The sequence below is a fragment of the Malus domestica genome, chromosome 11, assembly GCF_042453785.1.
Source record: "Malus domestica chromosome 11, GDT2T_hap1".
Classification (NCBI taxonomy): domain Eukaryota; kingdom Viridiplantae; phylum Streptophyta; class Magnoliopsida; order Rosales; family Rosaceae; genus Malus; species Malus domestica.
In genome coordinates this window covers 31,559,174-31,611,516 of record NC_091671.1, presented here as the reverse complement: position 1 = coordinate 31,611,516, position 52,343 = coordinate 31,559,174, and the positions used below count along the sequence as shown (strand labels likewise).

At 40.3% G+C, this 52,343-nt stretch overlaps 4 protein-coding genes across 5 annotated transcripts; 3 read left to right on the top strand and 1 right to left on the bottom strand.

Moving 5' to 3' along the window:
• Positions 1-23,348: 23,348 nt before the first annotated feature.
• On the top strand, positions 23,349-26,177 carry LOC103413247 (transcription factor ILR3-like). The gene is given in 5 exon segments (NM_001328794.1): positions 23,349-23,558; positions 24,714-24,776; positions 25,243-25,320; positions 25,418-25,580; positions 25,685-26,177. Coding segments are annotated over 5 exon segments (690 nt in total). The 5' UTR covers positions 23,349-23,439; the 3' UTR covers positions 25,952-26,177.
• Positions 26,178-28,669: 2,492 nt separating this feature from the next.
• Positions 28,670-31,964, top strand: LOC103448536 (uncharacterized). 2 transcript variants are annotated; one of them, XM_070807649.1, is made up of 2 exons: positions 28,670-29,757; positions 30,174-31,964. In XM_070807649.1, the coding sequence occupies exons 1-2, from the start codon at positions 28,769-28,771 to the stop codon at positions 30,247-30,249; spliced, it is 1,065 nt and encodes a 354-aa protein (XP_070663750.1). In that variant the 5' UTR covers positions 28,670-28,768; the 3' UTR covers positions 30,250-31,964. The 2 variants fall into 2 exon arrangements, with proteins under 2 accessions (XP_070663750.1, XP_028945253.2); XM_029089420.2 differs by lacking the exon at positions 30,174-31,964 and having other exon boundaries at positions 28,670-29,871.
• On the bottom strand, positions 30,075-34,848 carry LOC103413249 (probable galacturonosyltransferase 12). The gene is made up of 6 exons (XM_008351729.4): positions 34,259-34,848; positions 32,208-32,260; positions 31,963-32,118; positions 31,203-31,793; positions 30,795-31,097; positions 30,075-30,682 (listed from the first exon to the last, which is right to left on the bottom strand). Exons 1-6 carry the CDS (start codon positions 34,467-34,469, stop codon positions 30,398-30,400), a joined length of 1,599 nt encoding a protein of 532 aa, XP_008349951.2. The 5' UTR covers positions 34,470-34,848; the 3' UTR covers positions 30,075-30,397.
• A 5,708-nt stretch (positions 34,849-40,556) lies between these two features.
• On the top strand, positions 40,557-44,341 carry LOC114819631 (disease resistance protein At4g27190-like). The gene is made up of 3 exons (XM_029088946.2): positions 40,557-41,613; positions 41,748-43,897; positions 44,088-44,341. Exons 1-2 carry the CDS (start codon positions 40,823-40,825, stop codon positions 43,891-43,893), a joined length of 2,937 nt encoding a protein of 978 aa, XP_028944779.1. The 5' UTR covers positions 40,557-40,822; the 3' UTR covers positions 43,894-43,897; positions 44,088-44,341.
• The last annotated feature ends 8,002 nt before the right edge of the window (positions 44,342-52,343 follow it).

Sequence of the window (52,343 nt, the reverse complement as noted above, 5' to 3'; positions counted from 1 at the left end):
GCAAGTATCACAACACTTTAGGACTTGGTGTAGGTTGTTCCGCGCTTGGCAGAGGTGAAGCTTATCGACTACGTAGCATGTCGGCAGTGGATAAAACTTCGTATATGCGCGCTAGCTTGTTTAACCTTTCACAAGAATGTGCGGTTGTATAAGTCTAGTGCGGCTTCACTGCTCGAAGGGCAAGCCGTAGGCAGTCTTCCGGAATCCGTAGGCTACCTTAGTGCACTCGGTAGCAGCTTTAGGATTCCAGGGCAGCCGTCCATCGGATGTACTGCGTAATGTGCCCTCTCCGTCTCTAGGGCCCGGTTCCCCACGGATTAGGCCAAGAGACCCAAAATCCTTCAGTTAGCTAAGCCTTGAAAAAGACCATTGCGGCTACTTCTAGGAATCCCGGCGCAAGCCATCGTGCATCTAGTTATACTAGGGCAGCCAGGCTCATCCATGTCTGGATATTCGGAGTGTAAAGTTTATCCTCCCGTCTTGGAGAGCTGACCCATATGGGTGTCGGAGAATTGGTTTACCCTCTCGCACTGGAGAGCATGGTTGGTCCCTCGGGGGGCGCAATTCCTGCGATGAGTCCCTAAGAAGGGCGCAGTTTTCTTTTGAAGTGCAGGAGTGATTAGTTGTTGTAAGCATGCAGCCAAGCCAAGTTGTGATTACTTCTAAATTCCTCATTGAAAAACGAGTGAAACGAACGAGAACTTTAGCTGTAAGGTAGGAACTGCATAACAATTGGATAGTCCTCAGCTTGTGAGGTGGTGCCCGTCGAGCTTATTGAGTATTCGGGTTTTGATGTAGCGGGAGGTCACACATGATACTTCTTCATATTGTAGGCCATCCATTTCTTTTCAATCTTTTTGCCGCTTCATGGTGGTGAGGGTGTAATTACTCTTGACCCCTACTCTGCTGATCTTGTACGGACCTTCCCAGATGGGATCCATCTTTTTGGAGCCTTCTCTGCCGGCAGTGATGAAGGTTTTTCTGCGTCGTCGACATGAAAATGCCAGAAGTCTCCATCGGGTGGAGTAGGCGCAGCTAGAGTGTGCTCGGCTACTTCTGAGGCATTGTTGGGCCGCTCTGTTGCGTCACCTAGGCTCGGCGTGAAGACGCAGTAGGGAGCTGTGGAGATGGGGCCATGTCATACGCAACAAGAGATGCTCAACTGCCGGTATTGGGCCACTCTAGAGTTGAATCATTGAGCAAGGGTCGGCTAGGGCAGTGTGATGCGCAGCAAGAAATGGTACTCAACTGCCGGTACATGTTGCTCCTATGTAGAATCTTTTAGGGTGACGAGGACAAAACTTGCTTTCGAGTGTGTCCTTCCAGTGTTGCGTTCGTCAGAAAACTTTACATCCGCCAGGGTCTACGCCTTTATCGTCGCGCGTCTGGATTGGGCAGAATAGTACGTCATTAGGATGATTGCATGCGTTTGAAAGTAAAACTTGTGCTTCTGGGTTGCAACAACTATCGCCAAAGTTAGCTTTTGAATTTTTAATAACATCGAGGAGAGCTTTTGAACTGTAGAATACAGGTAACTGTGGAATACAGGTAGTCGGACCCCCATCTCTTCTCGCATGATGGTAGAGCTTATTGCTACTTTAGATACCGTCAAACATGTGAATAAGTCATCCGCTGCTTCTAGGGAGGTGATGTCGGGTACTTCTTCAAGTCCTTGAATGTGCATTGGCGAGCCTCATCCCAAAGTGCATACTTATCTGCCAAAGCAAAAGAGTCTGCCAGAGTTAGATCTTCTTTCATGATCAATTTTCCGAATAGCGGGTGGTCTGCTGGAAGTCATTTTTGGAAGGCTGCTCTAGCTATCGAGTCGTTGCATCTGACTATTTTTGCCATCTCTACTTTGAACCACCTCACATAGTCGCGAAGTGACTCCTTTGGGTTCTTCTTGACGTTGAACAAATGATCAGATTTCTTTTTGATCGAGCGATAGGATGAATATTCTTTGGTGAAAACCAAAGAAAGTTTGTAGAAATTCCGGATGGATTGTGGCAGCAGGGTGTAGAACCAATCTTGCACCTCGCCTTGTAGAGTGGTGGCAAATATCTTGCACATAAGCTCATCGTTGTTTCGATAAAGGATCATTGCACTTCGGTAGCGCTTTAAGTGTCTCTCCGGGTCTTCATCCCCTTTGAAAGATGTGAAATGTGGCATGCTGAACTCTCGTGGAGGCTCTGCCTGCTTGATCTCGTCCGTGAAGGGTGGCCTGCTTATGTTGGTCATGTTCCGTCGTAGTGCCTCGTCGGTGACCTCGTTGTGTTGGAAATCATGCAATCGCTTGGTCAAAAGCCTCTCTACTTCTTCCTGAATTTGCCTTTGTTGGGGTAGCGGAGCTCTCGGCTGCCCCCAACCATGACTTGCTGGTCTAGGCTGCTCTTCCATGTGTTTGGCTCGTCTACGCCGCAGATGCAGTGCATGTGGTGCGTTCCTAGCAGGCGAGCGAGTTCTTCGCAGGCTGCTGGTTGAACTTGAGCTGGATTAAGTGACTGCCTCTCTCCGTCCGTTGTGCTGCCTACTCTGATGTGAGGTGGATGATGCTCCTTGTGGGCTTAGCCGCGAATGAACACTTTGTCCGGAAGGTTGCTCATGTTGACTATCGGAGTGTGACCCCAACCGTGAATGTATGCTCATCCGTGGGCCTAGTCGAGAGTACACGCTCATCCGCGCGCTAAGACGGGAGTATACGCTATCTCGGGGGCCCAATCAGGAATGTACACTGCCTGAACGTTCAGCTCGTGGCTGGTCGAATGGCTGCTTGCCGGGACGCTGCTGGAAAGGTTCGTCTGCCCTTGTCCTACTTCGGGATACCTCGTCCGGGGCACGTTGGATCCCAATGCGTTGCAAAAGTTGATTCACCAAAGTTGTCTGTTGTGCAAGGGCGCTCGTCAACTCTATGACTTGTCGAGACATGTGTTGTTCGCCATTTGGATTGGAAGAGCTTAGAAGGAATACGCCTCATTGGGCAGTGGAAATGTGGTAGACTCCGGGCGCGAGATTTGAATTGGGAAATGTCAAATCCGTGAAAAAATATGGTGAGAATGCCCCCGGCTCGATGGTAGGTCCGGATGGTTGAGATAGTCTTGGGTCGACTTGGGCTGCTTGGAAAGCCACTGGAGCATGATGGGCCATGAGAGTGGGCTGCTCGTCGGGAGCAGGCTGGGTCACGAGAGCAGGCTGCTCGGCAGGAGCAGGTTGGGCCGTGAGAGTGGGCTGCTCGACGGAAGCAGGCTGAACCACGGGAGTGAGCTGCTCGTCGGGAGCAGGCTGGGTCACGAGAGCATGCTGCTTGGTAGGAGCAGGCTGGGCCACAGAAGTGGGCTGCTCGACGGAAGCAGGCTGGACCACGGGAGTGGGTTGCTCGTCGGGAGCAGGCTGGGTCACGAGAGCAGGCTGGGCCACGGGAGTGGGCTGCTTGGCAGGAGCAGGCTGGGCCACCGGAGTGGGCTGCTCGACTAAAGCAGGCTGGGCCACGGGAGTGGGCTGCTCGTCGGGAGCAGGCTGGGTCACGAGAGCAGGCTGCTCGGCAGGAGCAGGTTGGGCCTTGAGAGTGGGTTGCTTGACGGGAGCAGGTTGGATCACGGGAGCAGGCTGCTCAATGCGCGGTGCATGTGAATGCGAGGCTTGGGCTTGGGTCCACGTAAACTTGGATGGCACGGCTTGGATCGTGGTCTTGGTACCGTGAGCCTTGGATGGCACGGCTCGGGCCGTGGTGAAGGCTCTATGGACCTCGCCACGAGTGGCTACCGAAGTAGCCACCGCGGTGTTCCCATGGTGGCCGTGGTGAAGGCACCATGGACCTCGCCGCGGGTGGCTACCGAGGTAGCCACCACGGTGGTTCCCATGGTAGAAGCTTGTGGTGATGATGCCGCTCCCCTTATTGTCGCATTTTGCCTCACGGATCTCCGGGCCGTGGTGAAGGCTCCATGGACCTCGCCACGAGTGGCTACCGAAGTAGCCACCGCTGTGGTTCCCATGGTGGCCGTGGTGAAGGCACCATGGACCTCGCCGCGGGTGGCTACCGAGGTAGCCACCACGGTGGTTCCCATGGTGGAAGCTCGTGATGATGATGCCGCTCCCCTTATTGTCGCATTTAGCCTCACGGATCTCCGCAATCCCATTTCTTGAACATTAGAATTTTCACTTGTGGAATTTTCTAAATTTCTAGCCATTATATTTTGCTTATACGTTTTATCAAAGAACCTTTGCAAGTAAAAAATTCTAATAATAAGAACGTATGAAAAATATTCAAATGGACTAGAAAATAAAGAAAAAACCTTTTTGTGCGAGAGTCTTCTACGAGTATGGATTTCAACTCTCAATGAAAGCACCAATTTGTGGATGCAAATTTCTTCCTCCTTGATCTTGGACAATTTTGCACCTACAAAACAATTAACACCTTAGGTTAAGGCCAAGAGCCTCACGCGCCCACGATGAATGGGGGGGGGCTTTGGCCGAAGAACCTCCGATGCCAAAGTTAGAATTTAGAGAGAAAGAGTGTTTAGAGAATTTTGGTATTTTTGCCAAAGTGTTGGAATTAGCTTTTTGGTGAGAATGAGAGTATATTTATAGGGATAGGAGGTGGCTAGGGTTTTTAGGTTTAATTTAGGTTTAATTAGCCAATTTATTTGGCTATTAAACATAAGATGAATGTTTTGGTGGTTTTTGAATTTATTGGGTAATAAAAAGGAAGAAATGGTGAAAAAGGTAGAAAAAAGTGATGGATTAGGTTTTGAAATGGGGATAGCCGGCCATGTGGTGTTTTAGGGTTGAATTGGATGTATTTTGTAGTTATTTGGATATAATGGATGGTTTAATTGACAATTAATGGGTTAATTAGGCAATAAACCCATTAATTAGCCAATTAACATAATTTAAAAGGAATGTGTTTGAGAATTACCTTGTAGAAAGGATTTGATGAGATGGACTTTGAATTGTTACCTATTTTGGGCATTTTTGTCTTGGTTGAAAGAGGGTTGCCCGTTGCTTGCGCGTAGGAACCTCGTTGTACTGCAAGGGTATTTTTGTCATTTTTGTCCAAAAATCCACGTGTCGCCCTGTGAATATTTTTGGCTCCACATATAGTTCCACAAATTCTTGGCGTGATTGATGTCCAACTCTCTGCAAAAGAAGAAAAATATTTTCAAATGGATTATGGAATTAAAATATGTGGTTTTTATCATAATTCCTTTGCTAAAACCCGAACTCTTTCTCCTTTACATTTGGCAGTTGTGTGCAAGATTAACATTACAAATAAAATTTGACTATTTTCCTTGACTAATCACTTTTCACCTTTTGCATACCTTTCGAATTCTAGCTAGTTATATTTTTATTTAATTTGTTCAATTCAATCGCCAAAAAAAATAAAAGGGTATCCAAAAGTTGAAAACCAATGTTCATGTATCATTTCTCCTCATTGTACGGGTCCAATAAACTTGTCATCACCTCAGGTAAGCCCACAACATCATCCCTTCTCAAAAGAAAAGGTAAATAAATAACTAAATCATCTTTCTCCTAAACAAAAGATCAAAAGTATGATAACCCCTGCAATCAAATAGTTGAGTGTGAGAACCCAGCAGCTCACATAATCCACAATTTTTTTTTCGTTCAAAGGAATGACATAGATTGGAGTTGTGTGTACAAGAAAACGAAACAAGTTTTATTACATCTTGCGAATTAAAACACTATGCATGGAGACTAACAAAACTCCATGAATGCACTATCATGGATGATTAAAAATCCATGAAAACTCATTGACTAATTAATTTATTTCGTATCATTCTTCCTCTGATTGCAAGTGGCTGCTCCTTTGCTATTTCTAAAACCCAAATTTTGATACAAGTGAATTGGGAGAGGAGGGAATCGAACTCAGAGTTTTGTATTGTTCAGCATTTTTACAGAAGAATACAAATTGTCAAACTCCACAAGTTTATGGGCTTGATTTTTATTTGAAGGAATTATTAAAAATCTCATGTATGAATACTTTTTTCTTCATTTAATCCTTAAATTTTTTCTATTTAATTTTCGGTCCTTAAATTAAAATTTGGATGCTCAACTGTTGATGAAAGCCCAAACTTGTAAAAATTGAGTAGACCAAACACGTAAAAATTAGCAGTCATTGGACTTGTAGTTAATGGAGTAGAAAGTATGATAATATATAGGGGTATATTGGAAGATATGGTCTGCGACATGAGATGTCTGGTACCCATGGTGACGGTTCTCAATCTTCTTGTTTCCATGGGATTTAAGGCTGGTTTGGTATTGCTATGCTTTGAAAAAAAAACTCATTTTGCTGTGCTGTGAGAATAAGCAGCAGAGTGTTTGGTAAATTTTTTTGTAAAAGTGTTTTTGAAAAAAAAAAAAGCAGTATTATAGTGTTTGATAAACTTTTATGTAAAACAGATATGAAAAAAGCTGATTTTTCAAAGCTGGGTTTTGCAGCTTTGTGTTTTTGGCTTTTTTTCACCCAAAACTGTGAAAAAAGCTGAAGCAGAATGTTTACCAAACATAAAAAAAGCTCCCAGCTTTTTTTGATAGCCACTTTTTTTTTTAGAATCACCTCAGTACCAAACTAGGGCTTAGTATTAAGCCTAATCCCTTAATTTGAGGAAGATTGATAACTAGTTGACTTGTTGATATTTGTGTGTTAGTTGTTTGCTGCAGTCCCTCAATTTAAGAGATGACAACTTTAAGGTTTATCGAGTTAGTAGGATCTGTTAAGGGAAGGTTGCTTGTAACCTTCTACCTTATTATATACCCCATCTTGTTCTTTCAATCAATACATGAAAAATACATTCAAACAAACTTAAAATTCTACATGGTATCAGAGCAGTGTCATTCTTGACCTGTCTCTGCCCATTTTTTTTTCCGCTGTTGTTCATCTTCAAGCTATAGTTATGGCTGAAGAAAGCTCAATAAACCATGGAGGAAAAAACTCACAAAGTTCTCATTTTTTTGTTCCAGATACTGAGATAAATACGAATCAGCGTATATGCTATGTTTTGTTGAATGAATTCAACTATCTCCCGTGGTCTAGAGCAATGTTTCTTGCTCTTGGTGGAAGAGGAAAGTTAGGGTTCATCAATTAAGGAGTTAGAGCACCCCAACCTTTTACCCAAGTATACGAAGCATGGTTATGCAAGGACCAACAAGTTATGTCTATGCTTCTTAACTCAATGAAGAAACATATTGCTGAAATCTTCAGCTATTCTGAGCCCTCGCACGATCTGTGGAATTCTGTGAAGGACATGAACGGGAATCAAAATAATTATGCACGTGTGGTTCAGCTGAAGAGGGGCATTGCCAATCTTCAACAAGATGAAAAAAACTTTGTAATCACTTAGGAAGTCTCAAGACTATATGGAATGAGTTAGATGTTTATCTACCTCACACCATTGATGATGCTGTTCTTCTGAAAAGGGTTGAAAAAGACAAGATATATCAGTTGCTTGCGAGTTTGAACTCTAACTATGAGGATCTCAGAAGTCACATCTTGATGAATGTCGAACTTCCTTCCTTCAAAGCGGTGTGTGCCACTGTTCAACATGAGGAAGCTCGAAGAAAGGTGATGAACTTGGAGAAGAATTCCAACATTTTTGAGTCAAGAGTCTATGTTTCCAAACATAAACCCTCAGACATCAGGCCTTACAAGGGTAAAAATCCGCACTTGAAATGCAGTTACTGTGATGTTATATGTCACGTGGAAGAAAGGTGATGGATTCTGCACCCCGAACTGAAACCTAAGTTCAACAAGGATCATAAAATGATTCCTTCAAGGTAGCTCCACACTGGCTCATACAAACCTCAGCATGCAGCAAATCACAGCTATACCTCGTTCCCTGAGAGCATACATGGCTTCTTTTCAAATCATGTCTCACTCATAAATGACTTTGCAATATACATGCAAACCAAGGGACATAGAGAAGTTGCAGAAAGCTCATGGGGTACAACTGAAAATCCCACTGCACTACAAGGATAGTTCGCATGCTTCCTTGCTGAAAATGAGAACATATTAAGAAGCAATGCCCCATGTATTTTTAGTGCTTTCTCAACTACCTTACACACTGGTATTGAACATGATTGTTAGATTATAGACTCAGGAACCACTGACCACATGACAAACAAAGCCTCCAACTTACACAGTTTTCAAATCTTGTCAAAACCTTTTTATGTGTCAGTTGCAAATGGAAAAAATGCCATGGTTTTAGGAGTGGAAAAAAAAATCTTTCAAACAATCTTGAGTCTACAGCACTGTTTGTTCCTACCTTTCCTTTTCAACTTTTGTCCATAGGAAAGATCACTAGAACTCTAAATTGTCTTGTCACCTTCTCACCAAACAGTGTTGTGTTTCAGGATTCTCTCACCAAGAAGACGATTGGTGAAAGTTTTTTTCTAAATGGTCTTTACTATCGACGCAAGAAACCTCATCTTGTCAAAGCCTTGCATGTTGATTCAATCTCTCCCAATGACCAACAAATTTGGCATCAAAGGTTAGCCCATCCATCCGAGGCCGTTTTGCTTAAACTTTTTCCCAAAATGTATCAATCATCTACAATGTGTGATACATGTCAGTTCTTGAAGTTTACTAGACTCATTTTTTGTTCCTCAATGTCTAGGGCTAGCAAACCTTTTGAACTTGTACACTCCAATATTTGGGGTCTAACTATTGAATCTTTTGATGGATATAAATATTTTGTTATCTTTGTGGATGATTTTACTAGAACAACATGGCAATATCTCTTGAAATCTAAAAATGAGGTCACTATGTTCAAAGACTTTCATCAACTTGTCATAACTCAATTTCAGTCAACAATTAAGAATCTAAGAACCGATAATGGTACTGAGTTCTTATCCAATAATATGAATCAATACTTGAGTTCTCATGGTATTATCCACCAAACAAGTTGTGTGGGAACTCCACAACAAAATGGGATCTCAGAAAGGAAGAACATGAATTTACTTAAGAAGACTCATGCATTGATGTTGCTTATGAATGTACCAAAATTTTTTTGGTCACAAGCCATTCTTACTGCAACTTATTTAATCAATCGATTACATAGTCGTGTTTTAGAGTTTAATTCTCCTTACGAAACTCTTAAGGGAAGGCTTATAACTCTTTCACATTTGAAGGTATTTGGCTGCAGTTGCTTTGTTCATATTCAAGCATTGCACCGTGATAAACTGGATGTTAGGGTTGCAAAGTGTGTCTTCATGGGGTATTCATCCACTCAAAAAGGTTACAAATGTTTTAATCCTATCACTAACAAGATGTTTGTGTCTAAGGATGTAAAATTTGAGGAAACTATTCTATATTTCTCTAAGAAGGTGGCTTACTCCAGAGAGGGGGAGCTGATGATTGATTTATTTCCTTTGCCTGCATGCATTGATCACTCAGTGCACTTGGATCCTGACGCCACTGACAACCATGGACCAGAAGAGATTGTGGATGACTCTACTCAATCTAACAATCTGAAGGGAGACACTGAGCTTATTCAAGATGAAAGTCACGAGGAGTTTTCCAATTTACCTCCTACAAGGCGTAATCCTGTGTGTGCTTGACAACCTCCAGCAAGGCTTTGAGACTAGGTCACATTTGCTTTTAAACACCCCATCATTGAGGTACTGAACTATAATCGTGTCTCTTCCAATTATGCTACATTTATGGCTAAAATTTCCAATCACATTAAACCATGTACCTTTCAAGAAGCTCAACTAATTCCTGAGTGGAGAAATGTTATAAAGGATGAACTTCATGCCTTGGAGGACAATCAAACATGGAGCATTGTGAAGTTACCACCAGGGAAGAAAGCTGTTGGGAGTAGATGGATCTACAAAATAAAGTTCAAGGCAGATGGATTAATTGAACCTCACAAGGCCAAATTGGTTGCTCGTGGTTTTACTTAAACATTTGGAGTAGACTACAAGGAGACATTTGCTCCAATAGCCAAAATGAACTCTGTTAGGGTTTTACTTTCAATAGCTGTGAATTGCGGTTGGCCATTGTATCAAATGGACGTAAAAAATGCATTCCTCCATGGGGAATTACAAGAGGAAGTATACATGCAACTTCCACCAGGTTATTCTCAAAGCAAAAATGGTATGGTTTGTCGATTGCATAAAGCAATCTATGGGTTGAAACAATCTCCACGTGCATGGTTTGCCAAGTTGAGTTCAGTGTTTGAAGCAGCTAGCTTTGCTCGAAGTAATGCAGACTCATCCTTGTTCACTCGTAAAGGAGCATCTGGTATATTGGTGGTTCTCATCTATGTCGACGATATCATCATCACAAGTGAAAATGAAGTTGAAATAGAAACTTTCAAGAAATCTCTCAATCACACCTTTGCCATTAAAGACCTAGGGAAATTAAATTATTTCCTTGGCATTGAAATGGCAACGTCTCAAAAGGGTTTGTTTCTAAACCAGCGCAAGTATGTTATGGACCTTCTCACTGAGGCTGAATTACTTGATTGCAAGCCTGCTGTCACTCATCTTGACAACAAACTAAAGCTTGATGCAGATGGAGAGCCTCTCATTGATGTGAGTCACTACCAAAGGTTGGTTGGAAAACTTATATAACTTACCATAACCAGACCAGATATTACCTATGCTGTGAGCCTGGTTAGTCAATTCACGGATGCACCATCTATGAAACATCTTCTTATTGTCAAAGAATCCTACTCTACCTAAAAGGCTCTGTTGGTAGAGGTATTCTTATGAAGAACAACCACTTTACTCAAATATGTGGTTACACTGATGCAGACTGGGTTGGGAATGCAATTGATAGGAAGTCCACCACTGGATATTGTACGTTTGTCAGAGGAAACCTTATCACATGGAAAAGCAAAAAACAAAAAGTTATTGCACGTTCTAGCGCAGAGGCCAAGTATCGTGCAGTGGCATCGACATCATGTGAATTAATTTGGCTCAAAGGGTTACTTTCAGACTTGGGATTCTTTAGCTTTACTCAAATGTCACTAATGTGTGACAATTAAGCAGCCATGCATATTGCTGCTAATCCGGTGTTCCATGAAAGGACCAAACACATTGAGGTGGACTGTCACTACATTAAGGCACAAGTTCAATCCCAAGTTATTCAAACCATCTATACTCGTAGCCATGATCAATTGGCAGATGTGTTTTCCAAAGCTTTCCCTTCAGCTTCTTTTCAACGTCACCTTGACAAGCTTGGCTCGATCAATCTCCTCAATCCAGCTTGAGGGGGAGTATTGGATGATATGGTCTGCGACATGAGATGTTTGGTACCCATGCTGACAGTCCTCAGTCTTCCTCTTTCCATGGGATTTAGTATTAAGCCTAATCCCTTAATTTGAGGAAGATTGACAACTAGTTGACTTGTTGATATTTGTGTGTTAGTTGTTTGCTATAGTCCCTCAATTTAAGGGATGACAACTTTAGGGTTTATTGGGTTAGTAGGATCTATCAAGGGAAGGTTGCTTGTAACCTTCTACCTTATTATATACCCCCTCTTGTTCTTTCAATCAATACATGAAAAATACATTCAAACAAACTTAAAATTCCACAAGGTAAACTATAATATAGTAGTGATGGAAAGGAATGACCAATTTTGTAGAGGATAAATTGAATAGAAAATATGAAACTGGCCTATAGCTATTCCTTTTAGTTTTTTTGTGAGTTAATGTGGATGAATTAATGCAACAACAATGGAGGCCAATTATTCTTACGATTTTCAATTGTCATTTATGTAGCAACAACAATGGAGGCCAAGGTGGTTAACAAAGGTAATGGCTTTTGCACAGAGGTGCAAGAAGATATCACATGCACAGACGTAGGGTTCGGCCAAGCGTCCTTAGATAGATGTAATACCAAATACTCAAATAATCCCACCGCGGGCGTAACGTGCCTAAATGTCCCCGGCGAGTCGAGTCCGTTATCTTGCTCATGCACTTTTTCTTGCTAAATGTACTTGTTCTATATCTTCTTGTATGTCTCTTTCATGGATTAAATAAGAAGGAAATAAAAAATTATTTATTGTAATATAAGAAAAATTCATCTACTATCTCTCGCTTACTGGTTTAACTACTTTTATATTATATCCTGGGTGGGCTGAAGAATGCTTGATAGTATCACATTCTCCTCAAATATCATTTCTAGGTTCTAGGTCTTATTATAAAGTGAACAACAAAGTTTAATTGTGCACTTTGTTACTCCGAGGCTTTGAAAGGATTTAATCACTACTAGCTACAAGGAGCCTAAATATCATTAAATATAACAATATTGAACAATAGGAATTCGAGCATAAGACTTTGACTGCAAGAGTAAATTAATATTATCTCTTGCATTTACAAGGGTATAACTCTTGCGTATATGCACTTGGAGCGCAGGAGTAAACATCAACTCTTGTTAAGGAAATTTGCTTAATTAGTTGGATTCTAGTTAATGGGTTTTAACTTTTAAAACTAGAAAGATAAGCATCACGGGTTAAAGGTGAGAGAAAATGAGTTTCAAGTGGGGAAACCCAAAATTTCTAAATGATTTACCATTTCATCTCAATTTACAAAAAAAAAAAAAAAAGCAACATAAACTCCTTCTACAATTAACATTGTTTGTCACTACCCCAAATATGGTGTGGTGAAAGACTAATACGAAGTCCAAGTTCATAATTTTTCCAAACAGAAAACTGTTGAACTAGCGGATTACATAATATATTAATATGCCAATGAGCAAAATGCAAGGACTACAAGGTGGTGTTAATTGTGGGGGAAGAGAGAGAGAGAGAGAGAGAGAGAGGGGATACTTTGTATTTGTAGTGTGGCGACTTCTTAAAAAATTTCAAGAAACCTTAATAATTAGCATCCATGTCCTGACCATGAGCCATGCCCCAGGAATCTACAGATCTGTAATTATTCATTGTTTGCGAGTTTTTATCCGTTTTTTCTCCAGACATTTCATTGATAGTCTTGCCTAGATAATAACCTCGAGGCATGAGACGATAGCCTCATGTACCTAAAGTTATTATAATATATATATATATGAAATATAAACCTTGTAAGACAAATATTCATTGTCATTCAAACAATTAAGCACAAAACAAACATATAATTCAACTAATAGTCAAGACCATCCCAAATCAAATTAAAATCCAAGGTACGAATCTCAAGCAACCACCATAATGATCTTAAAGATCATTCAAAAGTGCACAAGTCACAAACCACTCACAAACATACGAAGAGAAATCATTCATTCCAAATCTTCTCCATCTAAAACAAAGACAATATCATTTTCTTCATTGGCAAGTCCAGTTGACACTTGAAATTTTGAAGTAAAGAAAAGTGAGAGAGGCGTCTATGGCTGTATGAGATTTGCTGGCTATCGCTGGTCTGCTCGCATGCTCTCTTTGTGTTCTTTTATGCGAACGCGAAGTATGAGATAGACACGCCAATTTGAGCTTTCAAACACATGTACATGCCAGTCAAATATATTACAGACAAGTAACATTACCTAAATGAAGTCAAATTCTAATATATACCCAAACCTCAATCAAATGTTTCAAAATTGTGTATCATTCAATGTTATAAACTCCTAAAAGTTCTCGAAAAGAAGAAGAAGAAGAATAAGAAGAAGAATATATGCCCAAACCTCAATCAAATGTTTCAAAATTGTGTATCATTCAAAGTTATAAACTCTGAAAAGTTCTCGAAAAGAGAAGAAGAAGAAGAAGAAGAAGAAGAAGAAGAATTATAAACTCCTAAAAGTTCTCGAAAAGAGAAGAAGAAGAGGTTAAAATAATGTCCGTACAACAACAACAACAAAGCCTTTTCCCACTAAATGGAGTCGGCTATATGAATCCTAGAACGTCATTGCGCGTGGTTTTGTGTCATATCCTCCGTTAGATCCAAGTACTCTAAGTCTTTTCTTAGGGTCTCTTCCAAAGTTTTCCTAGGTCTACCTCTACCCCTTCGGCCCTGAACCTCTATCCCATAGTCACATCTTCGAACCGGAGCGTTAGTAGGCATTCTTTGTACATGTCCAAACCCATTTTGTGTACGTGTTGATGTTTCACCGCCCAAAATTCTGTGCCATATAGCATCGCCGGCCTTATTACCGTTCTATAAAATTTTCCCTTGAGCTTTAGTGGCCTACGACAGTCACACAACACGCCGGAAGCACTCTTCCACTTCATCCATCCAGCTTGTATTCTATGGTTGAGATCTCCATCTAATTCTCCGTTCTTTTGCAAGATAGATCCTAGGTAGCGAAAACGGTCGCTCTTTGGTATTTCCTGATCTCCGATCCTCACCCCTAACTCATTTTGGCCTCCATTTGCAATGAACTTGCACTCCATATATTCTGTCTTTGATCGGCTTAGGCGAAAACCTTTAGATTCCAACACTTCTCTCCAAAAGTTAAGCTTCGCATTTACCCCTCCTAAGTTTCATCTATCAACACTATATCGTGTGCGAAAAGCATACACCAAGGAATATAATCTTGAATATGTCCTGTTAACTCATCCATTACCAACGCAAAAAGGTAAGGACTTAAGGATTGTTGATGCACAAAATCAGTGAGGACTTTGGTACAACAGAAAGTATTAAGTTTGTGATATTCGCTAGATTGCTCTGGTCATTAGTGTGGATAAGTATGTAAATGGATAGAGACAGGAAAGCAAACACAAGATGTACGTGGTTCACCCAGATTGGCTACGTCCACGGAGTAGAGGAGTTCTCATTAATTGTTAAGGGTTTACGCAAGTACATAGGTTCAAGCTCTCCTTTAGTGAGTACAAGTGAATGATTTAGTACAAATGACATAGGTGTAAGCTCTCGTCTTCACTTGCCTTAACTGTCTCATAGGTAGATGTGGCATCTTCTCTGGAAGTACGCTTCCTCCATCCAGGGGTGGTATCTTTAACTGGTGGAGATGCACAAGGTAATGTATCAATTTCACTTGAAGCTTACTTGTAGTTTCAGGCTTGGTCAAGCGCGATACAAACCATGTAGTAGGAGTCCCCCAAGTCGCCGAGCTAGGGGATCTGCTGAAAGAGGTGACAAACAAGGTAAGCAATCAGAGCTCTAAGCAATCAGTCCCAGATCAGAAGTTTGATTTCGAGTTCTGGCTGATTGTTCTCATTCTCCCTATCTTGCAGGCAGCATGAAGGATAAAGAGAAGAAAAGGAGAATAGATGATATGAGATACTTTTGCTTTTGAAGAAGTAACTTTCCACATGCTTATTCTTGAACTGGGCTGGAGGATTTTCTGGTTTCCTCTAGAGTATAAGGCCGACTGAAGAATTTGAGGGTCAAAACATCTCCATTAAATCTAGAGTACGTTCGACCCTGCTGATATGGGATACTTTTGCTGTTGACAAAGTAGTGGATGTATCGGCACGTGTTCTGTTACGCTTGTCTCCACATGCTTCCTTGTATCCTTCTCACTTTCCCTATCTGTTCCTCAGGCAGATGTGGTATCTTTTCTGGAAGCATAAGATGTTGAAGATGGGTACTCGAGAGCAATGCTAGGTAAGTAATCAGGTAAGGGGTTACAGGCAGTCAGTTCCTGACTGGAAGCTTGATTCCAAGTGCTGACTGATTGCTCTCTTTCTCCTTGTCTTGCAGGTAAGAACAAGGCCAAAGGAAAAGACAGGGAAAAAGCATGATATAGGATACTCTTGCTTTTAACCCTGATGATATGAGATATTTTTGCTCTGGTGTAGCTTGTTTGCAGAGGTATTATCGGGGGGAAAGAAAGCTGAGTATTTCGAAAGGCTTCGTTGGGAATGCCCTCTCAGATATGAGGAAGGGTTGAGCATTTTTACAGGTTTGCCTGTCCGTTGAGGATGGAGGTCGACATATATAGGAGTTTCCCTAACAACAAGTAGTAATGATATTCCTTTACCCTGCTTGGTCATAGCATGGTAGTGGGAGCTGCCAGCTTCACGTGTGTCAGAGCACTTTGAAAAAGTGGTCTGTGGTATCTGGAAAGCTGATGTTGCATGTGAAGATTACAAACAAGCTTTATCCAAGGAGATTTGGCTATTGAAGTTGAGAAAGCGGTGCCTCTTCGGTTTTCGTACAAGCAATCCTGTCGGGGATCTGGCTCTCGAGATTCGGAAAACAGTGCCTCTTCGATTTTTGAGAGAGCAATCCTGCTGGGAGTCTAGCTCTTGAGATTCGGAGAGCGGTGTCTCTTCGATTTTTTAGAAAGTAATCATGTTGGGAGTCTGGCTCTCGAGATTCGGAGGACGGTGCCTCTTCGATTTTGGAGCAAGCAATATTGTTGGGAGTGTTTTCTCGAATGTAAGTAAAGGTTGGGCATGTTTGCTAGTCTACCTTGCCACAGAGCACAGAGGTTGACACACAAGGACTTTCCAATTATCCAGCAGCGGTGATGTTCCTTTACCCTTATAGGTAATAATATGGTAGCTAGACCTTCAAAATTTATGTGTCTAAACTTTGTTAGTGCTGTTTCTTTGCTATTCTTTTACCCTTCTTGGTCATAGCGATGTAGTGGGAACTGCAAGCTTCACATGTCTAAATTTTGTCAGAGATCTTTGGCAAAGTTATCTGTGGTACCCATAAGCTGATAGTGCGTGTGGAAAGTGGATGATTGAACAGTAAGATTCACGTGCTTTCTACTTCACCAGAAATCATCAACAGAATGCCCGTAATTTTAGCAAAGCTGAGTGTGCATGTGACAGGTGCTGACAAGGCTGAAAAAAACAGGTGCCTCTTTGATTTCTGAGATCAGCCTTCGTGGTCTCTGAGCAACCCAGCTTTTGAGAAAGCAAGCGCTTCTTCGATTTCTGAGATTGGCCTTCGTGGTCTTTGAGCAGCCCAGCTTTTAAGAAAGTAAATGCCTCTTCGATTTCTAAGATCGACTCTTGTGGTTTCTGAGTAGCCCAGCTTTTGAGAAAGCAAATGCCTCTTCAAATTCTGGGCAGGCGCCTCTTCGATTTCTGAAGCTCCGTCGAGTGCAGATTTTTATAGAGGCTGGCATTAAGTTCCAAAGCACACTTGAATCTTCACCAGTAGAAGTGCGGTGGTGGCCATGAACCTTCTCACTCCCAAAGATAACAGACTATTTTCTAAACGGTCTGATGAGTTGGCTGTTAAGGATTCTCTGGCTCTAAGTGTTCAGTGTGCAGGTTCTGTGTCTAATATGGCCCAGCGCCTATTTGCTCGAACCCGCCAAGTTGAATCATTGGCGGCTGAAGTGATGAGTCTCAAACAGGAGATTAGAGGGCTCAAGCATGAGAATAAACAGTTGCACCGGTTTGCACATGACTATGCTACAAACATGAAGAGGAAGCTTGACCAGATGAAGGAATCTGATGGTCAGGTTTTACTTGATCATCAGCGGTTTGTGGGTTTGTTCCAAAGGTATTTATTGCCTTCGTCTTCTGGGGTTGTACCACGTAATGAAGCTCCAAATGATCAACCTTCGATGCCTCATCCTTCTAGGGTTCTGTCCAGTACTGAGGCTCCGAATGATCCCCCTTCGGTGCCTTCTCTTTCTGGGGCTCTACCGACTGCTGAGACTTCTCCTAAGCAACCTTTGTGAAGGCTCCCTCTTGTTTGTTTATTTTGACTCATGTATATGTACATATTTGTAACTTATCGGAGATATCAATAAATAAGATTTGCTTCATTTCAACGTATTGTGTTAAATACACCAAAGCCTTCTTCACTGAGTGGGGTCGGCTATATGAATCTTAGAACGTCATTGTGCTCGGTCCTGTGTCATGTTCTCCGTTAGATCCAAATACTCTAAGTCTTTTCTTAGAGTCTCTTCCAAAGTTTTCCTAGGTCTTCCTCTACCCCTCCGGCCCTGAACCTCTGTCCCGTAGTCGCATCTTCTAACCGGAGCGTCAGTAGGCCTTCTTTGCACATGTCCAAACCACCGTAACCGATTTTCTCTCAATTTTCCTACAATTTCGACTACTCCTACTTTACCTCGGATATCTTCATTCCTAATCTTATCCTTTCTCGTGTGCCCACACATCTAACGAAGCATTATCATATCCGCTACACCCATTTTGTGTACGTGTTGATGCTTCACCGCCCAACATTTTGTGCCATACAGCATCGCCGACCTTATTGTCGTCCTATAAAATTTTTCCTTGAGCTTCAGTGGCATACGGCGGTCACACAGCACGCCGGATGAACTCTTCCACTTCATCCATCCAGCTTGTATTCTATGGTTGAGATCTCCATATAATTCTCCGTTCTTTTGCAAGATAGATCCTAAGTACCGAAAACGATCGCTCTTTGGTATTTCCTGATCTCCGATCCTCACCCCTAACTCATTTTGGCCTTCATTTGCATTGAACTTGCACTCCATATATTCTGTCTTTGATCGGCTTAGGCGAAGACCTTTAGATTCCAACACTTCTCTCCAAAGGTTAAGCTTCGCATTTACCCATTCCTGAGTTTCATCTATCAACACTATATCATTTGCGAAAAGCATACACCAAGGAATATCATCTTGAATATGTCATGTTAACTCATCCATTACCAACGCAAAAATGTAAGGACTTAAGGATGAGCCTTGATGTAATCCTACAGTTATGAGGAAGCTTTCGGTTTATCCTTCATGAGTTCTTACGGTAGTCTTTGCTCCTTCATACATATCCTTTATAGCTTGGATATATGCTACTCGTACTCCTTTCTTCTCTAAAATCCTCCAAAGAATGTCTTTTGGGACCCTATCATACGTTTTTTCCAAATCTATAAAGACCATGTGTAAATCCTTTTTCCCATCTCTATATCTTTCCATCAATCTTCGTAAGAGATAGATTGCCTCCATGGTTGAGCGCCCTGGCATGAACCCGAATTGGTTGTCCGAAACCCGTGTCTCTTGCCTCAATCTATGCTCAATGACTCTCTCTCAGAGCTTCATTGTACGGCTCATTAGCTTAATACCCCTATAGTTCATGCAATTTTGTACGTCGCCCTTATTCTTGTAGATAGGCACCAAAGTGCTCTTTCGCCACTCAGTTGGCATCTTCTTCGTTTTCAAAATCCTATTGAAAAGGTCAGTGAGCCATGCTATACCTGTCTCTCCCAAGACTTTCCACACTTCGATCGGTATATCGTCTGGGCCCACTGCTTTTCTATGCTTCATCTTTTTCAAAGCTACAACCACTTATTCCTTCCCGATTCGACGATAAAATGAGTAGTTTCTACACTCTTCTGAGTTACTCAACTCCCCTAAAGAAGTACTCCTTTCATGTCCTTCATTGAAAAGATTATGAAAATAACCTCTCTATCTGTCTTTGACCGCATTCTTTGTAGCAAGAACCTTTCCATCCTCATCGTTGATGCACCTCACTTGGTTTAGGTCTCTTGTCTTCTTTTCCCTTGCTCTAGCTAGTTTATAGATATCAAACTCTCCTTCATTGGTATCTAGTCACTTATACATGTCGTCATAAGCCGCTAACTTAGCTTCTCTCATAGCTTTCTTCGCCTCTTGCTTCGCTCTTCTATACCTTTCACCATTTTCATCGGTCATGTCCTTGTATAAGGCTTTACAACATTCCTTCTTAGCCTTCACCTTTGTTTGTACCTCCTCATTCCACCACCAAGATTCCTTTTGGTATGGGGCAAAACCCTTGGACTCTCCTAATACCTCTTTTGCTACTTTTTGGATACAACTAGCCATGGAATCCCACCTTTGGCTAGCTTCCCCCTCTCTATCCCACCCACACTGGGTGATTACTTTCTCTTTGAAAATGGCTTGTTTTTCTCCTTTTAGATTCCACCATCTAGTCCTTGGGCACTTCCAAGTCTTGTTCTTTTTTCTCTCTTTTGATATGTACATCCATCACCAACAAGCGATGTTGATTAGCCAAGCTCTCTCCCGGTATAACTTTGCAATCCTTACAAGTTATACGATCCCCTTTCCTCATTAGAAGAAAATAATGTCCGTAATACGACATAATATATAGGTGAATAAAATTTAGATAGACAATTGAGCCTGACCATATATCTAAGGGGTTGAATTGAAACCAAGCCTTCTCTCTAGTACTTTTGATGAAATGCCCACCTGCCTTCCCCTTTGTAGTATAAGACTCGTACCGATCCTCCAAGCTACGATAAACTATCACGTTTGCAAATTCAGTAGCCTCCCCCACTGCTGGATTCACAATTGCTTTCGATGTTTTGAATAGGTTAGGCCAGCATAATATAAACACTACTCAATTTCCCAAACTTTCAACTCAACTCCAAAAATTTTGGAGATGAATCAAACTGGAAAACATACCAAAACCTAATCGGATGATAATTTTCGACACAATAAAACGCCAATAAGAGCTCCCCATCAGACTCAGCCAAATAATATGTTCCACTGGATTATAGAGAAAATGATGTCTTGGCACGTAGGTTATACAATGTTAAATGTTTCTAGGCTTGAAGTGAAACATCGAAGGCACCCAAGGTAAATGAAAAAAAAAGTATCGCCACACCATAGACATAATATAAAATTCCATCCACATATGCTACTAGATTCAGTTTGATCAAAATCATAATTTCCACGTATACAACTCCAACTCTTCTCTGTCGAGTTATATGTGGTTATAAAGCGATATCCTTGATGATATCTTATGTTTTCCCCTAGGACAACGATGAAACAATCAGGAGAAGTTGGAGTGGTTGTAAACCTTTTCATCCGTGTACAAATCTAACGGAGGTATTTCCAGAACCTGATTGCAGAAGGGATTAAAGTAAAAGAATGTTGTCCTCCCGCTATTGGACGAATTTTCGACTTTTGAGAAAAGTAACCGTGTTTTGAAGAATGAAGTCGAGCATTGGCAATGAGCCCTCCCCCTTCTTCTCCTATCAGATGCGTGCTTCCAATATATAAGTTCGTTTATATGACAGATCAAATAGCTCTAACGCCTTCACGGTTTTACCATCTACCTTCTTGCACCAAGGTGACACACTATGTAGGCATGGTGATGATTGCCTGTTTGCACTCAGTTGAACCCATTCCGGAACAGCCCGCCAACTCCTGCACACCGCAGAAATGTGACAAAGATCAAGATGTGAGAGATGTTCAACTACCTTGTTTAATATATCAATTGGAAGTTCATACCATATTCGAGCCATAATAGAGTATACTTTTCTTGATACTAGTAATATTCATTACTAAATTCAACTGAACTACAACGGGGGATTCAAATTTGTCTACGATGAGGGATTTGAACTTGTTTACGAGGAGGGATATTGAACAATATACCGAAAAACATAGCTTTTATTGAATGAATTAATCAGAAACAAAACAAAGAGGTCTTTATATAGAGAAAGACCAAAGCAAACCCTAGACTAAAACCCTAAACCAAATCCTAAACAAACTCAAATACTTAATGGGCAAGTAACTAATCCTTGGCCCGCAAGATAACAACCTAAATTCCAAACTAAATTCCAACACCCCCCGTCAAACTCATGGCGAAACACAGTCATGAGTTTGCAAGGTAGATGTGGATACAAGAGTCCAAATTCTAGTGCTAATGCCAATGCGAAAAACACAACCATGCTAATGCCGATGCCAACTTCAAAACACAACCATGTTAATGCTGATGCCAACTTCAAACTACCATGTCAATGCCGATGTCAACTTCAAACTACCATGTCCAATCATCCTTCCTAGATTCAGATTTTGAATCAGTTCCAATATGCAAAACAGCAGCTGCTCCTCCTTTCTGTGGAAGTTCATATTGCTGAGACAACTTAGGACATTGGGATTTCCAATGCCCTTTCCCTTTACAATAAGAACACTCATCCATAGCAACCCTACGAGACCTTGCCGCAGCAAATGCTGAAGTATTTGACGACGATGAAGAGAGCCTATGCGACTGCACACGAACTTCTTCTGCTTGTAACTCATTAAGAACAGAATCAACAGATGGAATAGGAGTTCGATGAAGGATGGAGCTACGGAGTGTCTCAAACTCATCCCGAAGAGGCATTAGAAACTGAACAAGACGTTGTTCTTCTCTATATTTACAATAGAGCTTGACAATGCCGAGTTCTTCAGGCTCAGTTAATGCAAGTTGATCCCAAAGATTAGTCAGTTCATTGTAAAACACTTGAATACTCTTATCACCTTGCTGGATTGTACGAATCTCCATTTCCAATTGATACCTCTTAGCAAAATTGGCCTTGGTATACAACTTTGCCAAGTGATCCCAAACTTCCTTAGACGTTGAGAACTTAGCCAGTTGCATTCCAATAGCCAAATCAACAGAATTATTAATCCACGTAATAATCTTTGAATTATTCATCTCCCATGTAGCAACCAATTCAACATGTTTCTCATCTTTAGGGTTATTTGGAATAGAAATCATTCCAGAAACATAGCCCCACAAACCTTTTCCAATCAAAAAATTCTTCATCACATATGCCCAATACACATAATTATTTCCATTCAATTTCACACCAATAGCTTGTAAGGAATCATCCTTTGCAGATGCCATGACAATACTGAGGAACAAGGAGCACGATACCTGGTGCAGATGCAGATCAAAGGTGCAGATGCGACTGATGCAAACTGATGCAGATGTAAAGACGCAGATTGATGCAGATTGAAGCAGTGCGGCAGATGGTGGGTGCGGTGTGGCGGTGGTCCAGTTGGCTGCGATGATTGCAGCGATCTGAGCAGATGCAAATTCAAGTCGGTGCAGCAGGTTGCAGTCAGATAAATTCCAGTCGGTGTATCAGGTTGCAATCGGAAGCGTCCAGTGGTGCAAGGTGATCCGGTGCTGGTGGTAGACTCACGAGTTCATGAATCACTCAGACAGACGGCACCGAGACAGGTCCAGCTAACCCGCTCTTGATACCATATTGAACAATATACCGAAAAACATAGCTTTTATTGAATGAATTAATCAGAAACAAAACAAAGAGGTCTTTATATAGAGAAAGACCAAAGCAAACCCTAGACTAAAACCCTAAACCAAATCCTAAACAAACTCAAATACTTAATGGGCAAGTAACTAATCCTTGGCCCGCAAGATAACAACCTAAATTCCAAACTAAATTCCAACAAGGGATTTGAACAGAACTTTGCTCAATCTTCATAGGAATTCTTTGCTCTAGCTTCTAAAGGAATTCACTCATCTTTATGTGCATGGAGGACTTTGCAGCCCTAGCTAGGGTTTCAAACTTAGCTTCGTTTTACACAAAATAAATAAAAGCATGGTGAAATAAGCCCAAGCCCACGACATTATTATGGAGGCCCAAACCCAGCAACCCAGCACGAAGCGTGAGTGAGATGTTGGGTCAATGACAATGACGAAACACACCCAGCACGCAACCCACTCTACCTGTGCTGTGCCATCAATCCCCACATCATCATCAGCACACAGATTCTTCTCCGCCCCCGGTTTTCGTTTCGAGGATAGACTAGTCCCCAGCCGGAAAACCAACATTTTTTTTCCGGCGGCCTCCAAACATGGCCTCCCCGGAAAACACCAATTGGCTCTTCGATTACGGGCTCATTGACGATACCCCTGTCCTGGATGGGAACTTCGCTTGGCCAGTTCAGCCCATCGCCGGTTCATCCAGTGCCAGGTACTTTCATTTTTTCTGTTTTTTTTTTTTTTTTCTTTTCTTACTAATTATTGATTAATTCCTGCTTTGTGCAATTAATCTGACCGAGACGAATTAGGGTTTTTATTTTTTGGGTTTTCAATTCTGCTTTTATTTTTTGGGTTTCTGGATAATCTCTGAAATTGCGTGCTTTTTGGTCAATGGGTTGGGACTGAGTGGCTGGAAATTGCTAATTTCAAGATACTTTTGTTTTGTCTTATTCCCAATCTGTTGTTTGGGGTTTTGCTTGTGGTTTTGAGTGTTTGGTTAATTGGGTCTGGTTAGGACTGGGAAGTGTGTGTAGAGAGAGGCTTAGATTCAAGCTGGTTACTGATTGAATGACTTGAGATTGTACTGTGTTCTATGTTGGTGGGAAAAAAAAATATCGAATTTAAGGTGTTTGGCTGAATAGAAAGAAAAAGCAGCTTTTGTAAGAACAAAGAAGTGACTTCTCCAACAATTTAGGGATCTCTAGCTTTGACGGACCAACTGCTTGTGCTATAGGATTTGAGCGAGACATTTGTGGGACGAACAGTACTTGTCCACTAACTTGAAGTTTTCTTGGAAGTTACTGTGAGAGAGATAACATGTCGGTTGAAATCTTTTTCTATGAATTGTAGCTTTAGTGTATTACATTTGCTGAGTACTAGTGTTGGTTGGAGTTGTGGGGGTCTTCGGGTATTTTCTACTGAGAGACGAGGATGACTTCAGTGGTGGGGATTTGCACTTTAGGGGTAACATTCAGTTCTTCTTGCAGTGAGGGTTCCTGTTGAAAAGTGGTACGCATGTATGCGTATATTCTTGCATTTCCGTATAAAGGTTTTACAGTTACAGTTAAGCAATGACCTTTACATGTACTGCTGGACCATTTTTTGAACGACTGTTTACAGAAGGCTTCATGGGCTTGGTTTACATTGTGGATTCATTATTTGAGCATCTATTACGTTGATGAGCTCAGAAAGGTTTGGTTTAATTGTATGTATTTTTTGGTCGGTTGGAGGTGATAGAGTTCAGAAATGTTTTGGATGTTTGTATCATGATCTTTTTTTCTATTGCGTAATGTTCATTCATTTTTAGATTGGGTTGTGTTTATGGTTGCTCATTTATTATTCTGTGGCGACTTTATCTATTCTGTAGTGTTGAACTTGATGGGTCATTGGGGGATGCAGAGGGACTTAAGGAATCTGGCTCGAAAAAGAGGTACACACTTTGACTTTTTCTCATCAAAGAAATCAGAATGTGTAACCACTTCAAAAAAAATTGTTCTCATTGACTCTGTTCTGTGCTTTATACCTTCTCACATTTGACCCTTTTTTTGAATGCCTGTGCTGCTTGGAAGAGATTATAAATCTGTGTTACTGCAGCCTTAGTCGAGGATTCTATATGAAATTTTGTAATCAGCTCTTCAATCACTAATAAGCATGCTTATTTCTTAGTGTTGTCTGGATCATCTATGAACACTTTTTCAATCGCTGATGATTAATTTCTTTCAATTTCGTGTTAAAACACCTCATGTCACATCTTGACAAATTATCATGTCTTGGAAATCACTGCCTAGAAGTTACATTTTAGTATTACAAGTGAGTTGATCAAAGCTAGTAAGTTCATTTCAAATTCATCTTATTCCAGCCGTCTTCCTCTGTCTGTTGCATTTTTCTCCTTGCAGGGTCAGAACTGAATCATGCAGTGGAACAAGCTCCAAGGCATGCAGGGAGAAGTTGCGAAGGGATAGGCTAAATGACAAGTACTCTCTTTTCTTCTCCGCTGTTTATTTGTCTCCCCTTCTGTCCCCTCTCTTTTGGGGCAGGCTTGTCTTATCGCTTGACACGTACTGAAAATAGGTTTGTGGAATTGGGCTCTATTTTGGAGCCTGGAAGACCCCCCAAGACGGACAAGGCTGCTATTTTGGTTGATGCTGTACGAATGGTGAATCAATTACGTGGTGAAGCCCAAAAGTTGAAGGACACAAATTCAGGCCTCCAGGAGAAGATCAAGGAATTGAAGGTAAGCCTTTGTGTTAGCAGTTGATAGGACTTACCGACTTACATAAAAAAAAAAAAAACTGCTGATGTGACAATGTGCAAAACCTTTTTTTTCCCCTTGTGCAGGCAGAGAAGAATGAACTTCGCGATGAGAAGCAGAGGCTGAAATCGGAGAAAGAGAAGTTGGAACAGCAACTTAAATCCATGAATATTCAGCCCGGCTTTTTACCTCCCCCTCCTGCAATTCCTGCTGCATTTGCTGCTCAAGGCCAAGCTCGTGGAAACAAGATGGTGCCTTTCATTGGCTACCCTGGGGTCGCCATGTGGCAGTTCATGCCACCTGCCGCGGTGGATACTTCGCAGGATCATGTACTCCGCCCACCGGTTGCTTAAGTTAGTAACATCTAAAATTGGTTGGGGTGATTTGGGATAACATTGTCCCAAACTAGTGTATTATCATGTCATTGGTCGTGTATTTTTGTTTAACTGTCTACTAACCGACTTTGGTGGGTGACTTGACTGTATTTGCAAACCAAACCTGGCTACTTTTTATGTATTAATATGCTGGTAATATTTACGTGTAAATCGTATGAACTAATAAGTTATTCTGGCAACTTCTCGTTACCAATTTTTAGGTATTATAGTTATGCGGATCTGCAAAATGGGTTTACTTTATATAATTTTCCAGCACCAAGCAGAGTTTAAATTAGGATGCTCATGATGTTATGCATCGACTCGGGGATTGGATGAGGACCTACGTGGAACGGATTCATTGCTATTGTGGCGTTTTGATCCAATAATACAGAAATTGAGGCACCACGTGATAGTACGTGGTAGTGAATCTATTTTATGCAAGTTGCTCTCGAAAGATAGGTTCTCTCCGGACAACTCCATCCCAATTTTTGTAGTCCTATGCCCACTAGCAAAGCTCCTACGTAGATAAGAGTTAGATTGCTCGTCTCCAAATAAAGAGCTACTTTCACCGGTGGTGCGACGATGGTAGCATCACAAGTCGATTACACGTTATCATGTACCTTTAACATAACAATGCATAATTGATCTGAAATACCGTTGATTTGGCATCCAATTACATCGAAGTTCTCCGAGAAAACTAGGATTTGGAAATCATATTACAGCTGCGGTAGAAACTAGAAAGGTGAACTAAAGCCATCTCTAACCGAAGGGTCCAGAGGGCCAAAAATAACCTTAAAACCGTCTCCAACCGAGGGCTAGGCCAGAGGGCTCTGGAATCTGGGAGGGCCCCACGGGATCGGAGAGGGCTGGAGGGCTAGAGGGCTGGCTATTTTTTTTTTTAATGTTTTCCTATTGCTGTCGGTTATAACCGACAACATTAAACAGATTCTTTTTTTTTAATAGATTTACTATTAGTGTCGGTTATAACCGATACTAATAGTTTGAATTTTTTTTTAATATAACGGCTAGCTGAGTCAGCTAGCCGTTGCAGCTAGCCGTTGGGTTTTTTTTTTTATTTTTTTTATTTTTTATTTTAAACATTTCTTTTCTTCTATAAATATGGTGAAGTTCTTTCAATTCTTCACTTCATTTGCAATATTTCCTTCTTCAATATTTTTCAATATTTCCTTCAATATATTTCTCAATATTTCCTTCAATATATTTTCCAATATTTCCTTCATCTATAATATTTGTTTCAATTTTTCAATATTTCCTTCATCTATAATATTTCTTCACTTCATTTGCAATATTTCCTTCAATATTTCCTTCATTTTTTTTTTAAAAAAAAAGGCCTCATCTGCAATGAAAGGTAGGGCTTGGACCCGAAAAGAAGATGAAGCTCTTTGCAAGGCTTATAGATGGATCTCAGAAGATAGTGTGAGGGGGATTTCTCAAACAAGTGAAGGTGTTTGGACTCATGTGTCCAAAAAATACTTAGAGTTCTACGAAGGCACCATTCCACCGAATACCCGAAACCACGAAAGTTGTTCTTCAAGATGGAAGAAACATCTTCATCCAAGTTTGAATAAATGGCATCAAGCACTATTAGCAGCAGCAAGTAGACATGAAAGCGGCACCAATTACTATGACGAAGTTAGTGTTTTTACAGTTTATTTTAAATGTTTAATTATATTACATTTAATTTTTGTAATTATATGTCATTATATTACATTTAATTTCGTGAATTAATTTCCTAAAATTTTTTTAATTATATTTTCTAGGTACGCCAAGCGGAGAAATTGTATATGGAGGGCAGCTCAAAACCCTTTCAGTTTCACGGTTGTTGGGAAATTTGTAAAGGGTGGGTGTTATTTGAAGATCCACCTCAACATGAAGTGGATCCTTTGGAAGCTGCATCCCCATCTGTAGATATGAATGAAGATGGATCTCCTACCATTCAACAAACAAGGGTAGAAAATCCGACTCCGTCCGAAAGTTCTTTAACTAGGGCTATGGGACGAAACAAGGCCCGAATCGCTCAACATGAAGTGGCGGCCTCATTTCGATTACTGGCGGAGCAAAATGCCCTTGAGGCGGAAGAAAGGAAGTGTAGACATGAAGAACGAGCCAAACAAATACAAGAAGAGATGGATGATAAGAATATGGAAAGGAACACTTCGAATTACACTCCAATGAGTAAGGCCTATTTTGATAGGAAAAAAAAAGAAATTATGTCTCGGCGGCAATTGTTTACCTCTGACTATACTCCTACAATGGCGGATGATGAAGATGATATTGATTATGGATATTAAATTTAGGTCGTTGTAATTTTTAAATTTAAGTTAATGTTGTTTTTAAATTTAATTTGTAGTTTTTAAATTTAATTTGTAGTGTTTAAATATAAGTTGTTGTTTTTAAATTTAAGTTGTTGTAGTTTTTAAATTTAAATAATAAATTATGTTTGGCCCTATGGCCCTTTGGCCCTCAGTTGGAGACGGTTTTTTGTGACAGGGCTAAAACGAGCCATTTGGCCCTCTGGCCCTCGGTTGGAGACGGATGCAAATATGGCCATGTACTGTTCATTAAAATATTAATATCTTGGAGAATCTTGGAGGGCCAGAGGGCTCAAACGAGCCCTCTGGCCAACCCTCGGTTAGAGATGCCCTAACAAACCATCGCACAAAAAAGTTTAAAGAAACAAAAGGTGGAAGTGCTTTTACAACCTTATCTTGAAGTGCTTCTGGCAAAGTACCTATTTCTCTTTGAGCTTTCTTCCCCTACTCTGTCAAAAGGCAAATGGCTACCAACCTTCTCAAAATCCACACGCAAACCATCAAAACCCCAAACCCGCCACCACCAACCCACCCATTCCCATTTCCCAAACACCACCAAAACTCTCACATCTCCTTCCCCTCAACCCTCCACCACAAACCCAAAATTACCCCCCTATCCCCACTCTGCTCCTCCTTATCCTCCTCCCCCACCCCACCAACCTCCAAAGAAGCCGCCATCCAACAGGCCAAAACCTGCCTCTCCGCCACCCTCTCCAAGCCCCTCAACAACCTCCGCCTCACCACCAAGCTCAAGAAGCCCAAACAACCCCGATTCCGACTCGAAATCCCCGTCGCCGACGACTCCCCGGAATCCCTCTCCAACCTCGCCATCCAGCTCTTCCAAGACCTTCCCATCAAACGAAGATCCTCCAAGGTCAACGTCTTGATTATATGGTCAAACGCTGCCTTCGCAGAATCCGCAGTGAAAGCCTTCGGGGCTTCCCCATGGAGCCCGGTTGAGCATTCGGACATTTCCTCCATCGCCAATGGTAATACCGATAATTTGAATTCTGCTGACGTGGTGGTGTTTTTGGCGCCAGAGGGAACCCAACTGGCGGTTATAAAAAGGGTTACTGATTTGCTGTTCCCGAGGCCGGTGGTGATTTTCAACCCCAGGTGGGCGTTCGAGGAGGAGGCGGAGTTGGGCGAGCTCGGCTGGTTCGTGGATTCGTTTGAGGTGATTTTTTCGTTCATGGGTTTGGAGGTGAAGGGGCTTTTGAGCAGCAGGAGTGGAGTGGTTTTCAGGTGCGTGAGAGATGGGGTTGTGAGTGGTGAGAAATGGGCTGTTTTTGTTGAGGAAGGAGGGGAATTGAAGATGGTTTCGACGTTTAAATCGCGGCCTTCAATCGGTGAAGTTGAGAGCGTTTTGTATAATGTGATGGCCATTAATTCACCCGTGACGAAATCAGTGAAGTTTTTCAGGGATTTGGTGTCGAATGTGACCGGAAAGAAGTAAGTTTTCTCCAGTGACTGTTTTGTATAATCTCCGATTGATAAGTTTTGAAGGTGTAGAAGGTGTTTGTTGAATTGTCTGAATAAATGCAATTGCAATTGCAATCTATCTCACTTGTGCGTCTGTTACATGTGCTGAGCTCGCGGCACCTTTTTTGTTGCTTACGTAGTCAAGCAATTCATAGTTCGATGTAGTTATAAGGATCTGATCCCTCGATGTTGTCAAGAAATCCGACATATCATTAGTGTCTTATGGACTGTCCAATTTCCCTCTCGTTGTCTCACGTATCCTATCATTTGTCAGGTTACACTTCTCATTGAGTCTTAGAAGTACGTTGTCTTGCATTTTATTACATGTTGTACATCTAACATCTTGTCGTTAGACAAAACTTTATGACCGGAAGTTGTAATTACAGCGTAAGGGGAAAAAGGAAAGAGGAATACAGAGTGATAGGTGAAGGAATGTGCACTGAGGGAAGAGAGTCCTGCTGATCAGAAGCCCGGTGCTGTTTTTTCATCTTGCATCAAGAAGTATTGAACGCCGTGAATCGGGGAAGAACTCTCTCTCATTTTCCTTTGCCTCATATACAATACACTCTTTATCATCAACATTTTCGACATATTCCTCTGAAAACCCAACTTAGGTTGCCATGATATGACAGCTCTTGATGAATTTATCTGAGAAATCGACATATTTTGCCCAAAATGGCCGAAGTTTTGGAAATGCAATTTCTAGCCAGGGCTTTGCTCTCCCGTTGTAATGGATGACACCGGCACTCTTTACATCAGCATGACTTGTGTTTTCCTGATATCCCAGTCCCAACATGTGCCAGAACGGATCAATAACTTGGACATGACCGTGGAATGCTATTAGGCCGGGGGGCAACGTTCCTAGCTGCCAAAGGCTCAGGTCTGATTTCAAGTTCTGCATAAAGATACCAATCATAAGATAGGATGATTTAGAAGATAGTAACGCATTACCTCGATAAATTCTTCTCGCAAAAATTTGAAAGCTATAAAGTTGAAACTTCGCTCACCTGTTCAAGCCAATGGTGGTACGTAAAGCTTATGTTGGTTTTTCTCCAAGCATCTAGGTCGAAGATGTTCATGCCATAAGCCCAGGCACATGCATTGGGATCGAAATTCTTCGATATCAAAGGATGAGAGAAGTTCAGATAACTCCTATACCGCTTTGACATCACAAAGTTATCTTCTCCGTTGCATGTCTCAACTGCTCCATTGACCTTTCCGTTCATTTCGATATCCCATAGCGGTGAAAGATCAGTTTGAACTACTATGTCATCGTCCAAGAACACTATCTTATCAAGACCAGGAAACAACTGCTTCGAAATTTAGTGTAGATTAGCATAAATTGTAGGCAAAATAAGCTTATAGAAGCATTATAAGCTGTCGTAAACACTACTAAACCGTAGTTAACATGGTACCTCGGGTAGATGTATTCTGATATGATTCATCAGCGAGTTGTACTTGGGACTAAGTGCTTGCAGCTTTGCTGCAATAACATTAGGCTTCTCAGTATTATTCGCCACAATGGCCGATGACCCGCCTCTAAACTGCGACCTCACCCTTTGGTCTTTCTCCATTGCTTCCAAAACCGGCACCTTCCCCTTTGTAAACCAATCGAAATGGTGCAACGCCTTGACCTCAATTATGGCAGGTGACAACGGATGCAGAGAAAACCACGCTTGCATTGGGTAATATGTCTTCCTGTCTGTGATAATGTGGAGGACAACTTTGTGAGGGCGCAATGAGTTGCGGACAAGGGACGTGGCTACAACGGAGGTGGCAAGCACATTGTCGGAAGCAAGGACAAAGTGGTAGTAGGAGTTGTCAACGAGGGCAGGGACGAGCTCAGCAGAAGGGAGCTGCAGGCGAGCAGCTGCATTGGAGGCGTGCTCGTTGGCCAACCTCAGGGCTAGGCAGTGAAGCTGTTTAGGTATGCTGCTTGACGCTACATGCCGGTACAAGTACTCTTGGATTTTGGCATTTCGGGTTCTTTGCTCAAGAAGTGTGACCTGAAAATTTTGCACTGTCTTATTAACCCAAGATACTCTTGCACTAAGTACATGAGACATCATTTGGTCGGAATTTGGCGACCATAGAGTTATCGGATTTTTATTGCCGATTACATAAATGTGTTATTGATTACTTTTCAGAAAACTAAAACATTGGGAAAAGAAGTACCATTTCTCGGAGCTTGACAGCGAAGGTCATTGCGTCTGATTTTCCGTTCTTTATTTCAACCATAAATTCGTCTAAGGTTTGAGGAATATCAGATCTTCCTTGTAATTCATGCTTGCCGATGGGTTCTTCTAATATTTGGTATATTACTTCTGGGACCTTTCAGAAATTAATTACATTGTTACAGACAAAAATAAAATCAAGTAATACAATATCTCTTCAACCAGAAGTTGGGATTACGAAATTACCATTGATTCTGTTCTTCCCAAAATCTTTGGTCCTAGTCTTTTCCCCAAGCAACCTATCATTAAAACAAAAATTATGACTTACAAAATAAATATAAATAATAATGTGTTTAATTACCATTTAAAACTACAGTATATTGGTATTGTTCTTTACTTATAAATGAGAGATCTTTTATTGGATTAATGTGTTTAATTAAAAAAAAATTGTATATGAACGTTCAAACACTAACTAGTTAATAATATTAAAAAAAAAGTGAAATGATGAAGAAAATTAACATTTTTAAAAGATCAAGCGTACAGTGATGGCTTCAAATCATTATTATTGTAATAAAATACAGAGAAAAGACACTTCAAAACAAATAAGAATTTGTTAATTTTAAGAAAAATTAAATAAGAGGAGAAAAATTAAAATAAGAGGAGCAAGCCTACGTCGATCAACCAAGTTAGCTTTAAACATTTATTTAAAAATAAATAAATATAATAAGAGATTATATTAATTTTTGTATATAAAGAAAATGAGATTCATGTCTGTCAATCCACATTTATACTTGACTATCAAGATCATACGAAATTTTCAGTTGTTCAACAAACTTAATTAGAAAATTACTAAGGATATACCTAATTATAAACAAAATAAAATAAAATAAAAGGGAGTGCGTGTTGTTGTCTTCTGCTATTCATTTGATGGCTCGAAATTTAGGACTAGGATTCTCTCCCCTCCTCTCCCTCCTCTTTTCATCCTCTCCTTTCACATTCTCTATTTTGACGTGGCTTAATCGTGATCGTTCAAATAGAAGAGGAGGGAAGGGGAGGGAAAAAAAGAGGGGAGAGAATCCTAAAAAAATGAAAATTAGTGTTGGGATAGATTATTATGCTGCAGAGACAACGGTTGAAAGCAGCACATTTATCACATTCTGAATGGAGCCTTGAGCCTTTGCATATAACAGTCCCATTTAAAATAATTAGAGATACTTTTAAGGTACAATTGCTCGTATATACAAATTATAGGACTATATTTTCGAGAAACACTACTGTCTGTTTTTTTTCTTTTTTTTTTTTTTGAGAGGAGCAATATCTATGTGATAATTGATGTCATGGAATTTTAATTTTTCGGATGGATTTGTTGAGGTTTGGGATTTTATCTCCTGGAAATAATTCAAAACTAGTGGAGATCTATGAAATGTATTTTGTATTTTTGTTTCTATAAGTAAAACTCCCTACTTTTAATTAATTGGGCATAGTTCAGTAGATTGGGTAGCACATGACCAAAGGAAAGAGAAAATTGTAGCATTGTTCTTGAAACTTTAGACTAATGGAGCTTAACACTTGTCACATCTTTAAGTAATGATTTTTTTTTGGATAATTTTGTTAGAATTTTTATCCCTTATTTTCTACGTTAATCCTTTGTTTTTTTTACAAAAATTGTAACGCAGTTACTTAAAAGACTATTGATTTATGCTTTAACCAGTATAAAAACCAATACTCATAACTTTTATTTTAGAAACCGAAGCTCCAATTAAACTAAAATTAAAAAACTAATACTCCAAGTATCTCTAAAAGAAAATAAAAAGGTAAATGTTATAAGTTCCGCTTGTTGATATAGTGATTTGTCATCCGAATAATTTTTTCCTAGCAGGTCATTGTTTGTTGCCAAAGGCTTAATAAATTAAACAAGCCAATTGTCGATCACCAAAGTTTATTATTGTATTATTATTTGCCTGCAATTGATTTTTTCAAGACAGAAAAAGACATCCTTGTATATGAAACCTAGATAATAACTAATATTTTGAACACCCTAAGATAAGTCTCCCATGTATATCTTATCTATGTACTTTGTTCTTTACCTTTTGTATAGGAAGTATTTTCTTATCTACAAGATTGTATTTAATTTCGACATGTTATGTTGCTAAATTTTAAACATGAATTGCACATTTAAACACGAATTCGCTAATAAATTATTTAGGTTGATAATCGAAATTATTTAGGTTGATAATCGGAAACCCTGAAACCAAAGTTGCTAGAATAATATTAGGTTTGAATGGACATGCACATACCTATTGAAGAGCACTTGCTTTCTCCGTCAATGGTATCCACAGCAGTCATCACAAACACAAACCTGAGAAGAAAAGTGAAGAACAGAATGGAGTAGAAGAGCATCCGGTATGAAAGCCGCCTCGACCCGACTTTCACCTTGATGAACTCCCTCACTCCTTTCCCCGGAAACACTGTGACATGCCTCAGGCTGGGTGATATGTGAAGCTGCATTTTTGTTGTTTTGCTCAGGACACCGACAAAACTAATACATACACACCCAAAATGTTGTAATTTTGGGGTGAGAAATGGCAAATTCCAGTCTGATCAGGCAAACAAGGACAGAGTAGAATTGCAAGAAGCAATGTCGTGTAAAAGGAAGGGTTTTGATGGGGGAAGGGGGTGTTAAGGTAGCTATCTGTTACCTAACCTTGCTTAGTTTTTGGGCTATAGTATTATTATACATGTTGAGAAACATATGAGGAGAGGGTTGTTAAAGAGACAGAGACATGGGACTGGTCGTGTTTGCTTTTCTGGTTTTGGGGGTTCGGCTTTGTTTTGAAGGAGGGAAGTTGAGGGAGATGAGAGAGAACAAAATTATAATTATAATTATAAAAGATAACAAAATTATATATATAATTATATATATATATGTGTGTGTGTGTGTGTGTGTGTGTGTGTTTGTGTAATACAATATATTAACGTATTCTGTGTTTGGTTTGGTGTTTGCTTGGCTTTGCCTCCACATGAGGTTCTTGTTTCAAAGAGCTTGGACTGTGAGAAAGAGAGTGTTTGACAGAACTGGGCTTCTACATGGAAAATGACTCTTCCTCTCTCTCTATGGGCTTTGGTTGTTGGAGTGAAATTGCAGGAACATTTGATTCTCATATATATTTATTTTCAAGCAATTGTAATTTGTAAAAATTTGTAATTGCCTCATTCCTAGTTTTCCTATTTGTCATTGTTGGAACCTTTGACTACCAACTGCAACAGTCTTGGTTAAGAGTATTTGTAGTTGCACCCGACATATTGAAAACAGAAAAGGGAAATAGGACCTTTTATTGCAAAACTCATAGATGGTATTTATTTTTATCTTTTCCTTTCACATAGTATGCACACTTTTGGGCAAGGTAATTTTGTTTAGGGAGACTTTGGATGTAATCTCTAGTCATTAGGGATGGTAATGATTTGGTTTAGAGACGGAAATACTATATTCATCCTCATAACCAAGAAAACTAATCATATCCATAACTACAAATTAACCATCGAGGATTATTTATAACTATATCCACCGAGTAACAGATTCCCTATATGTTAATGGTTATATCCATATTCGTCAATAAAAAAAAATTATTTATTTCGTCGTTAAATATCCACATATAAATCATCAAAAATATATCAAAACTTCCGGGAGATATTCATGATAAGCCAAATATGATAGCAAATTAATGTATATTGGTCCCATGAAAAAAGCAAAGGGATGATAAAAGCAAATACAAATGCCACTATGGGAGAAAACGAAACAAATTATCTAATAATTCTAATACTTGTGAATATCTTTCTGCCTACTTCTGGAATAGAGGTTGACACTACCTATGCATGCAAAGCAATCAACAATGTAGTCAGTAACATAATAGGGTTGTAAATTTGCTCGAACAATTTGAGCTCGACTCATGTTTAGCTCGTTCAAGCTCAGTTCTTAAGTTGAACGAGTTGAGCTTGAACAAAATATTACGGTTGTTAGAAAAAATGAGTTGAGCTTTTGAAGGGGAACATTTGACAAAATTAAGATCATTTGAACAACATAAATAGAGTTATTAACAATTAAAAGGCGGAAACATGTTCATATGCACTCAAAACAAATTTTAACCGTAAAATTCAAAGACTAGTAGTGTGGTAAACAATGACTCAACTCAAATTTACAAGAAAGAGTTGAAAATCCATTATACGTTTGTAGATTTCTCTTTGCATACGTAAATGCTAATTGTCCAAGAGAGAGCTTTCATTCCTTTACTTCCTTCTCCATGGATTCATGATGAATAGAATCTCCGAACTTTCCAAGTGAGGAAACCTCTAATTTCTCCATACTAAGGAGAGATGAGAAGAGGAGATAAGTAACCTAGAAGGAAGATTGATGCTAGTGAATCTTCTCCTCGAAGCCGGCCTTGTAGAGAGAATGAGAGAGAAATGTTTCACAATTATGCCTAACAAAACTCTGTAGTGAGGTTAAGGTTATAACTCCCCTTCTATAGTCCCTCAAACTTGAGTGACTAAATGAGAAACCTAACCCCCTCTTTCTATATTCGGTCATTGGGCCTTTATGCCTTTTAAGTTTCAGTTTGTCATACAACTTAAGTTAATAAGCTTGACGGTTCAATGCCTAAACTAACTCAAGGTCTAATACGAACTTATTCGTTTGATTAATTAACTTATTAATTAATCCTAGCAATAAACAGTTAAATCATTTAATTGTACTTACTTAATTCTATTGTACTCTTCAATCTCTACCTTACACATTGTATAGTTTATTAGGTTCTAATTAGCGAGGTAGTTAGCGATTAGAACTCTTACTAATCGATTGTGAATTGAAAATTATCTTTCTTTCTATTCTCCCTTTAATGAAGATTAGTGATTTCTAATCTTCAGGACTTCCACAAGTCATGAATGACGCCTAGCAGTATGTCATGACTATCCCAAATAAGCATAAGAAGCTGAGAACCTATTCAGTTGAAATTACAATGCAATACGGTCATTCTCTAAATCAATATTCTTGATCACATTGTTCGGTTGATAGTTTATTTATATCTACTATTCAATGTGATTTTCTTATTTATGATTCTCATGAATCTGATTTGGAATATACTTCCTAAATCATATTCATGTGCTATGGTCAGAGACTCTTGAATCATATCATAGAATATTCTTGTTGAATGGTTGAAGGTTAGAGATCTCTTGTTGTACACTCACACGCCTTTGTGGACAAATCAGTATCCCAACAATGCCCTAAGCAAACCCCGGGCTTATGACGCATCATCAAATGACCAAAGATATATCAACAAGACAACTGTGGTGTCTCAAGTCAAAGGACAATTTTGCATTATCCTAACTAGTGAGTCCTCATATCACATGAGTACAAGAACTTATGTTTGATCGTGTTCAGTGAAATCACTCTATATTAAACACCTACATACTTGCCTTATTATCTTTTACACCAATGACTCGAGATCACTCGCTCTCTGAAGAGAGAAGATGTAGTATGTAGTGATCTAACTAGATTATCAATGCCTAATTGACAATCCTATAAATAGGAACATTTAGAATATGTGTATGAGAAAGAAAGGTCTCGTGAATCTATCCTCTCTATTACATATTCCTTAAACTTATTATTTAAGCGTATAACATTTAATGAGATGACAATAACCTTTGCTCTTAGATCAAACTAATTAATTTAATATGTGAAATGCCTATAAAATCTTATCTCTTGATTAACCTTTAGGGCACATCTTCAACAGCTTAAGCTTTGGTATGTTGGTACGTTCAGCTCACAAAACTCATGAACAACTCGTATCTTTTTATGTGATTTGTTTTAACAAACGATAAGATAATCTACACTAAATACATTTAAACTACGGGAAGGGGGATTCGAACATGGAACCTCAAATGCAAAAATGAATGCTTTTAAACAAGTAAGTTACAAGCTACTAACTCGTATATACTTTTGTTGGATATGCAATTCAACTTATTATTTGTGCACATATCCTTGTAATACTAATATCAGCAGTTAACTAAACTTAAGCTTGAACTTATTTAAAGAATGAGCTGAGAAAAGCCAATCAAGAGCTCTTAGATATGCAATCACTTTTAAGTAGTTATCTTATTATTTTGTGCACATACACTTGCAATATTAATACCAACACTTTGTTACTAATTTATTTATTAAGTGTTTATGAAAATTAAGTCGAACTAAACATAAGCTCGAGCTTGTTTAAAGAATGAGTAGAGAAAAGCCAATCAAAAGCTCATGTTTAGTTTACAAATGAGTCAAGCCGAGCTCGAGCTTGAATTATCATCGAAGCCGATCTTAAGCATGAGGTTTCGAACTTGAGCACGAATAATATTATCTCCCTATTTACACCCCTAGGTACATTCCTCAGAACAAAATGGGTCCATCCATGATCCAAACTGCTAGCTGCTGGCGTGTTTGATTGCAAAGGACAAGTCCCGACATTGGGATTCTATGTACGGCATTGGGATGTTACTTTACATTTCTGCACATGTTCTCTGGTATGACTATGACTATCCCGGTTTCAAGTCATTGTTGACTGACCCGGTTCAGATGTATTATCTTCTTTCGCTTTGTATTGTTCTAATTTGCAAATTTTTAACATTCTATAGGGGTCATAATGAATTCTATTTTTATTCTATCGTGTATGGTATGTATCGGATTAATGTATGGTTTAATGTGCAGTAAGATTTATGGTCTGTTTGATACCCATTTTGTTTTCGCTTTTTACTTGTAGAAAAAGAAATGAAAACTCATTTGGCAAAGATTTTCAGTTTACATTTTCCAACAAATGACCACAAAGTGAACTAAAAAATGAAACTGAAGCAAGTGGTGGATTGGTATGGAGGTTAGGGTTTTCCTTGCATCCCGGTTCAAACCCTCCCCTCATCCTATAAGTTAAATTATTGTTTGTAATAAAAAAAATAAAGATTAAAAATGAAATGATTATCAAATGTTCCACTCATAAAAAAATTATCCAACAGTTAAGGATGCGGAGGTGTACAACTATATATTTGGTGCATACTAGAAAATCTCAAACCTTAAAAATAATAACAAAAATCTTGTTTGTTGGGTGTATTTATTTGTAGTTGGGTGTCCTTGGTAGTTGCAGCAGTAAGTCTAACAAAAAAGGAGTAAGTTTCTCTCCCCTTTTATTCCTATCCCCTTCACTCCCCTACTCTCACATATTGCTTTTTATCTTATTATCTCTATAAAAAAATGGGAGAGAATCCTCCTCCAACAAAAAATGGGAGGGTAACTTCTTAGTGAAGAAAGTTGAGGTTCCATCATAAAACCAATTGGCAATATAGAGAGTAACCCAACCTCTTATAAGCCCATATAAGGTCCTTCCTTCCATCAATGTGAGACTCATTCTTAACACGCCCCCTCATGTGTGGCGAATTTTCAAGCCTAACATGTTGACAACACAATGGGGTGACGTGGAGCATGTGTGGCAGTTTAACTGCACACGTGGGACAACATGCTCTGATACCATGAAGAAAGTTGAGGTTCCACCATAAAACCAATTGGCAATATGAGGAATAGCTCAACCTCTTATAAGCCCATGCAAGGTCCTTCCTCCCCTCAATGCAGGACTCATTCTTAACACTTAGGACATAATTCAGGTTTCAACTAAGTGGTAAAAGTAGTTTGCTGATAAATGAGTTGTGGACTTCGGAGTTTATATTAGGGTTGAACTTGAACCTATGGTTATTAATAAACCCCTAAGAATTCCTTTCATAGTCAAAACACTTAAAACCCCATTTCGAAGAAGAAACTTAATCAGGACCAATTGTTCTGGAGTGCATTTTTGCTCACCAATATGTAGTCATTAGATGAGTATGATTTAATCTATCTGCTACACAAGTTTGGAATTTAAACTGATCTAATAGAAATTAGTTATGGTGGCGATTTTCACCACCACTGAGCAACTATGCACTCATTGAACTATATGTGAGGGTTTGTTTTCTTCTATGTATGATATTTAAGCTGCTCTTGTTGTTTGGGGAACTACATCTAATCCTTGTTTTGCATGAGACAGGTCCAAGATGCATGTCCTTACACTAGTGTCTCTTTGGTGCTGTGTAGCTACAATCATTTCAACAACCAGAAATATGATGGCTCAGTCATCCAAGAAACCTGGAAAATTTTGGCTTATGGTTACTTAGTTTTACGATTTATATGCACTGCCGATGATTCTGTCGTAGTCTCGGGACACCATTCCATATCTCCCACAGTATGGACGGGAAGTAATATGGACAAATTTCATGATTTCCACTAGGAGATGGAGAACATATTTGTCTGTTGCCTTAGGAACCTGGCATACATACTCGACATTGTCCTTGTTTGAATATTGGGGAGCCGGGTAAAACAAAGACATGCTTCACATTGTTGTAAACTAAGGAAGTGAATAAAGCCGAGCAGGAAGTTTAATCACACTTTCCTCAGTTTGAACTTTATATCAGATGTCATAGAAAACAAGTATTTTTCTTGTTCGTGTGTCCTTCTCTTTCCCTTGCTTCCTATCGTCCCTCGATGATTTTCATTTCTCTTTGTGTTGCTTATTCTAGGTTTCTGAGACTCTAATACACTACGGCCAAAGAAACACTGCTATAAAACCATATGCTTGACAACGATTATATCCTAATCTCAAACCAACTACTGAGCTCCCATAACTCCAATACAGTATTTACTCCCAAAACTCCAATAGTGTATCTACTCGCCCTCTATTGTCCTTTCGTCCCTTTGGAACCCCGAAAAACCAAAGGGAAAAAACAAAACCAAGTACTAGTATTGTGAAACCATGCAGGAAATCGTGGGTGCTATCATTGAAGTTGGTAGGCGTGTCGGCAACTTCACGTTTTCCCTGCTTTCCACCCTGAGAAAGTTCCAGAAAAACATCCAGACTTTGAAGTATGAGCGGCAGAAGCTCTCTCGCTGCAAGTACGGAAAAATAGAAGAGGTCAATTTATCAAGATTAGAAGGGAAGCACCCCCCTTGGCAAGTTATGGATTGGCTTGAAAGGGTGGAGAAGATCGAACGTGAGGTGGAAGGGATTGAACATGAATCCAGGCTACTTTTGGAGGCAGATCCCGTTGATGCTCCCTGTGGCCTGGGGTGTATGCTTGACTCTAACATGCGCCGCAAGTACCAACTTAGCAAAGCTGCAGCAAAGAAGCGTGATGAGGTGAGAAAACTTACTGAGGAGTCCTGCAATCTTCCACCAATGGAAGATAGGAAGCCAAGTGATATAGCGGTTGAGCATATTCTGGCGCCATCTCTTGTTGGTCAGAAAGCACCAGAGATCCTAAAGCAGCTTATGGAACTTTTGGCAGTTAAAGAGATCACAAGGATTTCTGTTTATGGAATGGGCGGTTCTGGAAAGACTACGCTAGTGAAAACCTTGAATAATCAGCTTGAATCTTGTGGCAGGGAGTTATTTGATATGGTCATTTGGGTCCCTGTGTCAAATGACCTGGATATGAAAAAGGTTCAATCACGAATTGCTGAGAGGTTGAATTTAGCACTGTATGCAGAAGAGAGCACCGAGCGTAGAGCTAGCAAACTGCAGCAAGTATTGAAGTCCGGAAAGAGGTAAGGTTAATGTTAACTTCATTTCTGGTCTTGATTATATATTCACTTTAAGATTATGTTCCTGTTAATGTTAGTTACAGAATTTGGTTTCCTAATTCATGATGGCAAAGCTAAATCATGTTTATATACTACAGGTTCCTGTTCATTCTGGATGACGTTTGGGAGAAAATTGATTTGCACAGCGTGGGGATACCACAAGGCGATGGGCAAGCAAATTGTAAGATCGTTTTGACAACGCGAAATCTTGACGTGTGTAGGGAAATGATGACCGATAAAGCACTAAAGATGGAACTTCTGACCGACGAAGAGTCCTGGACTTTATTTGCTCAGAATGCAGGAAATGTGGTGGAGTTAGAAGACATAAATCCTCTAGCTAAAGAAATTGCTAGGGAATGTGGTGGTTTGCCTCTGGCTATCGAGACTATGGGGAAGTCCATGAGAGACAAAACAATGATACAGCTATGGAGGAATGCACTCTGCCAACTGAAGCTTTCCGAACCACACTTCGGGAGCTTGGACAAGGTGTATCTGCGGTTGCAATTGAGCTACAATGCACTGCCAAGTAAGATCTATAAGTCCTGCTTCTTATCTTGTTCGCTGTTCCCAGAAAATTTCTCAATTCAGATAAGGGAACTAATATTGTTGTGGTTATCTGATGGAATTATTGGGGAACGTCAAACTTTAGAGGAGTCCATTAATGATGGGCATGCTAAACTTGAATATTTGAAGGATTGTTGCATGTTAGAACAGGGTGAAGGCATTGGCACCGTAAAGATGCACAGTATATTGAGGGAGGTTGCCATTTGGATATCATCTAATGAGAAAGAAACCGGGTTTTTCAGCAGCCCAGTGCAAGGAATGCTAAAGCTGAAAAAATCGGTCAGAAGAGCTTCGTTTATGAGCAATTCCATCAAGAGTTTGCCAGCTCAATTGCTTGGGGGATCCGACCTAACGGTGTTGTTCCTGCATTGTAATCCTTTAAATAGAATCCCTGATGGTTTCTTTCAAGAACATAGAGTGCTAAGATTCTTGAATTTAAGTAGCACTCTAATAACTTCCCTGCCTTCTTCTATTCTTCAGCTAAGGGAGCTACATACTCTTCTCTTAAGAGACTGTCATGCTCTAGAACTCCTACCCCCACTCGGAGCTCTTTATAAACTTCAAGTGCTCGATCTCTATGGAACTCGAATAAGAAAGCTTCCGAAAGACATGGGAAAGCTGATTCATCTGAGAGATCTCAATTTGTCACACACTCGCTTTTTACAAGTCATCGCATATGGAAGCATGTTGGGATTAATTAGTCTTGAAGTCTTAGACATGTCTTTCAGTGGTTATAAGTGGGATGTGAAGCGTAATGCAGGAAGAGGAGCAGCATTTGATGAGTTATTATCCTTGCGGCGACTTTCTGTTGTTCACATAAGGCTAAACACAGTTGATTGCGTTGCCTTAGACTCTGCCGGTCCATGGTTTGGAAGGTTGAAGGAGTACACCATACAGATTGGTCCAAATTCAATCTATCTACCGACTCAGCATGAGAAAAGAGTCATCCTTCGAGGGGTTGACCTCCTGCAACGAGGCTTAGAGGGGCTATTGTACACAGCAAGTGCCCTGGACCTGTTCACTTGTGGAGGTATAAGTAGTTTATCTGATATAATTACTAACAAGAGTGTGTGTGGCCTGCCAAATTTGAAGTCGCTCACCATATCAAATTGTGACTGCATAACTACATTGTTAGTCGGCGAAACAACTCTTCGGAGCACATTGCCAAATTTGGAGCACTTAACTCTGAGTCATCTGGATAACTTAGCAACCTTGTTGGACAATATAGTCCCCAGAAGATCCCTTGGAAATTTAAAGACCATCAAGGTGGAGGGATGTCGACTTCTAAAGAACCTCATATCTTTTTCTTTACTTCGACTGGTTTCAAACCTCGAAGAAATCAAGGTGAGTCACTGCAGGAGGATGAAGCAGGTTATCGCAAAAGATTTCTATGAAAAGATTCCAAAGTTGAGAACCATAGAAGTCAGGGATATGGAAAGCTTAAGTACTATCTGTTCAAGGGGAGCGGAACTGTCAGCTCTAGAGAGGATTGTGGTGAGCAACTGCCCCAGGGTGGTGAAGCTTCCCTTCACAGCCCGTGATGCATTGACTATTAAAGAGATCAGAGGAGATTTAAACTGGTGGACAGGTCTTAAATGGCAAAATCGTGAAGATAAGATCAGTCTTCAGCAACGATTCCAAGCGTGCGCAGACACCGCAGTGCCGCCGATGGAGGATTAAATAGGTAAAGAAATTGTCTCATAGCCTCATCTCTTGTAGGTTTTTTCATTTACGAGTTTACGTAGTTTTCATCTATGAATCCAACCATCCATTTTCTTTTATAATAGCAATGATATTCATGTGCACAAATTGCTGTATGGTAAATGTATTTTCTGTTGGATTCTTTATGTAATCGAAAATGTTCTTGTTTGTAGGCATGAAGATGGGAGGATGCATAAGTCCCAGAAACAGTTCGCGGGTTTCATCTCCTTGTTTGTAGCAGCAGTCTGTTATTGCTTACAATGTAATACATAGACAACAACACCGTTGTCTGCTTGTAGGATTTCACTATTTAAGACGCCGACTTTGGCTGGTAAACTTGTTCTGTAATACTGGTGTGGACTCCATAGTTTGTACTTTTTGAGATGATAAATAAAGTGTGCGTGTTTTTTCAAAAGGAAAAAAAAAATTACATTTTTGTTTTGTTGACAAGAGAATATTTTAAATTACTTTAAATATATGAGAATCGAGAATTTTAACTTTATTGTAAAAGGAGCACAAGCATTATTCTACCAACTAGCTTAATTCACATATTACTCTTGTCTCACACATAAATTAAGAAATTTTAGGTGGTGTTTAATTAACCAGACTAAGACTAAGATTAGGCTATTTAACTCCAGTTTCAACCTAAACCACATATGAAGTTAATTAAGAACTAGATTAACTAGCATTACACCTTTGCTAGCAGGTCTTATTCTAAGCCATTTAAAATGTGAGCCTTAAATAAGAGCAGTTCCACCGGAGCAAAAAGAGGCCAGCACCCAGTGGAAAAAACAGGCTGGGACTCAGCCGATCCACTCCAGCCCGTGTGTTTGCCTGGCACCCAGCCCAAGCTAGTCTCCAAGCCAGCCCAGAATTGACAGACCTTGGGACTGGCCTATCTGACGCCAGCGTGACATCAGCCACCTTGGGACTGGCCTGTCTCGTTCCGGGGGGTTCATGATTTCGCACACCGCCAACAGCGTTACGCCTAGTCCATCCACGACGCTGGCCGAGGGGAAATATTCCAGCTTCAAAGACGACGCATTTCTTTCCGTGGTGGTCTCCAGCTTGAACGCTACTGCCTCGTTCTTCAAAAGCTTGCCTCAGAAGTTGAGGGTCTGGACCAAGTCGAGAATCTGGACCCTCTGGGAGACGATCTGGTGAGAAGTGAGCAGCTTGGCCACGGAGGGATATGACAACGATGAGGAGAGAGGGGTGGAGAGGCATCTCTGCGGCTGCTCCATGAGGATTTTGAGAGAACAAGAGGAAGGGGGATCGGAAGGAGCAGTGAGGAAGGGAGAGTTATAGTGGAACCTGACTTATCCTTCTTCTTTTTTTTAATAAAATTATTATTTTTATTATTTTATAATAAAAAATAATAATAGTTTAATAAAATTGACTAGGCTATTTTTTTGTTAGGGGTGGAGATGCTTTGGCCTATTACTGTTTATTAGGGTCTATTACTGTTCACTTGAGTGGATAAATGGGTTGGGTGCTGGCACAAAGTCCTTAGGGGTGGACTTGCTCTAAGACGAAAGCCAAGCCTATTCAGTACAACAAACAACCCCTTAAGGAATTTGAAGGTTATTATCAGCATGATACTAGAGAAGTTGGCTTAGCTAATTAGTTGGTCTAAAAGACAAATGGCACATTTGGTAATCAATTTTTTTTCTTCACTTTTTGTGCTTAAAATATGAGTATACGAGGAAAATGAAGAATGAAAAAGGGTAATGGAAGAAATGAAGGAAACAAACAAACAAGAAGTGATGAAAACAAAATCTTGAAAGTGAATAGATATATATAACTTAACATAGTTAGCAAAAATAAATTAAAATAATTTTTGGTTTTAAGTTTTCTTTTTATCTCTTTTCTTGTACATTTCTTCTAATTTCTCTGACCATTCTTCCTTCAAATTTTATTTCCCTCATTTCTCCTATGTTTTCCCTTTTATCTTAAACACAACAAGGAAAACTAAAAACTAAAAACTAAATAATGTGGTTGAACTACTCATTAAAAAAAACCTAAGACGATCTTTCCTTTCCATACCAAAACCCTATATCAAAAAACTCCATAGTTGCTAGTCCCTTGTTTCCACTTGGGGCCAATGGTAGCCTTTCTCTCGTTTTCCTAGTCCTCCTCATTCCCCTTCTCATGGATTGGGCAATTTTGTTTTCAGCTTTAGTATTTTTCGTTTATAAGTGCCTCCTTAGTGAGGATATTTGTGAGTATATTCTAGTGATTATTTTAATTTTTTTGTCACGTGTTATCAGCTCCTCATGGTTTACTTTGTTGTTTCTAGTGGTTTCGCTAATGGTATTGAGCACAAAATTCATGTTGGTTTGGCCACTAGTTGGTTCCTTGTTAATTCCTCTTCAGAACACTGTTCATTATCAGACGGTGTCCTCATGTTTGTTATATTGCAATTTTGTCTCATACCATCATCTCTTGTAGTTTTTTTTTTTTTCATTTTCGAGTGTACGTAGTTTTCATCTATGAATCCAACCATCCATTTTCTTTTATAATAGCAATGATATTCATGTGCACAAGTTGCTGTATAGTAAATGTATTTTCTGTTGGATTCTCCCAACGTAATCGAAAATGTTCTTGTTTGTTGGCATGAAGATGTGAGGACGCATACAAAGTGGTGAGCAAGTCCAAGAATAAGTTCCAGAAACAGTTCATCGGTTTCATCTCCTTGTTTGTATCAGTAGTCTGTTAGCTGCTTGCAATGTAATGCATAGATAAAAACACCGTTGTATCTGGTCGGATCTCACTATTTAAGACGCCGACAACTTTGGCTGGTAGGGCTGTTCCGTAATGCGGACAACTTGAAAGTGAATATAACATAACATAGTCAGCAAAAAGAAAACGACACATTTTTTGGTTTTAAGTTTTCTTTTTGTATCTCTTCAGGGCCGAAGGGGTAGAGGAAGACCTAGGAAAACTTTGGAAGAGACCCTAAGAAAAGACTTAGAGTACTTGGATCTAACGGAGGACATGACACAGGACAAAACACAATGGCGTTCTAAGATTCATATAGCCGATCCCACTCAGTGACTTGGATTTTCCAAGTCTCCAACCGAGAAGTTTTCCTCACTCGGGAAATTAAGGGAACACTACCTCAACCTACATGCTCCACTCACAAAGCTTCAACAGACAAGCTTCAACAAAAGAAAATTCAAAGAACTTAGCGAAGAAGGCTTTGGTGTATTTAACACAATACGTTGAAATGAAGGAAAGCTTATTTATTGATATCCCCGATAAGTTACAAATATGTACATATACTTGAGTCAAAATAAACAAACAAGAGGGAGCCTTCACAAAGGTTGCTTAGGAGAAGTCTCAGCAGTCGGTAGAGCCCCAGAAAGAGAAGGCACCGGAGGGGGATCATTCGGAGCCTCAGTACTGGACAGAACCCTAGAAGGAGGAGGCATCAGAGGTTGATCATTTGGAGCTTCATTACGCGGTACAGCCCCAGAAGACGAAGGCAATAAATGCCTTTGGAACAAACCCACAAATCTCTGATGATCAAGTAAAACCTGACCATCAGATTCCTTCATCTGGTCAAGCTTCCTCTTCATGTTTGTAGCATAATCATGTGCGAGCCGGTGCAACTGTTTATTCTCATGCTTGAGCCCTCTAATCTCCTGTTTGAGACTCATCACTTCAGCCGCCAATGATTCAACTTGGCGGGTTCGAGCAAATAGGCGTTGGGCCATATTAGACACAGAACCTGCACACTGAACACTGAGAGCCAGAGAATCCTTAACAGCCAACTCATCAGACCGTTTGGAAAGTAGTCTGTTATCTTTGGGAGTGAGAAGGTTCCTGGCCACTACCGCAGCGGTCATATCATTCTTCATCACGGAATCCCCAATGGTAAGAGGACCAGTAGGGGAGATGAAGGATGGGCGCCATATGTTGTCTGGAGAAGGTGGGGCTGCCTCTTCAACAAGGTTCAAGTCAAAACGACGGTCGGAGGGGCCAGACATTTTCAAAGGTGTTGAAGAGAGAAGAGGTCGGACAAATCAAGATCTTAGAAGTGCAAGAATGGAGCTTCTACTGGTGGATATTTAAGTGTGCTTTGGAACTTCATGTCAGCCCTTATAAAAATCTGCACTCGACGAAGCTTCAGAAATCGAAGAGGCGCCTGCTCAGAAATCGAAGAGGCGTTTGCTTTCTCAAAAGTTGGGCTGCTCAGAGACCACGAGGGTCGATCTCAGAAATCGAAGAGGCGTTTGCTTTCTCAAAAGCTGGGCTGCTCAAAGACCACGAAGGCCGATCTCAGAAATCGAAGAGGCTTGCTTTCTCAAAAGCTGGGCTGCTCAGAGACCACGAGGGCCGATCTCAGAAATCGAAGAGGCACCTACTTTTCCAGCCTTGTCAGCACCTGTCACACGCACACTCAGCTTTGCGAAAATTATGGGCATTCTGTCGAAGATTTCTGGCGAAGTAGAAAGCACATAAATCGTACTGTTCAATCACCCACTTCCCACACGCAACAGTAACTCATGGGTACCACAGATAACTTTGCCAAAGTTCTCTGACAAAGTTGAGACACGTGAAGCTTGCAGCTCCCGCTACATCGCTCTGACCAAGAAGGGTAAAAGAATTGCAAAGAAACAACACTAACAAAGTTTAGACACATAAATTTTGAAGGTCTAGCTACCATATTATTACCCACAAGGGTAAAGGAACAGTACCATTGCTGGATAATTGGAAAGTCCCGGTGTGTCAACCTCTGTGCTTCGTGGCAAGGTAGACTAGCAAACATGCCCAACCTTTACTCACATTCGAGAAAACACTCCCAACAAGATTGCTTGCTCCAAAATCGAAGAGGCACCGCCCTCCGAATCTCGAGAGCCAGACTCCCAACATGATTACTTTCTCAAAAATCGAAGAGAGGGTAAAGGAACAGTACCACTGCTGGATAATTGGAAAGTCCCTGTGTGCCAACCTCTGTGCTTCGTGGCAAGGTAGACTAGCAAACATGCCCAACCTTTACTCACATTCGAGAAAACACTCCCAACAAGATTGCTTGCTCCAAAATCGAAGAGGCACCGCCCTCCGAATCTCGAGAGCCAGACTCCCAACATGATTACTTTCTCAAAAATCGAAGAGAGGGTAAAGGAACAGTACCACTGCTGGATAATTGGAAAGTCCCTGTGTGTCAACCTCTATGCTTCGTGGTAAGGTAGACTAGCAAACATGCCCAACCTTTACTCACATTCGAGAAAACACTCCCAACAAGATTGCTTGCTCCAAAATCGAAGCAGCACCGCCCTCCGAATCTCAAGAGCCAGACTCCCAACATGATTACTTTCTTAAAAATCGAAGAGATACCGCTCTCCGAATCTCGAGAGCCAGACCCCCAGCAGGATTGTTTTCTCAAAAATCGAAGAGGCATCGTTCTCCGAATCTCGAGAGCCAGATCCCCGACAGGATTGCTTGTTCGAAAACCGAAGAGGCACCACTTTCCCAACTTCAAGAGCTGGATCTCCTTGGATAAAGCTTGTATGTAATCTTCACATGCAACATCAGCTTTCCAGATACTACATACCACTTTTTTAAAGTGCTCTGACAGAGTTAAAACATGTGAAGCTGGCAGCTCCCACTACCGTATTATGACCAAGCAGGGTAAATGAATAGCATTATTACTTGATGTTAGGGAGACTCCTATATATGTCGACCTCCATCCCCAACGGACAGGCAGACCTGCAAAAATGCTCAACCCTTCCTCTTATCTGAGAGGGCACTTCCAACGAAGCCTTTCGAAATATTCAGCTTTCTTTCCCCCCGATAATACCTCTGTAAACAAGCTATACTAGAGCAAGAATATCTCATATCATCAGGGTTAAAAGCAAGAGTATCCCATATCATGCTTTTTCCCTGTCTTTTCCTTTGGCCTTGTTCTTACCTGCAAGACAAGGAGAAAGAGAGCAATCAGTCAGCAATTAGAATCAAGCTTCCAGCTAGGAACTGACTACCTAGAACACCTTACCTGATTACTTACCTGGCATTGCTCTCGAGTACTCATCTTCAACATCTTATGCTTCCAGGGAAGATACCGCATCTGCCTGAGGAATAGATAGGGCAAGTGAGAAGGATACAAGGAAGCATGTGGAGACAAACGTAACAGCACACGTGCCGATACATCCACTACTCTGTCAAAAGCAAAAGTATCCCATATCAGCAGGGTCGAACGTACACTAGATTTGATGGACTTGTTTTGACCCTCAAATTCTTCAGTCGACCTTATACTCTGGAGGAAACCAGAAAACCCTCCAGCCCAGTTCAAGAATAAGCCTGTGGAAAGTTACTTATTCAAAAGAAAAAGTATCCCATATCATCTCTTCTCATTTTTCTTCTCTTTATCCTTCATGCTGCCTGCAAGATAGGGAGAATGTGAACAATCAGTCAGAGCTCTGATTGCTTACATTGTCTGTCACCTCTTTCAGCAGATCCCCTAGCTCGGCGACTTGGGGGACTCCTACTGCATGGTTTGTATCGCGCTTGACCAAGCCTGAAACTACAAGTAAGTTTCAAGTGAAATTGATACATTACCTTGTGCATCTCCACCAGTTACAGATACCACCCCTGGATGGAGGAAGAGTACTTCTAGAGAAGATGCAACATCTACCTATGAGACAGATAAGGCAAGTCAAGACGATACCACACTCCGGTACTTAGAAGTTTCGTGGTTACGAGATCATTCTCCCACAATATTTCCTAATGTCATTTGTACTAAATCATTCACTTGTACTCACTAAAGGAGAGCTTGAACCTATGTACTTGTGTAAACCCTTCACAATTAATGAGAACTCCTTTATTCCGTGGACGTAACCAATCTGGGTGAACCACGTACATCTTGTATTTGCTCTCCTATCTCTATCCATTTATATATTTATCCACACTAATGACCGGAGCAATCTAGCGAAGATCACAAAAAATGACCGTTTTCGCTACCTAGGATCTATCTTGCAAGAGAACGGAGAATTAGATGGAGATCTCAACCATAGAATACAAGCTGGATGGATGAAGTGTAAAAGTGCATCCGGCGTGTTGTGTGACCGTGGTAGGCCACTGAAGCTCAAGGGAAAATTTTATAGGACGGCAATAAGGCCAGCGATGTTGTATGGCACAGAATGTTGGGCAGTGAAGCATCAACACGTACACAAAATGGGTGTAGCGGAGATGAGGATGCTTCGTGGGATGTATGGGCACACGAGAAATGATAAGATTGGGAATGAGGATATCCGAGGTAAAGTAGGAGTAGCCAAAATTGAAGGAAATATGAGAGAAAATCGGTTCCGGTGGTTTGGACATGTGCAAATAAGGCCTACTGATGCTCCGGTTCGAAAATGTGACTACGGGACAGAGGTTCAGGGCCGAAGGGGTAGAGGAAGACCTAGGAAAACTTTGGAAGAGATCCTAAGAAAAGACTTGAGTACTTGGATCTAACGGAGGACATGACGAGCGCAATGGCGTTCTAGGATTCATATAGCCGACCCCACTTAGTGGGAAAAGGCTTTGTTGTTGTTGTTGTAATATTTTTATAAGTACCTCCTTGGTGAGGATTTTTGTGAGTATATCCTAGTGACTATTTTATTTTTGTGTTTGTGTCTTATCAGCTCTTCTTGGGTCTATTTCGTTGTTTCTGGTGATTTTGCTTATGGTATTCACCATCAAATTTATGTTGGTTTGGATATTAGTTGGTTCCTTGTCAGTTCCTCTTCGAAGTTGGCTCTACTTGTTGTCAAATAGTGTCCTCCTATTCGTTATATTGCAATTTTTTTGCACATAATTTATGAAGTTCCAAAACCCGAAGTATTTGACCCTTTCACCGGGAATAGAGTTCATTTAGCTTTTGAGTGTCGTCTCAATCTACTACGTTTGGGTATGGATGATTTCCTTTACTTATTCTTGGGCAACTAGATTGGCCTAGTTGGCGTTTTATGTTTTGTTGAAGTTTCTTTGGACTGAACCTATTGGATTTTATCCATAATGTCCTAATTAAAGTTTGTATCCGTTAGTAATATCACATTAAACTCACTATCATTTTGTCTCAAAAGAAAAAATTCAAACACTAAATACTAAGACAAAATGATTATCAAACAAGTCGCAAAGCTTTATTTGTCATAATTTAAAAAAAAAAAGTAAAGGTGATAAAAATGAAGAAACAGGGAGGGGCGGAGATGGAAGAGTAACCTTGTAGGTTTTATGTTGCAACTCCAACATATCCATAACGAGACTGTGAAAGCCACTCGAGTTCATAACTTAATCAGGGAAGCAGGGAGCACGTAGTATATCCCTTTTTAATGTTGGTCCTTTATGTTGTGGTGGAGAGATTTTAGCATATAACTGCTTTGTATATTCTTCATTATCTTTTTCATCACATAACATATTACATGACGAGAAAAACACTGATA

What these genes read in the sequence shown, in the direction of transcription:
- LOC103448536 (XM_070807649.1), top strand. Translation starts at nt 28,769, where the DNA reads ATGGCTACCAACCTTCTCAAAATCCACACGCAAACCATCAAAACCCCA. An exon ending in TCGAATGTGACCGGAAAGAA is followed by an intron (nt 29,758 to 30,173) that starts GTAAGTTTTCTC and finishes TTGTAATTACAG; the next exon opens with CGTAAGGGGAAAAAGGAAAG.
- LOC103413249 (XM_008351729.4), bottom strand. Translation starts at nt 34,469, where the DNA reads ATGCAGCTTCACATATCACCCAGCCTGAGGCATGTCACAGTGTTTCCG. An exon ending in TCAGAATACATCTACCCGAG is followed by an intron (nt 31,098 to 31,202) that starts GTACCATGTTAA and finishes ATTTCGAAGCAG; the next exon opens with TTGTTTCCTGGTCTTGATAA. An exon ending in ACCACCATTGGCTTGAACAG is followed by an intron (nt 30,683 to 30,794) that starts GTGAGCGAAGTT and finishes ATCTTTATGCAG; the next exon opens with AACTTGAAATCAGACCTGAG.
- LOC114819631 (XM_029088946.2), top strand. Translation starts at nt 40,823, where the DNA reads ATGCAGGAAATCGTGGGTGCTATCATTGAAGTTGGTAGGCGTGTCGGC. An exon ending in GTATTGAAGTCCGGAAAGAG is followed by an intron (nt 41,614 to 41,747) that starts GTAAGGTTAATG and finishes TATATACTACAG; the next exon opens with GTTCCTGTTCATTCTGGATG.